This window comes from Zalophus californianus, chromosome 6 (assembly GCF_009762305.2).
Source record: "Zalophus californianus isolate mZalCal1 chromosome 6, mZalCal1.pri.v2, whole genome shotgun sequence".
In the NCBI taxonomy this organism is placed as follows: Eukaryota; Metazoa; Chordata; class Mammalia; order Carnivora; family Otariidae; genus Zalophus; species Zalophus californianus.
Window position 1 is genome coordinate 67479659 of NC_045600.1, and position 72089 is coordinate 67551747.

Below are 72089 nucleotides of genomic sequence, written 5' to 3' on the forward strand. Positions count from 1 at the left end.
TGCAGTCCTAATGCATCATGATTTCTGAAACTGATTTTTCTAATATATATAATTAGAGAATAATTTAACATTCTTAAGAATGGTGCATTTATGGCACCTGGGTGGCTCAGTGAGTTAAGCATCTGCCTTCGACTCAGGTCATGATCCCAGGGTTCTGGGATAGAGTCCCCTATAGGGGTCCCCCACTCAGCAGGGAGTCTGATTCTCCCTCTCCCTCTGCCCCTCCCCTCTGTTCATGCTCTCTCTCTCATGCGCTCTCTCAAAATAAATAAAATCTTTTAAAAAATAGTACATTTAATAAGAACTGCCACAGAGGAGCCTGGGGGGCTCAAGTTGGTTGGGCATCTGCCTTCCACTTGGGCATGATCCCGGACTCCCTGCTTGGTGGGGAATCTGCTTCTCCCTCTGCTCGTCACCCCACTCATGCTCTCTCTTGCAAATGAATAAATAAAATCTTAAAAAGAGAGAACTGCCACAATAATAACCATCCTCATAATAAAAGCAACAGAATCAAATGCCTATTCAACACTTAGCATGTGCCAGGTATCCTTTTAATATATTAACTCACTTTATTCTCACAATAGCCATATAAGATAAATGCTATTTGCTCCATTTTACAGATAAGGAAACTGAGGAAGAAAGAGGTTGGTGTTAGTTGTTCAAGGTCACATAGCTAATAGGTGACAGGGTTATATATAAAAACCCAACTTGGTTCTAAAGTCTGTGCTTTCAGCATAGACATTGTAAAATGGGCAGAAAACCTGAAGAGACACTTTTCCAAAGATATACAGATGGCCAACAGACACATGAAAAGGTGTTCAACATCAATCATCATCAGGGAAATGCAAATTAAAAGCACAATAAGATATCATCTTACACCTGTCAAAATGGGTGGACTCAAAAAGACATGAAATAGCAAGTGTTGGCAAGGATGTGGGGTAAAGGGAACACTTATGCACTGTCGGTGGAAGTTCAATTGGTGCAACCACTGTGGACAACAGTATAGAGGTTCCTCAAAAAGTAAACATAGAAATATCAAATGATCCAGTAATTCCACAACTCGGTATTTACCAAAAGAAAACAAAAACACTAATTTGAAAAGATATATGCATCCCTATGTTTATAGCAGCATTATTTATAATAGCCATGATATAGAACCAACCCAAGTGTCCATCAACAGACGAATAGATAAAGAAGATATGGTAAAAAAGAGATAAACAACAACAACAACAAAAAAAAACAAAAACAGACTCTTAAGTACAGAGAACAAGCTGATGATGGTTACCAGGGGGGAGGTAGGTGGGAGCATGGGTAAAGTAGATGATGGGGATGAAGAAAGAGTGCACTTACCTTGGTGAGAACTAAGTAAGTGACAGAATTGTTGAATCACTGTATTTTATACCGGAAACTAATATAACACTGCATGTTAACTATACTTGTTTTAAAATGAATGAATGAATGAATGAATGAATGAATGAAGAGATGGTATATATATGTGTGTATATGTGTATACACATATGGTATATGTGTATATGTGTATATGTGATTACTCAGCCATAAAAAAGAACAGATCTTGCCATTTACAACAACATGGATAAATCTAGAGGATATTATGCTAAGTAAAATAAGGCAAAGACAAGGGTCATATAATTTCACTTATATGTAGAATCTAAGAAACAAATGAACAAACCAACCAAAATATAGACTTTTAAATACAGAGAACAAACTGGTGGTTGCCAGAGGAAAGTGGCTGGGAGGATGGGTAAAATAGGTAAAGGGGACAAAGAGGTAACACAATTCTAGTTATAGAATAAATAAGTCACCGAGATGAAAACTACAGCATAAAGAATATGGTCAGTAAAAAGAAAAAAAGAATATGGTCAATGACATAACATTTATGGTAACAGATGGCAACTGCACTTATCATGGTGAGCACTGAGTAATGTATAGAATTATTGAACCAGTAGGTTGTACACTGAAATTAATGTGACACTGTATGTTAATTATATTGCAATTAAAATAAATAAATAATAAACACCGAACCTGGTTCTAAATTCTGTTTTTAGCCATTTCACTGTATCTCTCTGCTGACTAAGAGGGAAATGGAAGAGGAAAGTCCTCCTTTTAAGGTACTAGGAGAACAAAAAAGGTGCAAGAGGAAAACTTCACCCTAAAATATTAAGTCCTAGAATGGTTCTTAACCATTATCATTATTTAAACAATAAATATAGAAATAAATAAATAAAGTGATGCAAAATGTGAATTTTTTTTAAAGAGATTTTACATCAGTTCACTCAAGAAAGAACATAATAAAATGCAGGTTCTTTTAAAGTTAAAAGTTTGTGAACAGGCCCTAAACACTGTTTCTGTTCTCTAGTCACAATTCCTTGAAAAGAAACTTTGGATCTTGAGATGAAAAAAGATCTATTCAGTCATCTTGTCCATCTCACTGCCAGTAGAGAATTGCTCCCGACACTAAAGAAGTTAACTTATTGACAGCACTCTTTAAGCAGCAATTTACCAGGTGAATCCCTAAAGGCAAGCATGACTTCTCTGGTTTATCTTTGCCTTCTTATCATCAGTATAGTGAGGAGACCCATTCAATCTTCTCTGCCAGATGAGGAAAGGGGTCAGGATTCTTGAAAATGTTTCTAAATTACAATTGAGTAAAAATGTAGCAAATACTATTGGATAGTTGAATTTAGGATCATTGCTTCTCTTCCATGTTTGGAAGAAGTGTGTATGCAAGTGTGTGCATTTGTGTAAGATATTTGACAATGAAATTCTACAACATCAAAATATATTTTACAAGTCAGTTTAATATGCTATTTGTTGAGCAGAAAAATGTGTAATTGGCTGAAGGAAGCAATATGGGGAAACGGATGGCTCTTAAGCACAAGATCAGTAAAGAGTCTCATTGTCAAAATTGTTGAATTTAACCAATTTCACAGTTTTTAGAATGATATACTTAAAAGGTAAGAGATTTAGCCCCATTCCTTCTCTCGGTTCAACTTTGGTGCTCAATCATCATTCTATGAGTATTCCAGGGGATAATTCTTTTTTTTTTTTAACTTTAAATTTTTATTGTTATGTTAATCACCATAAATTACATTACTGGTTTTTGATGTAGGGTTCCATGATTCATTGTTTGTGAATAACACCCAGTGCTCCACGCAGAATCTGCCCTCTTTAATACCCATCACCAGGCTAACCCATTCCCCCCCAAGAACCCTCATTTGTTTTTCAGAGTCCATCGTCTCTCATGGTTCATCTCCCCCTCCGATTTACTCGCCTTCATTCTTCCCCTACTGCTGTCTTCTTCTTCCTTTTTTTCCCTTAACATATATTACATTATTTGCTTCAGAGATACAGATCTGTGATTCAAAAGTCTTGCACAATTCACAGTGCTCAGCATAGCACATACCCTCCCCAATGTCTATCACCCAGCCACCCCGTCCCTCCCACGCCCACACCACTCCACCAAACCTGTTTCTTTCCTGAGATGAGGAATTCCTCATATCAGTGAGGTCAGATGATACATGTCTTTCTCTGATTGACTATTTTCACTCAGCATAACACCCTCCATTCCATCCACGTCATTGCAAATGGCAAGATCTCATTCTTTTTGATGGCTGCATAATATTCCATTGTGTATATATACCATTTCTTCTTTATCCATTCATCTATTGATGGACATCTTGGCTCTTTCCACTCTTTGGCTATTATGGACATTGCTGCTATAAACATTGGGGTGCCCATACACCTTCGGGTCCCTAGATTTGTATCTTTGGGGTAAATACCCAGTAGTGCAATTGTTGGGTTATATGATAGATCTATTTTCAACTTTTTGAGGACCCTCCATACTGTTTTCCAGAGTGGTTGCACCAGCTTGCATTCCCACCAACAGTGTAGGAGGGTTCCCCTTTCTCCGCATCCCCGCCAACATCTGTCGTTTCCAGACTTGTTAATTTTAGCCATTCTGACTAGTGTAAGGTGGTATCTCATTGATGTTTTGATTTGCATTTCCCTGATGCCGAGCATTGTTGAGCACTTTTTCATGTCTCTGTTGGCCACTTGGATGTCTTCTTTGGGAAAATGTCTGTTCATGTCTTCTGACCATTTCTTGATTAGATCATTTTTTCTTTGGGTGTTGAGTTGGATAAGTTGTTTATAGATTTTGGATACTAGCCCTTTATCTGATATGTCATTTGCAAATATCTTCTCCCATTCTGTCAGTTGTCTTTTGGTTTTGTGGACTATTTCTTTTACTGTGCAAAAGCTTTTTATCTTATAAAATCCCATTAGTTCATTTTTGCCCTTGCTTCCCTTGCCTTTGGCGAAGTTTCTAGGAAGAAGTTGCTGTGGCTGAGGTCGAAGAAGTTGCTGCCTGTGTTCTCCTTTAGGATTTTGATGGACTCCTGTCTCACGTTTAGATCTTTCAACCATTTGGAGTTTATTTTTGTGTGTGGTGTAAGGAAATGGTCCAGGTTCATTCTTCTGCAAGATGCTGTCCAATTTTCCCAACACCATTTGTTGAAGAGACTGTCTTTTTTCCATTGGACATTCTTTCCTGCTTTGTCGAAAATTAGTTGACCATAGAGGTGAGGGTCCATTTCTGGGCTCTCTATTCGTTTCCATTGATCTGTGTGTCTCTTTTTGTACCAGTACCATACTGTCTTGATGATGACAGCTTTGTAATAGAGCTGAAGTCCGGAATTGTGATGCCGCCAGCTTTGCTTTTCTTTTTCAACATTCCTCTGGCTATTTGGGGTCTCTTCTGGTTCCATACAAATTTTAGGATTATTTGTTCCATTTCTTTGAAAAAGGTGGATGGTATTTTGATGGGGATTGCATTGAATGTGTAGATTGCTCTAGGTAGCATTGACATCTTCACAATGTTTGTTCTTCCAATCCATGAGCATGGAACGTTTTTCCATTTCTTTGTGTCTTCCTCAATTTCTTTCATGAGTATTTTATAGTTATCTGAGTACAGATCTTTTGCCTCTTTGGTTAGATTTATTCCTAGGTATCTGATGCTGTAGGGTGCAATTGTAAATGGGATCGACTCCTTAATTTCTCCCTCTTCTGTCTTGTTGTTGGTGTATAGGAATGCCACTGATTTCTGTGCATTGATTTTATATCCTGCTACTTTACTGAATTCCTGTATGAGTTCTAGCAGTTTTGGGGTGGAGTCTTTCGGGTTTTCCACAAAAGTATCATATCATCTGCAAAGAGTGAGAGTTTGACTTCCTCTTTGCTGATTTGGATGCCTTTGATTTCTTTTTGTTGTCTGATTGCTGTGGCTAGGACTTCTAATACTATGTTGAATAGCAGTGGTGATCGTGGACATCCCTGACGCATTCCTGACCTTAGGGGGAAAGCTCTCAGTTTTTCCCCATTGAGAATGATATTCGGTGTAGGTTTTTCATAGATGGCTTTTATGATATTGAGGTATGTACCCTCTATCCCTATACTCTGAAGAGTTTTGATCAAGAAACGGTGCTGTACTTTGTCAAATGCTTTTTCTGCATCTATTGAGAGGATCGTATGATTCTTGGTCTTTCTTTTGTTAATATATTGTATCACGTTGATTGATTTGTGGATGTTGAACCAACCTTGCAGCCCAGGGATAAATCCCACTTGGTCATGGTGAAGAATCCTTTTAATGTACTATTGGATCCTATGGGCTAGTATTTTGGTGAGAATTTTTGCATCCATGTTCATCAAGGATATTGGTCTGTAATTCTTTTTGATGGGGTCTTTGTCTGGTTTGGGGATCAAGGTAATGCTGGCCTCATAAAATGAGTTTGGAAGTTTTCCTTCCATTTCTGTTTTTTGGAACAGTTTCAGGAGAATAGGTATTAATTCTTCCTTAAATGTTTGGTAGAATTCCCCTGGGAAGCCATCAGGCCATGGGCTTTTGTTTGTTGGGAGATTTTTGATGACTGCTTCAATTTCCTTAGTGGTTCTAGGTCTGTTCAGGTTTTCTATCTCTTCCTGGTTCAATTTTGGTAGTTGATACATCTATAGGAATGCATCCATTTCTCCCAGGTTATCTAATTTACTGGCATAGAGTTGCTCATAATATATTCTTATAATTCTTTGTATTTCTTTGTTGTTGGTTGTGATCTCTCCTCTTTCATTCATGATTTTTTGATTTGGGTCATTTCTCTTTTGTTTTTGATAAGTCTGGCCAGGGGTTTCTCAATCTTGTTAATTCTTTCAAAGAACCACCTCCTTGTTTCATTGATCTCTTCTACTGTTCTTTTGGTTTCTATTTCATTGTTTTCTGCTCTGATCTTCATTATTTCTCTTCTTCTGCTGGGTTTAGGCTTTATTTGCTGTTTTTCTCTAACTCCTTTAGGTGTAGTAGGGTTAGGTTGTGTATTTGAGACCTCTCTTGTTTCTTGAGAAAGGCTTGTATTGCTATATACTTTCCTCTTAGGACTGCCTTTGCTATATCCCAAAGATTTTGAACAGTTGTGTTTTCATTTTCATTGGTTTCCATGAATGTTTTTAATTCTTCTTTAATTTCCTGGTTGACACATTCATTCTTTAGTAGGATACTCTTTAGCCTCCATGTATTTGAGTTCTTTCCGACTTTCCTCTTGTGAATGAGTTCTAGTTTCAAAGTGCTGTGGTCTGAAAATATGCAGGGAATAATCCCAAATTTTTGTTAGCGGTTGAGACCTGATTTGTGACCTAGGATGGGATCTATTCTGGAGAATGTTCCATAGGCACTAGAGAAGAATGTGTATTCCGTAGCTTTGGGATGGAATGTTCTGAATATGTCTGTGAAGTCCATTTGTTCCAGTGTGTCATTTAAAGTCTTTATTTCCTTGTTGATCTTTTGTTTAGATGATCTATCCATTTCAGTGAGGGGGGTGTTAAAAGTCCCCCACTATTATTGTATTGTTGTCAATGTGTTTCTTTGTTTTTGTTGTTAATTGGCTTATATTACTGGCTGATCCCATGTTAGGGGCCTAGATATTTACAATTGTTAGATCTTGTTAGATAGACCCTTTAAGTAGGATATAGTGTCCTTCCTCATCTCTTATTATAGTCTTTGTTTTAAAACCTAAATTGTCTGATATAAGGATTTCCACCCCAGCTTTCTTTTGGTGTCCATTAGCATGGTAAATTGTTCTCCACCCCCTCACTTTCTATGTGGGGGTGTCTTTGGGTTAAAATGAGTCTCTTGCAGACAGCATATCGATGGGTCTTGTTTTTTAATCCAATCTGATAGCCTGTGTCTTTTGATTGGCACATTTAGCCCATTTATATTCAGGGTAACTATTGAAAGATATGAATTTAGTGCCATTGTATTGCCTGTAAGGTGACTGTTACTGTATATTGTCTGTGTTCCTTTCTGGTCTATGCTGCTTTTAGGCTCTCTCTTTACTTAGAAGATCCTTTTCAATATTTCTTGGAGGGCTGGTTTCGTGTCTACAAATTCTTTTAGTTTTTGTTTGTCCTAGAAGCTTTTTATCTCTCCTTCAATTTTCAATGACAGCCTAGCTGGATATAGTATTCTTGGCTGCATATTTTTCTCATTTAGTGCTCTGAAGATATCATGCCAGTCCTTTCTGGCCTGCCAGGTCTCTGTGGATAGGTCTGTTGCCAATCTAATGTTTCTACCATTTTAGGTTACATATCTCTTCTCCCGAGCTGCTTTCAAGATTTTCTCTTTGTCTCTGAGACTCCTAAGTTTTACTATTAGATGTTGGGGTGTTGACCTATTTTTATTGATTTTGAGAGGGGTTCTCTGCACCTCCTGGAATTTGATGCCTGTTTCTTTCTCCAAATTAGGGAAGTTCCCTGCTATAATTTGCTCCAATATACCTTCTGCCCCTCTCTCTCTTTCTTCTTCTTCTGGGACCCCAATTATTCTAATGTTGTTTCGTCTTATCGTATCCCTTATCTCTCGAATTCTGCCCTCATGTTCCAGTCGTTGTTTATCTCTCTTTTTCTCAGCATCTTTATTTTCCATCATTTGGTCTTCTATATTGCTGATTCTCTCTTCTGCCTCATTTATCCTAGCAGTTAGTGCCCCCATTTTTGATTGCACCTCATTAATAGCCTTTTTGATTTTGACTTGGTTAGATTTTAGTTCTTTTATTTCTCCAGGAAGGGTTTCTCTAATAACTTCCATGCTTTTTTCAAGCCCAGCTATTGTCTTTAAAATCATGTTTCTGAACTCTAGGTCCGACATCGTACTAATGTCCATATTGAGTAGGTCCCTGGCAGACAGTACTACCTCTTGTTCTTTTTGTTGAGGTGATTTTTTTCGTCTTGTCATTTTGCCCAGAGGAGAACAGATGAATGAGAGAACAAAATGCTAACAGGTTAACAACGTCCCCAGAAAATATACTCTAAACAAATCAGAAAAGACCTGAAACCAGGGGAAAAGAAAGGGAAAGAAAAAAAAAAGAAAGAGAAAATAAAAGAAAAAGAAAAAGATAAAAACATACAAAAACAGAACAAAACAAAAAAAACAGAATATGATCATATATGATCAGGCTAGTGCATAGATCAGTGCCACACAATAGCTTTTGGGTGTATTTTGGTCTGTTAGAAGAAAGAGCTAAAATAAGTCCTAAAATTTTAAAGAAAGACTTATATATGTACAAAATAGGGGTTGATACAATGAAGGGATGGAATATGAGTGTAAAGATGAAAATTATAAAAGATTTTATAAAAGGAATTGATAAGAATTTGTTTGAAAAAAGAAAGAAGATGATTTAAAAAAAAAAAGAAAGAAAAGGGAGAGAATGTGATCAGGGAGGACACTAGAACAAAGCCATACACTAGTGATTTAGGGTATATTTTGATCTGTTAGAAGAAACTGTATCTCAAAATTTTAAAGACAGAACAACTTATATATATATATATATATATATATATATATATATATATATATGTATATATATGTATATATGCGCATGCCCAAAATAAGGGTAACTACTATGAAGGGATAGAATATGACTCTAAAAATGAAAAATAAAATTTTTTTTTTTTAAAAGAGAATTGTAAGATGTGGGTTGAAAAGGGAAAAAGAAAAAAAACAGTTAAAAAATTAATTTGAAAGACTAATGAATCATGGTAAAAAAAGCCGTGAATTCTATGTGCAGTATTCCCCTAGCGCTAGAATTCTCCCGTTCTCATTGATCGGTAAACTTGGTCTTGGCTGGCTGTTCTTGCTGATCTTCTGGGGGAGGGGCCTGTTGCCGTGGTTACCAAATGTCTTTTTCGGTGGCGGAATTGCCTTGCCCCTTGTTGGTCCGGGCTAAGTAATTTGCTCGGGTTTGCTCTCCAGAGCTTTTGTTCCCTGCAAGCTTTCCATACGGCTTTGGAGGATGAGAGTGAAAATGACGGCCTCCAATCTCTACCCCGGAGGAGCGGCGAACTCGGGGCCCTACTCCTCAGTGCTCCCCCAGAGAAAAGCAGTCAATCACTCCCATCTCCCCAGTCTCCAGCCGCACTCTGTGCTCACCCAGCCTGTGACCGAGCATTTCTATCTTTGGCACCTGACCCCGTGTGGAGTCTCCAAACCCAGCAGATCCCTGTGGTGCACTCTCCCGCCGCTCCTCTTGGAAGAGGAAGGGGAGTTTCCCCAGCTCTGCTGCTTGTTGGGTCCCTGCTGGAGGAGCAGTGGCCCAACTGTGCTGCAGATCATGTTTTATGGCAACCCCGAGCTGAGAGCCCGCGCCTCCGCTCCGTCTCTGCAGCCGGCTTCCCCGCTCTGATATCCAGGAGCTTTGCCACACTCAAGCACCCCCGGTCTTTCTGTGACGCTGAGGGTCCTGAGACCACACTGTCCTGTGAGGTTTGCACCCCCAGCTTAGCACCCAGAGCGACCTCCCTCAGAGGAGCCAACATCTAAAAGTTCCAATTTGGGGCTCCGCGGCTCTATCACTTGCCAGAAGCGGCCGACAGCAGAGGCCCCCCTCCCTCGCCATCTATCCTCCCGAATATCGCCTGGGATTCACTTCTCCGCATGTCCTACCTTCCAGTAAGTGGTCGCTTTTCTGTTCAGAGAGTTGTTGCTATTCTTTTCTTCGATCTCCTGTTGAGTTTGTAGGTGTTCAGAATGGTTTGATCCCTATTTAGCTGAACTCCTGAGACCAGATGAAATCCAGGTCTCCTACTCCTCCGCCATCTTGCTCCGCCCCCTCCAGGGGATAATTCTATATGAAACAGTTGCAAAGAAGGAGATGTCATAAACTGTTCAACTAACACTAGTCTTTTGATATTTCAACACTTTCTTTAAACAGGTGGAAACAGTACCTCAACCCTTTGACTAGATGGCCTAATCTCATCATCACTGCTGAGACATGTCTACTTTTAACTCCTCCTCACTAGTCTCTAGAATGTATGCTAATAAAAGAGCCAAGAGTCCATTCAGTGGAGCAAGAAGCTATACATGTATCAACTGCCAAAGGGCTTCCTGCTTCAAAATATATTCTACTTTTGCCTGTTTTTAATTTTTTTTTAATTTATTTGAGAGAGAGAGCTTGAGAGAGAGATCATGAACAGGGATGGGGCATAAAGGGAGAAGCCGACTCCCCACCGAGCAGGGAACCCAATGCGGGACTTGATCCCAGTCCCCTGGGATCATGACCTGAGCTGCGGCAGACGCTTAACGACTGAGCCACCCAGACGTCCTACTTTTGCCTATTTTTCAACTAATGCATTATATCCAGGCACCATCAATAAATGCAAATATTATACACTGACCCCCTATCCTCACAGTAGGCCCCCACACTACTGTGTAACATTTGCAGGGAATGAAATGATCTCAGAATTAATAGAAGGGAAATGGGGCAAGATAAAAGTAATAGGCAAAAGGTTTCTCTAAAGGCATCGTTCCTCTCAGATTCAGTTCCAGTTCTGAAATTGTCCTATCTCCCTGAATTGGAGAACCAGCTTACCCTTTGTTGCTGAAAATGAAAGTCAAAGTCTTTACCAGATTGAATGGGATGGCTACATCTGGTTTGTCTTAGAAAATATTTTGCGGATGCCATTGTGTAGTGGTCATTGGTCCTACCCACTTTCTGCCCCATGTATAGCTGCATTATTAAGATTTCTGTAAAATGTGGCATTGTTAATATTGATTCATTCAACTATATATTCATCCATAACATCTGCTAGTTTAAGCATGAAAGGATGGTGAAATACTCACTGGTCAGTCACACGCTTGAATTAGACATAAACTGGCAAAGGACAACCCGGATGGCTCATCTTGCCCAAAGTTCCACAGCCAACATTAGGAAGTCAGCATCCCACTCTCACACTGTGATTAAAGGGTTTCTTAGCATTATTAAAAGCCTGTCCAACTAGTTCATGGTGGAAAGTAGAAAGTTGTGCTGATTAATGTATACACTTAAGTGTTTGAGCAAAATAAAAGGTAGGCATCTTTTAACCAGTGCTTTATCTTTAATAGCGTATCATCACTAACATAAAGGAAATACATTTTACATATTCACAAGAAGGCTTTAAATCTGTATTTTAAGTTGTCAATAAAATCAAAGAGTTTTGTGATAATTCAGTATTTTCTCTCTGGTGGTCCTTTTCTTATTTAAAAGAATGTTTTTGTTTTTGTTTTCTGGATATTCTACATTTTCAGAGAAACTTCTCTAGTAACAAACTATAGAAATGAACCCTAAAAGTGTAGCCTTTGTTTTTTTAATCTAAACTTTTGTAACCCCTAATAGGAACCCTAACGCATTAAATGTGAGCACACCATTTATGCTCTAGCATAACCTAAAGACACTAAGCAGTGACTCAGGAGATGTGTACCTGTATCCATTTCTTTCGAAAAGGAAAAAGTTGGGGCACCTGGGTGGCTCAGTCTGTTAAGCATTCAACTCTTGATTTAGGCTCCGGTCATGATCTCAGGGTCCTGGATCATGCTCCTTGCTCAGTAGGGAGTCTGCTTGAGGATTCTCTCTCCCTCTCCCTCTGCCCCTCCCTGCCCCACTCACACTTGCTCACTCTCTAAAATAAATAAATAGGGGCACCTGGGTGGCTCAGTGGGTTAAGTGTCTGCCTTTGGCTCAGGTCATAATCTCAGGGTCCTGGGATCAAGCCCCATGTTAGGGTCCCTGCTCAGCGGGGAGTCTGCTTCTCCCTCTCCCTCTCCTTCTCCCCCTCTTCCCTGCTCATGCTCTCTAATAAATAAATAAAATCTTAAAAAATGAATCTTTCTTTAAAAATAAATAAAAAGGAAAAAGTTACCTCTTTTAAAATTTATTGTTATTTTGGGAGATGTAAAAATGTTACCTGGACTCTAAGGAGCAAGAGTTTTCAATGAGAAGTCAAAAAAACAGTTCCAGCCAGTCTCCTCACCAGACTGTGTGGCTTTGGCCAAATCTCTCTAATGACTAAATTCATTCATCTGTAAATTTTTATCTCATTCAAAGAAAATTATCAGGACCCATTTTCTGCTATCTCGGGTCTTGGAAGTCTATTTTGTATGGGGAAAGACTGGGTAGTCTGAAGCCATGTATTTATAATTCTATCCAAAATAATTACCCAAGCTAAAACACCTCTATTGAAATTTTATTTTTGACAGAGAACTGATGGCTAACAGGGAGGGGGGAGGGGTATAAGCAAAATGGGTTAAGGGGAGTTGGAGATATAGGCTGCCAGTAACGGAATAAGTCACAAGAATAAAAGTCATTATGTAGGAAATATAGTCAATGACATTGTAATAGCATGGTGACAGATGGTAGCTACGTTTGTGGTGAGCATAACATATAAAGAAGTTGAATCAGTGTGTTGTACACCTGAAATTAATGTGGCATTGTGTATCAACTAAAAAAATTTTTAATTCTATTTTGGGTGTATATGCAAATGGTATGAGAATAAATGTCAATTGTATTAAATGTTGTGCTTTGTGTTGTAAATGGGTCCAGTTGGCAAATGCATGTTAATAATTATACTCTAAAAACCCAGTTACCTATCAAATGTGCTAATGATTAATTGAACTTGTGTATCTGGAAATTTTAAGATTCACTAAGTTAAGTTCATATTAAATTAAAGAGAACTTCTTATATATAACCTTGGGCACTATGAGTGTACCGACTATATACTTTTTGTTCAACCAAAAATCCCATTATCTTTCTCTTCATTGACTTAAACTGACAGTTTGTGTGGTGAATGCTAATTTTTTTCTTCTATGTTCCTTATACATCATTTTATTATAGATACTTCTCAAAGCAGATTATTTTATATTAATTTCTTTTTATAAGGTGGGAGTTGCTCTGTATAACAGCCATTCTTGTCACTGAACAAATGTATATCTGTGAATCCAGTCTGGAGTGAAAGAGAGGAAAAGCACAAAAGGGAGAGAATATAAAGTATATCTGTGTGGAACAGGAGACAATCAATTAGATTCATTATCTGCTCTACATTCCAGTCACTTCTTTAAAAGAAAAGAAGTACATAATACCATGGCAACAGTTAGACCTGCAGTCCGTTATGGTATATAATCATTAAGAGGTCTTCAGCCTTCCCTGAAAATAGATATGAAAAAAAATCTGCTGGTTGCACAAACTCCCTATATTTATGCTGATTAAATGACAAGTTTGTAATTTACAGGTGTCTTATTGCCATGGGAATGCAATCATACAATTCCATTTTAGAATTCAAGGGCTTTTGAAACATGCTGCATGATTGTTAGCTGGGCTGCAAGCTAAGATTAAATTGAAGGGGTGGCATGTAGATTTTAGAACATGGTGTTGACATTTACTGGCCAATCACATTTTGCAACACTCCTGCATGACAGCAGATGTTGACCTTTCAAGCTTTCCCTATCTGCTTTCACACGTTACCTGCAGAAATTAACATAACTCCGCTTCCTGCTCTATGCTGCTATTAATGTCATCTGGGAATTGAGATTCATGAATTCAGTTATTACCCAGGCTTGAGACCCGTTTTATACTCTAAGCACAGAACTAACAGCTCCTGGGAGCTGGTATTTTTGGATGTTGCTTCGACTACCTTTGTGGTTGAGGGATAGCTGGAAGCTATGGTGTAAAAATTGTCATCAGGAACAAGAGGAGAAACAGGCAGAGGAGGACTGTTTCAAGGAGAATGCTAAGGGCCAAATAATTGCGACTACATGGGATAGGAGAGCTTAAAACACAAAAAGGGTACATTTTAAGTAAGTCAAATAATGGCGTGAGTTTCACTGCCCTTGTTCACTGAACCAGGAAAATGATACCCCTTAGAGTCTGTGTGCGCTGAGCTTTAGGGTTTACTTCACAACGCCCGGGGCCTCTATTATCGATGATTTAGGAGAGAAATAATCTAAGGTAAAGATGTCATAGATAGCCCTTAGGAGTTCTGTGCATAATGGTGAGCCACATTCTCTAGTACTTCCTTCTGAATAAAAATCCTACCATTCTCTGTTATCTTGTCAGATATTTTTTGTTCAGTTTTTCCTAAACATAGAAGTGCTGCTTCTAAAATATTTGGGGGGAAATTGCCAACCGGGGAATGAAATTCTGAGATATATTATTTTCTGGGACAGGAATTAGCACCTCTTCTAAGTCCTGGTAATACAGATATCATTACAATGAAATATCTCCAGAAATAGGTGGACAAAGTTATGACACCGTTTATCAAAATTTGCAGACTGTAAAGGAGGATTCTGAGTTTTGCTTAACCTTTTCTCCAGGTTAGCTGTATGGATTTAGTAAATTTCCTGTCGTCTTTTAAAGTCCTTGGAGAGCATCTATGAAATATCTTAGTCACGGTTCTGTGAATCTAGTCTTTTGAGATACAAGCAGATGCATTTATCTCAAATAGGAATTGATTAACAGAGCTCAAGATGTCACCAATGAGATATGCATATACAGTCTACTTCAATGGCATTGCTCTGATTTACCCTCCAGCAAACATTCTGTGCTGATTTGCATGTTTCAGCCACGGTGAATTTTCCAGCAGTTTCTCTAAAATGAGTACCTCTTATCTCATATATGAAATACACAAGCATCATGATTTAAAGGACCAAAACCCACCCTTTAAAAATCTTTTCAACCCAATTCCACTGTGCTTGAGGTTCTATGATTTGAAAATACTTTATATGTATGAATTAATATTTTTTCAAAATTGTTTAATGCAAAAGGAATGCTCCTGGGATGAGTGATAACAGTGTTACTAGTATTTTCCTATAAATAACTTGGCCCGGTTTCTTTCTTGTTTGAGAGCAAAGACCAGCTAACATACATATATCCAAATGCCAGATGGACATTTCCAATGGGATATACCATAAGCACTTCAGTAAATAAGTCCAAGCCTGAACTGATCATCTTCACCACCCCTCCTCAACAATTGAATTTACTTTTCTTCCTCAGCTGGAGAATGTGAGGTGAACTCTCATCTTTGTTATACACTATTACCATTTGGATTTTATCCTGAGAGGAGTTGAGAAGGATCATAAACAGTAGAGTAACCTGATAAAACTAGCACTGAAAAATCATTCTGAGTTATAGGGTGAAGCACTGGGTGGAGATGGACTGAGCATGGGAAGGACACACATAGGGGAGAAACATTTGGGATGTTATTGTAGTAATCCAAAGGTGGTGATTTCCTTAAACAATACAGTAGAGTGGAGATCCTGAGAGGCATCCAGGCTTGAGACTTATTAAGCAAATCTGAGTCGATTTGATAATATATATATATAAAGGGTGGCATAGGTGAGGGAAGAGTTAGGGAGGCCTTCCTAGGTTTTGTTTCTAAAATACAGTATCTGTTGGTATTCCTCATTAAGGAAGGAGACACATAGCAAAAAAGACTTGGGGAAACGTGTTGACTTCATTTTTAGACATGTAAGTTTGAAATTGTATAAGCTAACCAGCTGGACCTATTTCTTTAAGCTCTTCTAGCCACATATGTATTTTTCACAAAACACCACATAAAATGGAATCTCCAGCATTCTTTTTTGTTCATGGTCCAAATTGGCACTTGCTTATCCAGGGCCTTCTAGAAGAGCCAGTGTGGCAAAAAAGAAAGCCTTGGTTTATGAAATGCAAAGTAGCTGGGCCCAAGTCCCTGCTCTGCCTTTTGCTTGTTGTGTGATCTTGGATGAAACACTTTGCATTTAAATTTCTTTATCTTTAAAATGGAGCTGTTAAAACCCATACTGGCATATATTAAAACACTAAAACATGGTAGCTTGTATTTTTTAGTACTTTCTATTTTACTCATGGTTTTTGCTTTTTGTTTTGTTTGGCTTTTAGCCCAATCTCACCATGAACTTTTGCAGGCAGGACCATCTTCCTGGATAAGGGGGCCCTCTATTTTTTTGCTTAACTATCCTCAACCCACAAAACAACCCATTAGCAGGACTGGGAGGGAACTTAATCTGTGCAACCAGAGATCAAAGCAAATACACCAGATATGATAAATGTAGACTCCTAGCCCATTATAATTTGGCTGCTTATTGAAACTATCCAAATGAGAAATTATGCTTCTGTATGCAAATTTAAATTGTATTACTAAGATTATTGTTTTTTCCTATTTTCCACTAAATAGTACTGAGAAAAACAGAAATAATTTTCTAAGAGGAATGTGGAGATATTCTTATAATTTATGGATATTGACCAATTGTTGATTATATACATTAGGAGAAGAATTATCATCACATTAATTTGCCTTTAGAAGCTCCTAAAATATTTCTTCTAATGAAAATGAGTCCCTTTATACCATCCTAGACCTCATAATCAGGATTGTCCTACAAGAGGACTTGATTTTGGAAGGCAGTAACAGTAGGTCTATGCTATGGCAGGGCTTTATATAGGTCAGCATTTCCTAGGACAAGAAATGACTGGGTTTGAGTGATCCATGTCCTTTAATTAATTAAGTGTAATTAATTGAGGAACATTTATGAATAAATGCCCAAAGTAAGAGATTACATAAAAATGAATTTACTTGGGTTAAATTTTTAAAGGTGATTTAATTTTGGGGAGTGGCTTTTTCATATAAATGTTGGGGAGTGACTTTCCCATATAAATGTTGAAATATGTTAAAAATAAACTGTATTTAATAAATATTTATTCAGTGTTTATTATATGTCAGGTGGTAGAGGAAGAAAAATTCCTTCCTTTCTTCCCACATTTGTTCATTCTTCAATAGAATACACATACTTCATACTTCTATTCTCTTTCCCATGCTTTTAACATACTCTCTACCCTCTTACTACATTCATACAAATCCTGACCGCCAAGATTAGCCATGTTTTACCAGATAGGGTGATTGCTTTGCCTTAGATAGCAAACCTATCTTCAGTCTTTCTCTTGTGCTTTGGATCACTTGCTCACTTGCTCACTTGCATAGGATCCGACTATACCCTATCCCCTTCTATCTGTTCTCCGGCATTCACCCACAACAGAGTGAAGAGCTGATGCCAGAATTTGATGCAGACTTACCTATCTTAATTGTTAAATGAAGGGAAAAGAAAGAGCACAGTTTAAAATAGCAATCTCCATTCCAAGGTTATGGAAGTTCTGCATTAGGATGGACTGAGCACTTCCTTACACTTAATAAAGTGGTATCTTGCTTCCATTTGATTATTGTTCTTTAAAAACAGCTTTCTCAGTAGGGATTTCTAAAATAGAAGGGTTGAGCGATAAGATCATGAAAACTCTCCTGAAACTTGTGACGTACCATATTTTATCAAGAGCTAGATGGACACATCCAAGTCTAGTAACTTGGACACAGCAGCAACTTATTCCCAATTTTCCTACATTTTTGCCTGAAAATCATATGGAACAAAAAAAAAAAAGAGGAAAAATTACAAACTACTTCTTCAATGAGACTAGCTCATGGAACAGACCCACACCCTAAATTTAAGTGTTATCAAAAACAATTGAGACCAACACAATTGATGTGGGCAGCCAAAATTGTGCGGCAGTATGCTAGGAACATCAGGATATGTGTAGGGGTCTAAGATTCATAGCAAATACATCCTCCTGGAAAGTATATAATTTTGGAGTCTGAAGTGTTAATGAGACAGATTGAATCTAACAGAGTTCATTCCTTGGAGAAGTAAAAGCAGAGAAAGTACAGGCAGAAAGAATCTGGGGTCCAAGATTTGACTCATGGGAAAAGAAGAAATGCCTCTGAAAGTAAAGGGAACATTTGAAAAAAACAGAGGCTACCAGGGTTTGAGGTAAGTTAAGAATAGAAGATCTCACAATCTGTATCAGATCCTGAGTGAGATCTGATATAAAGGTTATATCGTCATACAGAACAGCCATTTTTTAAATAAGAATGTGTCCTTATAGGCCCTCTTGGCACAGTGGGCAATGCGTCAGTCTCATAATCAGAATCATGTGCCATTATAGCAAAAGAAGACAGAGACCTTGAACAGAAAAATTTGATAAAGTCTGTGGCCCCTCCATTCTTCCAATGATATTACATTAATATATGACCCAAGGAAATTAAACTAACTCAAATAAAAATACAAAAAGTATAAATATGGTATCCCTAAAAAAAGATATAAGAAAAATGGGAATACTAGCATACAGACAACAATGAATAAGCAAAACTCGCTAAAAGAATATTTCATTTGAAATACACAAAGTATAGGCTGATTATTCCAACAGGACTTAAAAAAAAAAAATCTTAGTGAAATCATTACCAAGTAAGTCTTCAAAACAGAAATACAAGCACTCAGGAAAGATATGGCTAGATAGCAGAAGGAAAAGAAATGTTAAAATTTAGGGAAAGAGCTGAAAAAATAGGCAAAACTGTTCCAGAAATTCTAAATTAAAATGGGCAAGATGGAGAATACACTGCTGAAAAGCAAAGGAAAAAATTGTGAAAATTGAGAAAAATTAACAAAATGAAACAAAAGAAAGGACATGAAAGATTAATGATCAGGAAAAATATGAAATTCAGATTACAAAGATTAATTTACACATAAGTGGAATCCACAGAGAAAACTAAAAGCAATGAATGTAATAAAAGCATTTTTCTTAAAAATAATGAGTCTATATATTAAAAGGGCACAAGACATTAACCAAGCTGAAGCATATTCTAGTAAATTTATTAGGTTTGTAAAAAGCAATAATCCTTTGGGCAGCCAGAAAAAAATAAAATTCACTTGTAGATGAATGAAAATCCTCCTGACATCAGATTTCTTTATAGCAACATTCAGTATGATAGGACAGTGGAGTACCACCCACAAGTTACTAAAGAAAGAAAAGTGAGACAAAGATTTCATAACTAGCCAAGTTCTCCTTCAATTACACAAGCTATGGACATTTTTTAATCTGCCAAAAAATGGGGAAGTGTGACAAAATGTGTTGTAAATATTATACACTTTGACAATAGGGTAATTATACTATTATTAAATGAGGAAATGATAAGCGATATTGAAAGTTTGCCTCATTTCAAGTAACACCTATATAAATAGACAGCTATGATATAAATATATCTGCATATAATCTACGTATAATTATATTTAAGGTATCATTTAGAGCAGAAAAATAAGTGGTAAAATTTTAAAAATATATAAGAGTAAACACCAAGAACATTAATTGTATTAACTAAAATTACATGATTAAGGGGAGGAGAGAGGATATAAGAAATTCAAAATTTTTTTAAAAAGATTTTATTCATTTATTTGAGAGAGAGAGAGCGAGCGAGCAGGAGCAGGGGCAAAGGGAAAGGGAGAAGAAAGCTCCCCACTGAGCAGAGAGCCCGATGCAGGGATCGATCCCAGGACCCTGGGATCATGACCTGAGCAGAAAGCAGATGCTTAACCATCTGAGCCACCCAGGCGTCCCTGAAAATTCAAACTAAATTTTATGTTGTGTGTATGTGTATATATATATCAAAAAAATCCCTGATAGAACTAAATTGAAACATCTGTTACATAAATGGGCTTAACTTGTACATTAAAATAAAATATATAAACTAAATTAAAAACCCAAACTCATCTCTATGCTAAATAAGGTAATTGACTAAAATAACATAATTTATAAATGTTAAAAATAAAATGAGAAAATATATACCGGGCAAATGCAAATAAAAACTGGAGCACGGGGAAGATGGTGGAGTAGGAGGATCCTAAGCTCCCATGGACACACCAACATTACAGCAAATAAGTTTGTAAATGACCTGAAAACTGGCAGAAAAGACCTCCCACAGCTAATTGTGGAAAATAGGCCACATCAGAAAGGGTAGAAAGGGCATAGATGCTTTCGAGCACCAACCCCCCCCAAGACTAACCCCAAATGGGAGGGACATCATAAACACAGAGAAGCAAGGGGATCAGACCCCACCCTGGGCGCCCCTGGAACTAGAGACCCACAATGGGAAGGCAAGTCCCTGTAACATGAGGCTTTGAAAACCAGCAGGACTTAACTGTGGAAGAGCAACAGGGTGATAAGAAACTGAGTCCTCATCATTAAAGAGCCAGCACACTAAGTCACAACTCCTGAGACACGGCACAGAAGCAGCAGTTTAGAAAGTGTCTGGGGTTTAAGTGAAGGAGATTTATTGACTAATCTTAGAACATGTGCTGGAGGGCCAGAGAGATTCAGGAGATTTGTCCAGAGACAAAAGTGCTGGTGGGTTCTGTTTCTTTTTGCCTGCCTGGCTGAGATAGTTGGATGCTTACAGGAGCCAGTGCTAACACTCTCCATCTACCTTGTTAGCACTGCATGAGCCACCCACTCCTGCTGATTCACTTCATCCAAACCACTTCTCTGAGCAGGTATACCTGCAAAATGGCTCCTGCCCCTCCATACAATGCAGGGAACCCTGGTCAGGACTGGCACCACTCCAAAATGACTCCAGCTTTGTGGGGGAAAGGGAGAGGGGAAAGGGAAATAACCTCACACATCAGCATGCCTGCATTTGTAGCTGCCTGGCCTCTTAGGTAGCTGCACAGGCAACAAGATTTGCCCTGTGGTATGACCGCAGCTGTGGCAGAGAGGCTAATTGCAGATACCAAGGCCAACCAGCAACCTGCCCACAAATGAGTCTGTTGCAGCCTCAGAAGAGTCTCTTAACAGTGCAGTGACCAAACCCTACCCAGTGTGCCCACAGCAGGCAAAGCAGGTCAACTGCAGCCAGCCAGACTGAAGGCAGTGGGGGTGTGCAACCTACACAGGGGACAAGTCTAGAACCCCTGATTCTTGAGGTCAACGTCAATTGTGCTACAGGGCACAACAGCACATCTTCTAAACAAGGCCATTACTTTCAAGACCAGGAGATGTAGCCAACCTACCTCATACATACCTCATACATAAAAATGAAACAAAGCACATATTGCATGAAGCACTGGGTGTTATACACAAACAATGAATCACGGAACACTACATCAAAACCTAATGATATACTGTATGGTGACTAACATAATAAAAAAAAATGAAACAAAGAGAAAAAATGAGGATACAGAAGATGATGTCCCAAATGAAAGAGAAACAACGACACAAATCACAGTAGGAGAGCTAAAGCAATATGCCTGATGAATAATTCAAAGTAATAGTCATAAAGATACTCACTATACTTTAGAAAAGAGTGGATGATCTCATTCAGAGCTTCATAAAGGTAGAAAATAAAAAGAGGGCCAGTCAGAGCTGAAGAATTCAGTAACTGAGATAAAAATACATTAGAGAGAACAAACAACAGATTAGAGGATGCAAAAGAATGGATCGACGAGCTGGAAGACAGGGTCATGGGAAACAAGTAGGTTTAGAGAGAACATACCTCCTCATAATAAAAGCTATATATGACATTTCCACAGCTACCATCGTAATCAATGGTGAAAAACTGAAAGTTTTTCTGCTAAGAACAGGAATAGGATAAGATGTCCACTCTCACCATTTTTATTCAATACAGTACTGGAAGTCTTGCCTGCATCATGCAGATAAAAAATAAAAGGTATTCAAATTGGTAAGGAACAAGTAAAACTGTCACTATTTCCAAATGACATGATACTCTACATAGAAAACTCTGAAGACTCCATCAAAAAACCATTAGAACTGATTGAAAAATCCAGTAAAACTGCAGGATACAAAATTAATATACAGAAATATGTTGCATTTCTATATACTAATTGTGAAGTGGAAGAAATTAAGAAAACAATTCTATTTATGATTACACCAAGAATAAAACACCTAGAAATGAACTTAACCAAAGAGATAAAAGACCTATACTCTGCAAACTGTAAGACATTGATAGAAGAGACTAAACAGGACACAAATAAATGGAAAGATGCACCATACTCATGGAATGGAAGAATACTGTTTAAAATGTCCATACTACCCAAAGCAATCTACAGATTCAATGTAACCCCTATCAAAATATCAACAGCATTTTTCACAGAACTGGAACAAATAATCGTAATATTTGTATGGAACCACAAAAGACCCCAAACAGCCAAAGCAATCTTGAGAAAGAATAAAGCTGGAGGTATCATAAACCCAGATTTCAAGATATACTACAAAGCTGTAATAACCAAAACAGTATTGTACTAGCACAAAATTGAGCATAGATCAATATAACAGAATAGAGAGCTCAGAAAGAAACCCACACCTATGTGGTCAATTAATCTACAGCAAAGGAAGCAAAAATATACAATGGGGAAAAGATAGTCTAGCCTATTCAATAAATGTTGTTGGGAAAACTGGATAGTCCCATGCAAAAGAATGAAACTGGACCACTTTCTTATACCATATGCAAAAATAAACTCAAAATGGATCCAACACCTAAATGTAAGACCTGAAACATAGATCTCCTAGAAGAAAACATAGGCAGTAATCTCTTCGACGTCAGCTTCTTTAGCAACATTTTCTAGATATGCCTCTTCAAGCAAAGGAAACAAAAATAAACTATCAGGGCTAGACTAAAATAAAAACTTTTATATGGCAAACAACCTAATGATTGGAAGAAGATATTTGCAAATGATATATACAGTAAAGGATTAATATCCAAAATTCATAAAGAACTTATACAACTCAACACCAAAATCAACAAACATTTCCATAGAAGAGTGGTCAGAGGACTTGAACAGACATTTTTCCAAAGAAGACATACAGACACATGGCCAACAGACACATGAAAACATGGTCAGCATAACTAATCATCAGGGAAAATGCAAATTAAAGATATCACTTCACATCAATCAGAATGGCTTACATCAAAAAGACAAGAAATACCAAGTGTTAGTGAAAATGTGGAGAAAAGGGAACACTCATGTACTGTTGCTGGGAATGTAGATTGGTACAACTACTGTGGAAAAAGTATGGACATTCCTCAAAAAATTACAAACAGAATTACCATATCATTCAATAATTGAACTACTGGGTATTTATCCAAAGAAAACAAAAACACTAATTTGAAAAGACATATGCACCCCTATGTTTATTTTTTTTAAGATTTTATTTATCTATTTGAGAGAGAGAATGAGAGAGAGAGAAAGCACATGGGGGGGGAGGATCAGAGGGAGAAGCAGACTCCCTGCCGAGCAGGGAGCCCGATGTGGGACTCAATCCAGGGACTCCTGGATCATGACCTGAGCCGAAGGCAGTCACTTAACCAACTGAGCCACACAGGTGCCCCTCCCCTATGTTTATTGTAGCATTATTTACAATAGCCAAGATATGGAAGATATGGAAGCAACCTAAATGTTCATCATAGAAGAATGGATAAAGAAAATGTGGTGTGTGTGTGTGTGTGTGTGTGTGTGTGTGTGTGTATTATAACACAGTGGAATATTACTAAGTCATACAAAGGATGAGACCTTGTCGTGTCCAACAAGATGGTTGGATCCAGAGAGCATAATGCTAAGTAAAATAAGTCAGAGAAAGGCAAATATCATATGATTTGGCTCATATATAGAATCTGAAAAACAAACAAAAAGCAGAACCAGACCTAGAAGTACAAGAACAAACTGAGGGTTGCCAGAAGGAAGGGGAGTGGGGGTTGGGCAAAATGGGTGGGGAAATGAAACACATAGGCTTCCAGTTATGGAATAATTAAGTCATGGGAATAATAGGTATAGCACTGGAGTATAATCAAGGTTACTGAAATAGTGCTGTATGGTGACAGATGGTAGCTACACTTGCGATAAGCACAGCCTAACCTATAAAGATGTTGAATCACTATGTTGTACACTGGAAACTAATTTAGCACTATGTGTCAATGATACTCAAAAAATAAATAAAAAGAGGTACAAACTTCTGGTTATAAAATAAGAAAGAGAGACACCTGGGTGGCTCAGTTGGTTAAGCATCTGCCTTGGGCTCAGGTCATGATCCTAGGGTCCTGGGATCAAGTCCCACATTGGGCTCCCAGCTCAGCAGGGAGTCTGCTTCTCCCTCTCCCACTCCCCCTGCTTGTGTTCCTGCTCTCATGCGCTCTCTCTCTCTGTCAATAAATAAATAAATAAAATCTTTTTAAAAAATAAATAAAATAAGAAAGAAATGGAGATACAAAGTATCTCATAGGAAATATGGTCAATAATGTTGTAATAACTTTGGTAACAGGTGATGACTACACTTACAGTGAACACTGAATAACATATAGAATTGTTGAATTGTTATGCTATGCACCTGAAATTAATATAACATTGGATGTTAATTATATTTCAGTAAAAAAGTAAATAAGTGAATAAATAAAAATAATTCCAACAGAAAACAGACTCTTAAGTACATAGAACAAACTGGTGGTTGCCAGAAGGGAGTAAGTGGGGGGATGTCTGATATAGTTAAAGGGATGAAGAGGTACAAACTTTCAGTTAGAAAATAAATGTCATGGGGCGCCTGGGTGGCTCAGTTGGTTAAGCGACTGCCTTCGGCTCAGGTCATGATCCTGGAGTCCCGGGATCGAGTCCCGCATCGGGCTCCCTGCTCGGCGGGGAGTCTGCTTCTCCCTCTGACCCTCTTCCCTCTCGTGCTCTCTGTCTCTCATTCTCTCTCTCTCAAATAAATAAATAAAATCTTAAAAAAAAAAAAAAGAAAAGAAATGTCATGGAGATGAAAAGTAGGCATAGGGAATATAGTCAATAATACTGTAATAACATTGTATGATGAGAGAAGGTGGCTACACTAATCATTGTAAGCACTGAGTAATGTATGGAATTATTGAATTAATTAATATGCTGTAACCTTGAAACTAACATAACATTGTATGTTAGTTGTACAGCAATAAAAATTTAATTTTAAGAAAAGCTGGGGCCACATTCTTAAAATCAGATATGGTAGAAGTAAGCCCCAAATATATTAAAAGAAAAAGGAGGGCATTTTATGAATACACACAGTTAATAATAAAGAATAATAAAAATATTCATGAACCAAATAGCATATGAAAGTATTAAGTTCCAAATATTTGACAAAATACAATGATAAGGTTGCAGGCAGGGAGAAAAAGGCCTTTTCATACACTGTTGAGGTGACTGTCAAATATTATAATCTCTATAGGAGATAAATTGGCAAAAATAATCAAAATAATGATTATGCTTTCATTTTTACTACTAGGCATTATCCTATAAATATGCATCCATATATTAAATAACTTATGTATAACATTCATTGCTACATTGTTTGTAATAACAAGAGATTGGAAATAATCCAAGTATCCACCTGTTGAAACTGGTTAAGTAATCTATGGCACATAAGGAAATTCTCTATGTAGGATATGGAACATTCTTTAGTTGTATGGTTAAGTGAAAAAATCAAGTTCAGAACAGTATGTGTATATGTGTGCAAAAATATATTGCAATTTTGTAAGAAAGAGAATAACTAGAAATATATATTCATATGTGCTAACATTCACTTAAAGAAACTCCAGAAGAAAAAAAAAAAAAGAAAAAGAAACTCCAGAAGAATGCACCCATAAACTACTGATTATCTACAGAGGTGGGGGATGAGTTAGAAACAAGATGGATGAGGCAGGATGAGACAAACTTTGCAGTAGATGCTCTTCTTATTGTGCTTTTTGAACCATCTCATGTATTACTTATTTGGGGATTAATGTAAACAGAAGCAAAAGCAAAATAAAGGTGTTGCACAGTTTAGAGAGAGAAATAAGACATGCACTGTGCTCTCAAGTGGGCCCTATGTAATAAGGAAACGAAGAAGTGATTACAAATTATGAATACATGGCAAAACAAAAGAACAAAGTACTATGAGATGTCATAAAAATGGGTAGTCATATGTGGATAAGAATGATAAAAATATTCTTAAAGGAAAATTAGCATTTGAGCACTACAAGCTTCATAGGTATAAGACCGCTGTGGTTATCCAGAAAGGCCTCATACTTGGTTTAATAATCCATGGTTGCTATCTTGAAATTGTAAATTATTTTTCAACAAGTGGTCCCATATTGTCATTTTGAGCGAGGCACCATAATTTATGTAGCTAGTCCAGCACTGGAAAGAGCATTTGAAGTTCACGTTTTCTCATTGTTATCCTCTGAACCCTAGCGTTTCTGAGAAACTCTTCTGGACTAATGTATAGTTGTAATATAAAGGGAAAACAAGAATATGAAATATTGTAACTCATATTACTTGATAATCGGGATTACTATAAATTCTATTTAAATATCTGATACCCATTTTAAAATCTGCCTTACTGAATCCTATATAGTACTTACAAATTATGACATAGTAAATGGCTATGAACAAATATCCTAGAAGAAATTGTTATTCTAACAATGGAGATTAAAAATCAGAGACTCCAACATTTCTATTTAGGCGAGACATAGAAGCAAAGATAAGATTAGAAGGGGCAGGTGTGCTGGATTTCTTTAAAATTTATATTTGCCTAGTGACAAAGTTCATTTTAAAGTTCCCTTCAGGTTGACTCAACTTTATTTTTTTTTAATTTTTTTTTTTTAGATTTTATTTATTTATTTGAGAGAGAGAGTGAGAGAGAGCACAGTGGGGAGGGAGAGGGAGAAGCAGACTCCCCACAGAGCAAGGAGCCTGATGCGGGACTCGATCCCAGGATCATGACCTGAGCCGAAGGAAGACGCTTAACCGACTGAGCCAGCCAGGGCCCCGGTTGACTCAACTTTAGACAAGCTTCTTCTCCATGATAGACCCCTAACTTCCCTTTTCTTAGAGAATTTACTTTAGAACACTTGTAATTGTAAATTCTTTCTCTGTCCCTTTGGGATATAAACATTAAATAAGGTAAAGCCTCAAACTCCCAAGTTTCTGTGCAACAGTAGGAGCCCAACTTCGGTGGGGTGTCTGTCCAAGTTGTGAAACTACTTCCCGTGATAAAGATACAAGAAAGATTACTTCTCCTTTCAGTAAAGCCAATTAACAAACACTGATGGCCTATAGTCCCCCAACACCAGCTCTTAAAAACTCCTCAGCTTTTTGTTTCAGTGCAACTGAGCTCAGACTTGAGTTCTGATCTCTAGCCCCCCCCACAACACCCCTGAATAGTCTCCCCTGCCTGTTTAGCTCTGTCCTCTAGTTGGAGCAATTTTTGCTTTGACACTAACATTTTACAAATGTTGAGCAAATGTCTGTTGTTCGTGTCAAAAGTGAAATGATGGGGGGACCTGGGGGGCTCAGTCAGTTAAGCATCTGACTCTCGATTTCAGATCAGGTCATGGTCTCAGGGTTGCGAGACTGAGCCCTGTCAGGGGCTCCACGCTCAACGGGCAGTCTGCTTGTCCCTCTCCCTCTGCTCCTCCCCACACTTGTGCAGAGCATTCTCTCCCTCTCTCTCTAATAAATAAATAAAAATCTTAAAAAAAAAAAGTGAAGTGCTTGCAAAGATTATGCTTTTGTAGAGGGTATGTGGAAATTGAGCTAAAATTTTGTCCCCATATCTGACAAATCTTATTTTTTGAGGACATTGGATGAAATGTTAATTTTAACAGATTTAATATGCTAATAATCAAGCAAATATTTTATTAGCAATAATTCTAAGGCATCCACAACTTGTTCACAATTTATGTTTCAAAGTAGACGGAAAGTGAAATGAAATGAGATTAGAAACATTTTTACATAGATGGCCTTTTTTCCGGTCCTTGTAGCCTGTAGATAGATCAATGAGTTTTGTTTCCCCGTCTGCTCTTTGCCGGCAGTTGCCTGCTGGTGATTTAGCTTTCCTTTTTGTGCTTAATGTGATGCCATATTTTTCTTAAGATCCTCTACATCTCAGATGTGATTTTTCAAAGCATTCGTTTTTCATGCAGTGCTTTTGCAGGTTGCCCCTCCATTTTCTGACACTGAGTATTATCCTCACTGCTCCAAAGAAATGGACCTCGTATTTCAACACCTCATATAATAGGATTTTTGTTTTTGCTCTGATGAAATGTGGCTTAGATACATTTTTCTATACTCTTTCCTTGCTAGAAAAGTGCATACCAAGTAATGTGAATGCATTCTTTGTTTCTGTATTGAAGGGTGTTTACAAAGAAATAAGAGGGACTTTGTATGCAAATGAAATCCTTGGCACAGAGTTCCACCTAGTTAAACACCTAAATATGCCCCCTGCAGAAAATTAGGTGCTGAATTGTGCACCAATGTCCTTAAAGGCATTAATTAGACCTTTAATTTTATCATGTGGGAAATGTGCTCCAGTCAAGAAACACCTGGTGAAGACAAATACGAAAGGAAACAAATTAAAGTGTCTCGATAAACAGCACTGAAATATTAAACAAAATGCATTGTGATTAAACAAACAGGGAACTACAGACACAGAGGGAAGAAAACCCATACAGAGGCTTCTAACTTCAAGTAAGAAATTTAAAAAGTAAATCCCATTAGAATAAATATTCCCAGAAAGAAAGAAGGTACCCTGTTCATTGGGGCAAAAATCATCATAGACTCATTTTAAAAAATATTAATAACTGCTATTGAATGGATTTGCATGCACTTCCCAATTTAAAAGTCCTTTTTTCCCTATTTACACAATACAAGTAGATGGTTGATTATTTCTACCAAACCTTACTAATAAAAAATTTTAAAAATCCTTCAAACCACAACAGTTACAGTAATCAAATATTTCTAAATACAGTAACTGGTCAGGACAAAAAATAGTAAAAATATTTTCTCATAATTATATGGAAATATATAAATACACATATATATGTAGTGTACATACACACATGTGTGTATACATAATTATTACTGGTTTTCAGTGGGGAAAGAGATTCTATTTCTGCATCTTGTTTTTTGTTCCAAGTTGCCCACCCTCTAGTCTATATATAAATCATGCAAAAGTTATTCCCACTGAAGGGCAGAGGCAGTTCCCATATTGGGATTCCTTGAATTACCTTCAGTAGGTATTAGCGGAGAAAGAACACAGGTATGAATCATCAAGTTCCTCCTCAAAACATTCGTTTAGAAATCTGGTTTTGTAAAATATGAGACCATCACATGTCCTAGAAATCTAGAACTCCTCTCTGAACATAAAATGTAGTTTTCTTCATTCTTTTATTCATTTTCATTATTTTCTTCATTCATTTTTCTAGAAACCATTATTCCTTTTGTTAGTTTATCTAAAATAGTGACTTTAGTAACCCCTTTATGATGATATTATTGCAAGAGCATTTTGGAACAAATAAGGATGAAAACCTAATATGCTTCATGCAAGCAAACAGAAGTTGCAAGCCTGGGTAAATAAAATATTCCAGATGTTTAGATAATAGGGAAAACCTATATTTTAATATAGTTTACACTGTTGATTTCTAGGTCACTTTTTAGTAAAGAAAAAAAAGTCATCTCTAGGATAGGATCAGCAAATGCTTCTTCAAGAGCCAGAGAGGAAATACTTTAGGCTTTGAAACAGGTATCCAGCCACATATAGGCCTGTTGTTTGGCTAGGTTGGGTATGAGGGAACCACTGATGAGGGAAATAAATATATGGAAGGTCTAGTTTTTTAAGTGACTCAGTGTTTGACTCAAGTTGCTTTACTGAAGACAAATGAAACAGAAGTGGCTTAAGCCTCAATGGGTTGGTTTGTGGTTGAACATAAGTATACATACATCTCTGTCAAAGGAGGCTGTGGTTTTTAGTTTCGTTTTTCTTCTTAATTGGAAATACGTTGTATTCCCTTACAGTACTTAATCCAAAACTCCTTAACATTGGGCCCCCATTTGTTTCCTCCTACTCTCCTGCTTTTACTTCATACTCTCTCACTAAACTCTGTTTCATGATTCTGTCTCATTTGCCATTATTTAGATAGCCCTGGCTGAGCTCAGCCATGCCATCTCATGAGCTGATATCCTCTCTATCTGGAATAGCATCGGGACACATATAGCTTACTTTTTTCATCCTGCAACATTCTCTTTATGAGCTAACTCCACTGGAAGGAGGCAATGTCTACAAACTTTCCAAATTGGGTTAGGTACTTCACTTGGCTCCCCTAGCAGCATATTTATGGCTTTACATGTCATTAAAAAGAAAACTTTAATTTTAGAACAGTTTCAGATTTATGGAAAAATTGTGAATATATTTGTGACAACATGGATGGGCCTCGAGAATGTAAAGCTAACTAAAATAAGTCAGACACAGAAAGACAAATCCCATATGATTTTACTTATAGGTGGAATCTAAAAAGCGTTTCTACATACTCACACTAAGTTTCCCCTATTATAAGCATCTTATATTTGTATGGTACAATTTTTATAACTAATGAGCCAATATTGACATACTATTATTGACTAAAGTCCATACTCCATTCATATTTCCTAAGTTTTTCCTAATGCCCCTTTTCTGTACCAGGATTTCATCCAGGATACACATTATGTTTATTCATTGTGTTTCTTTACCCTCCTCTTGCCTATGACAGCTTCTCAGGCTTTCTTGTTTTTGATAACCTTGGCATTTTTTAGAAGCACTGTTCAGAAGTTTTGTAAAATGCCTCTCGGTTGGAATGTGTCTCACATTTTTCTTGTGATTAAACTGGGGTTTGCATTTTGGGGAGGAAGACAACAGAGGTAAAATCTCATTTTCATAACATCACATCAAGGATACATACTGTCAACTTGATATCATTGTTAATATTAATCTTCATCATGTGTTTGAGGAAATATGGATGAGGTTTATCCAACAGTAAAGTTATTTACTCTCTTTCCATAATATACTCTTTGGCAGGAAGTCACTGTGCCCAGACCACACTCAAGGGGTGGGGAAGTTATATTCTATGCCCTTGAATGATGTGGTAGGCACAATAAGAACTCTCACAGATATCAACTCACCTCAAAATATGAAGATTATCTTGGATTTTCTAGTTGGGCCCAATTAACTACAAGGATTCTTAAAAGTGGAGGAGTTATCAACAAAATGAAAAAGCAACCTACTGAATGGGAGAAGATATTTGCAAATGATATATCCAACAGGAGGTTCATATCTATAAATGCATAAATAACTCAACACCAAAAAAGAGGTGAACATGAATCCATACTGATGTTTCACCTTAGAAATGTTAGCACATGACCTTTCTAAACTTCTCCCCTTATTGTAATCTCTGACTCCAACAGTGAGAAAAAACTGTTGCCAGCAACTGTCATGCATTCATTTAAGAATTTAATTTCAGTGTATATTGGTATCACATTTGTTAACCTATTGCCATGGAAAACAACTTCACCAACTTGAGTATAGAGCTTATTATGTGTAGTTTTTCATGGACTGAGTCAGAGATTCCATTCATTTCCAAAGTTAGCTAGCTCAGTGTGTTAATTTTTCCCCCACCCTAAATAGTGAGGTTGTTTCAGACAATTTTAAGTGAATGATTTTTTCAGGTCCCATGTTATATTTGCATCAAACGTAGCATGGTAAAAATGTATGGGTTATACTTACACTAAAAACATCTATCATTCATTGTTTATGTGAAATTCAAATTTAATTGGGTGTCGTGTTTAATCTGGCATTCCTACCCCTTCTCTTCTACAAATGCCTCATTTGCGTTGGTCATACCTTCAATTTCTATCCTGAAAACGTAAAATGCAAACCGTAATAATAGAGACAAAACACTAAACTTTATATACATACTGGCTGAATTCACCAAGGACTCTGACTAATGGCAGAAAAATTCCCTTAATGTGGTTTCCCAAAGTCCTGCACAACTAGATTTTAAAAAAGAAAAAGATAAACAAAATAACATATCCAACCATGATTTCACCATAATTAAATATAAGATAATTAGCAAGAAGATTAAAGAACTGTTTTCTTGACCAAGGGATTTGCAAAGATGTAATAATGGTTGTAAAATACGAAAAGGATATAATAGATTAATGTCTGTAGGTAAAGATTAAACACAGAATTGGTTGTTAGAGTTAAAATCATTAAGATAATACAAAAGCTTTCAAAGCCTAAGTTGATCAGTGGAAATATTTTCCCATTAAATAAGAAAACAACAACAACAACAACAAAGTTCCAAAAGTTTTTTAAAGCATATCATTTCTAAAGTTTTTGAGGTGATTAGAATATAAATCTCTGTAAGAGAAAGTGAAAGTCAGAGTCAAGCTGGAGTAGAGAAGGTTATGATTATCTTTTAATGGTGCTAAAATTGGTGTTTTCAAATCAGTAGTTGCTGGTAGATCTGTTATTATTTTAAGGAATTGGCTGATGTCATATTAGTTTTAGGTATTAGTTTAAACAGTTCTAGGAGACTAGCCTAAGATTCTTAAGACCAAATGTAGATGACTAGAAAATATAGGATTACTTACTAAATTTGACTATAATAAAAAAAATTAAATCAACCAAAGGATATACAGAGTTATAATGCTCTAAGCAAAAGGCATTATCATTATGTCCATATAACATAGGAAAATGCAGTGCAGTTCAGTTACCATAATGAAGTAAGTTTAGCAAGTGAGATGGTGAGGAAATATCACAATTTATTCTGGTTGGGGTAGGGTGGGTGGATGATTGAGTGCTGTTGAATTTTCTCTTTCAAATATACTTGAATCTAAATGGAAAACCACTAATGTGTCATGGATATTCAAAAGTTTTACTTAATACGTTCATTTTTCCAATTATATGCTCTAATCTAAAGGAGGTGATTTACTTTTTGTTATTTTGAAAGTATTCTTATTTTTTTAAATAACACCTAAAAATAATCAAATTGGGCAATCATATCCAAAACTTTGAAAATGTTCTTTTTAAAACAAACAAACAAACAAAAAACCTCCTCAATAATTCACTTACTTATCTTGTCGGTAAAATTCCAATATCGGGCAGAACAAACTGCTCATATATCTCTCCCAGATGGAAGGTTGAGACAAATTATTATTTAATGGCAGTATTGTGCTTTAACTTTTCTCTTTGACCTCATTATCTGTGGTGAGTCAGTAAACAATTTTTTAAATCACCACTTTTGTTGTTTGAGACACGTACTATATCTTGCTGATTTCTGTTAATAGAAGGCAAGCAAAGGCAGCTAAGGAATACAATGCCATGCTGTTGAAAAATGTTCGCTTTTAAACAATAAGGGCACTCACTAGATTTCCAGACTAGCCATATTCCTTCAACATACTGAGTGTGTTAAGAAATTGTAAGGAATTCTTTGAATGTTATTGTTATGGGTTGAATTGAGTCCCCCAGATATTCTTATGTTTACGTTCTAAGCCCCCATACCTCAGACATTTTTTGGAAATAGGAACATTGCAGGTGTAACAAGTTAAGCTGATGTCCTAGTAGAGTAGGATGGAGCACTAATACAACATACCTAGTATCCTTATAAGATGGCCATGTGAAGATAAAGATACAGGAAGAATGTCATGTGAAGCCAAATGATTGGACTGAAGCATCTACAAGCCACGATCACCAAAAATTGCCAGCCAGGGGCGCCTGGGTGGCTCAGTCAGTTAAGTGTCTGCCTTCAGCTCAGGTCATGATCCCAGGGTCCTGGGATCAAGTCCCACAACGGACTCCCTGCTCCCTGGGAGCGGCTTCTCCCTCTGCCTCTCTCTCTCTCTGTCTCTCTCTCTCTCTGCTTCTCATGAATAAATAAATAAAATCTTTAAAAAAAAATTGCCAGCCAACTCTAAGAAACGAGTAAGAGTTAAGAAAGGATTCCTCCACAGCTTTAACACAGAGTATGGCCCTGCCAATATCTTGATTTCAGATTTAGCCAATAGAACTGTAAGGCAATAAATTTTCTTGTGGTAGTTTTTTAATAGCCCTAGGAAGTAATAATATATATGTCAATATATTATGGATGAGTTTCTGGATCTTCTAGTTTTATCCATTGATCATTTTGCTATCTCTACATGAATAACACATTGACAGTATTACAGCTTTCTACTAAATTTTTACATCTATTTGGCTAAGTCTTCCAACCTCTTTTTTTTTTTTTTTTTCAGAATAGTGTCTTAGTTATTCTTGATCCTTAAGGATTTTATGTAAGTTTAAAATCATCTTGTCAGGTCCATAAAAATAAACCAATTGAGATTCTGATTTAGAATGCATTGGCTCCATAGAACATTTTAGAAAGAACTGATAACTATACAATATTAAGTCTTCCACAGTAAGAAAATAAACTTTACTGTTTATATATTCTTTAATGTTTTTCTCCATTTTATTTTACCTTATTTTTTTTTAAAAAAATTACTTATTTATTTGACACAGAGAGAGAGAGAGAGATCACAGGCTGGAGGAGCAGCAAGCAGAGGGAGATGGAGAAGCAGGTACCCCACTGAGCCAGGAGCCCAATGTGGGACTTGATCCCAGGATCCTGGGACCATGACCTGAGCCAAGGCAGATGCCCAACCAACTGAGCCACCCAGGTGCCCCTGTTTTTCTGTATTTTAAAGTAATTTTTCTTATGTGTGATTTCTGTTAAATTCATTTCTACGTAATTTATAAAGTTGATGCTAATCAACAGTAAAATTATTAGTAAAATTATTCTATTTTTTTAAAAGATTTTATTGGAGAGAGAGAAAGTGAGAGAGAAAGAGAGCATGAGGCAGGGAGGGGCTGAGGGAGAGGGAGAAGTAGAGTCCCCACTGGGCAGGGAGACCCACGCAGGGCTAGATCCCAGGACTCCAGGATCACTACTTGAGCTGAAGGCAGACACTTAACTGATGAGCCATCCAGGCACCCCAAATTATTCTATGTTTTATGCTATTGATAGGATATAATTGGATTACAGGAATTTGGTTGATTTTAAAATATTAACTGTGTATCTTAAAAATTGCTGTCATTTAAGTTAGTAAATTTCTTTCTAAAGATATACTGGATTTTCTGCAAACCCAGTTACATTATCTGCAAATAATGGCAAACGGGTTTATTTTCCCCCTAATCCACTTACTTTTTCTTTTCTTAATGACCTGGTTACTACCTCCAATACAATGTATAATTGATACAGTGTGAATAAGCATCTTTGCTATACTCCTGGTCTCAAAGAGAAAGCCCTCTCTGTGTCAACATATATAAAGAAGGTTATTTTAGGAATTTGAAGTCACCATTTTTCAGGTTAAGTAAATCCTCTTCTATTCCTAGTTTGCTAGTTTTATTATGAATCAAGGTAAAATTATTTTCTCATCTTTTGAAACTATTTTAATTTTTTTTCAAATTCTCCTTAAAATTTTAAAAGTGGTGTGTTACTATTTCCTGCACATGTTTTCACACAATTTTTTTTTCAAACATTGTAAACTCACTTTACATTCTTTACATTACTGTGATCATTTGGATATCTGAAGTTTTAGGAATATGCTTATGCTAGGTTGGGTTTTTTTGTTCATTGGTTCTCATAGCTTTTCCTTTGTTCTTGGTAATATCTGACTGAATTGACCATCTCTTTTGAAAAGTTATTTGAAGGTCTGACCTCATAAGGACCTAAAATGAAAATTTATCCTCTGAAAATGATTTACATTTGTTTCTCTCAGGCACCTGGGCATAACGCTAGCCTAAAAATACCTTGAACTAGAAAAAAATGGCTTGTCATTTTTTGTACCATTTAGAAAATGTTAACTGGGGCTTCATGGTGACTTGCTTTGGTCAATAAAAGGTAAGCAACAGTAACATGTCACTTCTGAGCAGAAACTTTCAGAGCAAAATCATAGTTAGCTTTTATCTTCTTTTCCCTCTGATACAATAACCAACATTTCAGACTGACCCTGTTTTCCAGTAGGAAGAAAACCCAAATGCATATCACACTGTACCTAAAATACCCATGTAATTTAAGAAATACATCTCTACTGATATAAGCCACGAGGAATTTGAATGGATTAGGTACTACCATATAACCTAGCCTATCTTGACTGATAGAGGGCAGTGACTATGGTCAACAGGGAGCCACAGTGGGATGAGTCTTGTTACTCTCTGCCTCTTGATCCAAAATTTTTCTAAGTATGTTTTTTTTTTTTTTTGTGAGAAAATTGCTCCCTGACTTTTGATGCTATGTCATGAAATGGGGCTCCCAGGAAATGACTCATGGAGCTTAAGAGACTTTATATATTGATTGATCATAGGCAGGCTGCAGTAGCTTTTAAAGGTTGGAGACCTGCACTCTTCTTCCTGAATGATGGCTTACCAGGGCTTAACTCAAGAAACCTTCTGCAGCTTCTCCTACATTCCTTAAGGCAGAGGAATAAAGCACGCAAATATTCAATTACTTTGCAATTAAACAAAAAGTCGTACATAATCACGTTTCCTAACTTTTCATCTAATGCCTCACTAAAGCTGATGATAATACATGGAGAGTAATATCTAAACTATAAAACAGTTTTTCTTAATGTAAGTATCCCATCTCCTAACACAATGCTCTTTAAATCTCTAATTTAAATGAAAATCTTTGGGAAAAAAATTTTTATGAACATAAGCATAAAATATAAACAATTTATGTTCAAAACAAAGGATTTTTCTATTTTTGTCTCTTTATTTTGATTTCTATCTCTTCCTTCACATCTATAACAATAGAAAAAATCTGTCAATACAGATAATATATTTTTTCTTTTGTCAGTGTCATGGCCTGCCATTTATAAAGGTGCACAATACCTAGAATCTGAAGGACCATGCCAGTCTGTGATCTCCATTCAGGTCAGTTTCAGGGGAGCGTTATCCAGATGGGTTCTTTGAAATCCAATAGGCAGGTTGGACCCCAGCCAGTACAAGTCTATGGAGCTGCAGCGTTAGGCATTGTCACCAGCTGCAGAAACACAGTGGCTCTTTGTAGAAGCTGTCAATAGTCACCCATTTCAAAGATGACTTCCCATCTTGCTTTTGTTAGCAAAAAATAAAATTCTACATCTGCCTGTTAAATATGAGTAAAGTTCAACAAATGGCTACAGTGTTATAATGAAAATGTCAGCTCTATGGCCAGTATTTGAAAAAGAAAAACTACCTGAGAGATGAGTGCTGAATCTATGTGTGTGAAAATACCTTGCAGTTCCTTTGAATTTAATGTGTCATTAACTAACTTTAATAACTCCAATTAACCTAAAGTTCTTTCAATTGTAAAACAATTCTAAAGGAAATGGTTAAGAGTGAACAGTTACCCATCCATATAGTGTAAGATGTAGAAAAATCATAAGCTTCTGTCTTACATTTGGGTTATCTAAACAGGTATCACTATAGTTAATAAAAGGAACACTATCTGAACAGAAGGAAATTCAATTTCTAGGTATGGAATTTATACATAGTTTATTTCTTCATTAAAGGTGTATATTTTCCTTAGTTCTAGATTTCTATAAAAAAGAAAAACAAGTGCTATATATAGTCAAATATTCAGCAGTAATAGCTATCAATTACTCAGGGTTTTTTGAGTGGGTCAGACATTATACTAAGCACTTTATAGCTCTGTGCTCCTGCAGAGATTCTGAAGCCTATGTAACCTTCATCAAATTGCTTACCTAGCATAATCATCATATATGACATGGAGAAACAACATCGATCTCTCCTACATACTGTGATAGCTAGCTATGAAAATTACAGAGAAAATAAGAATAGCCAGAAGAAAAATGAAAATGCTGCACAAGTGTTTTTAATTTTATCATGAAACATTATTTCTATATAGATGCTTCATTGTTATAATTGCAAATTCTTTTTAAAAATACTAATTTTAAAGTTAAGATTTATATGAGAAAATCTCCCAAGTATACCTAATGTTTTGCTTATATGTTAGTAAAATAACCTCCTATGAATTTGTATTATAATAATATTCACAAGCTTCATGTAAAACTGAATATAAGGCAAAGTGGTCAGTTAAACTAAATTATTTTCAGAACCTTTAATCATATAAAAAAGTAAGATTTCTCCAGATCTCTCTAAAATGGTACATTTCTTGATGGACTGGAGCTTATTCATCTGTGTTTGGGTTGTTACTAAAGATCATAGAGTACAAATCAGATCCTTGGATCAGTTATGTACAATGGAAGCCTAAACGAAGAGTTGTTCTTTGCAAAGAAACTGTGTTGTTTATAAATACATAAAAATTCTAATTTAGGAGAGCATATAGTGACCACATAATACCTATCCAGGCAGTTGTAGTGGAACAAGAAGTTTTGTCATATTCATAATTCTAGCCCCATCATCCAACCCTTTTTGGATGGTGTTAATACTAATAGTTGGTACAGGTGCAAAGTCTACAAATGAATTAATGCTAGTAGCTGCTACATCTGTCAAAATGGCAACAAATACTTTTGGTCATCGCCATTAATTTTGCCAATTTGCATTCCTGCCACTCTCCAGATTGCTTCAGCTTTCCTGGGAAATATGCTGCTCTGTCCATTACATGCTCAGCAGGCTGGAGCACAGTTGGTGGTGGGAAGTAGCACCAGAAGAATCATGTTAAATGTCTGAAGAAGTGAAGTGTAGATGTAAAAGGAATCTTTTTGGGCTTTGGAGTTGTATTTGACTGCAAATTCCTATTCTCAAACATTTTAACAAATGTGTGACTGCTTCTATTTGTTTCAACCATTGGTACTTCAGTTTCCTTATCTGCACAATGAGAAAACACATTTAGCTCACAGTGTTTTCATGAGGGATTAAAAAAAGGAATGTGGATGACCCTAAGGAAGACGGCGGCAGAGTAAGAGGACCGGAGGCTCAGCTCCTCCCACAAATACAGTTGGATAAATATCAAATTATCCAAATACCCAAGAAATCTACCTAAAGACTGACCAAACAAATTCCATAACAAAAGGGAGAGAAGAGGCCACACTGAAGAAGGTAGGAAGTATGGAAATATGGGCTAGGGGAGAAATGGATCCTGGCTGCTGTGGAGGGGAAGGAGCCATGGTTATGGAAAAGGGATGGAGGAAAAGGGAGGGAGGAGGAGGGAGGGAGGATAAGGAGGAGGGAGGGAGAGGAAGATGAGAAGGAGAGAGGGAAAGGAAAAACAGAAAGGGAGATGAAAGAGAGAGAGAGAGAAGAGCATACAAAGGAATTCACAAGGAGAACATTCCCCCGTAGCCACTGGCTTGGGAAATAAATGGGCTGAATTTCATGAGTTTTTGTGACCAGCAAGGCTTATAGCCTAGAGTTCAAAGGTCTGGGCTAAGATAGAGCCAGAAGGCACTGTGCTGTTTCCAGAGAGAAGAAAGCCAAACAACCTGGGGCAGACAGTATGGAAACAGCAATCCAAAGTGCACCTGGAACACACAGTAGGGGGATTATTTGCTCTTCTCAGACCATGTCTCTGAGAGGCAGCATTCATGAAAATACCTCTCCAGGAACAAAGGAACAACCCCACACCATTTCCCTTCTCCACTGCTCAGCATAAACACAGAGCCACCTAAGGGAAACAGCTCAGCACCAACATTGGCTGCCTAAATTGCTTACACTCACCCTCACCCCCGGTGCTCCAGTGGAACTGCCCTTCTTAGTCCAGTTTGCCTTAGTCCCAGAGTGGCAGGCCCCTCCCCCAGAAGACCAGCACAAACCCTTACCCACACCACCTCTCCGCACCAGAGAGTTCTGCAGGGCCTTGGCTCTGATGGAGATGGCACCATGTCCCATTTCATAAACAGAACAGAGCACACCTAGTTAAAAGTTGCCACATTCAGGCCAGGGACCAAACACTGCCCACAGCAGGCAAGGAGAGCCTCTGCAGACAACAGCACTGAAGGACAGAGCAGCCAAAACACAACAGCAGAGCACACATGGCACTCACCAGAGACACTCCCTGAAGTGCCAGACCCTGTGCACTCCATGACCTCTTCTTCATAAGGCCAGTACTTCCAGAAGCAGGAAACAAAAATGGCTTTTGTAACACACAGAAGGAGGTAGAAGACTTAGACAAAATGCCAAGAGGGATAAATTTATCCCAGTTCAAAGAACAAGGACATGGCCAGAGATCTAAGTAAAACAGGTATAAGTAATATGCCTGATGAAAAATTTAAAGCAACAATCCTAAGGATACTCACTGGGCTTGAGAAAAGAATGGAAGACATCAGGGAGATCCTTACCACAATGATAAAAGAGTTAAAAAAGAATCAATCAGAGATGAAGAGCACAATATATGAAATTAGAAACACACTTGATGCAATGAACAGCAGGCTGGAAGAAGCAGAGGAATGAATTAATGACCTAGAAGATGAAGTAATGGAAAGCAATGAAGCTGAACAAAAGAGAGAAAAAAGAATGATGCAACAGGACTTGGGAACATAGACTTAGGGAACTCAGTGACTCCATCACATGTAATAATATCTGGATTATAGGAGTCCCAGAAAGAGGAGAGAGAAGGAGCCAGAAAGTTTATTTCAAGAAATAATAGCTAAAAACTTTCCTAATCTGGGGAAGGAAACAGACATCCAGATCCTCAGGAGGGCACAGAGAACTCCCATCAAAACCAACAAAAGCAGGTCCACAGCAAGGTATATTGTAACTAAATTTGCAAAATGTACTGATAAAGAAAAAAAAATCTTAAAAGCAGCAAAACAAAAGAAGTCAGTAACTTACAAGGAAAAACCCATATGGCTTGCAGGAGATTTTCAACAGAAACTATGAAAGCCAAAAGAAAGTGGCATAATATAAGCAAAGTGCTGAAAGGCAAAAACTTGCAGCCAAGAACGCTCCATTCAGTAAGGCTATCATTCAGAATAGAAGGAGAGATGAAGAGTTTCCCAGACAAACAAAAACTAAAGGAGTTCAGGACCACAAAACCAGCCATGCAGGAACTCTTTCAGAAGAAAGAAGAACCAAAAGTGACAGTGTGAAAGTAGGAAACACAAGAATAGGAAATACTAATATTTCTCTAAAAAATCAGTCAAAGAATTCACAAAAAAATATATATAAATATAATAATATACCTAAAATGTAGGGAGGAGAGGAGAAAAGAATGGGCTCAAACTTCAATGAACAACAACTTAATATAGACTCCTATATGCAGAAGAGGTTATACAAAAACCTAATAGTAACCATATGTCAAAAACCACTAATATAATACTGCATGTTAACTGACTGGAATTTAGATAAAAACTTTTTAAAAACCACTAATAAACATGCAATAAAGAGAAAGAAATCTGAATAAATCACTAAAGAAAGTTAGCAAAATATGAAAAAGACCAGACAGGTTCAGAAATCTCCAGAAACAACTACAAAACAGGTAATACAATGGCAATAAGTACATATCTATCCATAAGTATATATAAGTAAATAGACTAAATGCTCCAATCACAAGATACAGGATGACACAGTGGATAAAAAGTCAAGACCCATCTGTATGCTGCTTAAAAAAACCAAGAGACAGAGAAGGACACTATATAATAATAATAAGGGGGACAACCTAACAAGAAGATATTGTAATTATAAATATTTATGCACCCAGCATGGGAGCATCCAAATACATAAAACAGCTAAAAACAAACATAAAGGAACTAATTGTTAATAATACAATAAGAGCAAGGGACTTAAACATCCCACCTACATCAATGGACAGACAGATGATCTAAACAGAAAATCAACAATGAAACAATGGTTTTTAATGGCACAATGAATCAGACAGACTTAACAGATGTATTCACAACATTCCATTCTAAATCAGCAGAATCACTTCCTCTCAAGTGCACATGGAACATTCTCCAGAATAGATCACATATTAAGCCATAAAACAGGCCTCAAAAAATACCAGAAGATCGAAGTCAGGCCATGCACCTTTTCTGATCAAAATGCCATGAAACTAGAAGTCAACCACAGGAAAAAATCTTGAAAAACCACAAATACAGGGAGGTTAAATAACAAGCTACTAAACAATGAATGGGTCAACCAGGAATTCAAAGACAAAATTTAAAAATATATGGAAAACAAATAAAAATGAAAACACAATGGTTCAAAACCTTTGGGATGCAGCAAAAGTAGTCCTAAAAGGTAAGTATTTAACAAAACAGGCCTACATTAAAAGCAAGAAAAACCTCAAATAAACAACCTAACCTTACACCTAAAGGAGCTAGAAAAAGAACAACAAATAAAGCCTAAGGCCCGCAAAAGGAAGGAAATAATAAAGATTAGAGCAGAAATAAATGATATATGAACTAAAAAATAAAAAACAATAGACTGATAAAACCAGGAGATAATTTTTGAAAAATGAATAAAATTGATAAACCTCTCACCAGACTTATCAAAAACAGAAAGGACTCAAATAAATCAAATCATAAATAAGGGAGGAGAGATCACAGCGCCACAGAAATAGAATCAGCCATAGGAGAATATTATGAAAATCTGTATGCCAATGAATTGGACAACCTAGAAGAAATGGATAAATTCATAGAAGCATATAAATATCAAAGTTGAAATGGGAAGAAATAGGAAATTTAAACAGACTGGTAACCAGCAATGAAATTGAATTGGTCATCAAAAAACTGCCAACAACCAAAGTCCAGGACCAGACAGCTTCACAGGTGAATTCTACCAAACATTTAAAGAAGAGTTAATACATATTCTTCTCAAACTATTACAAAAAAAAAAGAAAGAAAGAAAAGACAAGAAAAGAAAAAAGAAAAGAAAAGAAAGGAAAAGAAAAGGAAAGGAAAAGAAAACCTCCAATTTCATTCTATGAGGTCAGCATTACTCTGATGACAAAACCAAATAAAGATACCACAAAAACAGAGAATCTGATGTATCTCTGATGAACATAGATGCAAAAATTCTAGCCTATCAAATCCAATAGTACATTAAGAAAAATCATTCACCACAATCAAGTGGAATTTATTCCTGGGTTGCAAGGGTGGTTCAATATTCACAAATCAATCAACATGATACATCACATTAATAAAAGAAAGGATAAAAACCATATGGTCATTTCAATAGCTGCAGAAAAAGAATTTGACCAAGTACAACATTGATTCATGATTTAAAAATATCCTCAACAAATTAGGTTTAGAGGGAATATACCTCAATATAATAAAAGCCATATATGAAAAATCCACAGCTAATATCCTAAATAGGGAAAACCTGACAGCTCTTCCCCTAACATCAGGAATAAGACAAGGATGTCCACTTTTGCCACTTTTACTTAACATAGTTTTGGAAGTTCTAGCCACAGCAATCAGACAACATCAAGAAATAATCAGCAAAGAAGAAGTGAAGGAAACAATAAAATTAAAAGGCAACCTAGTGAATGGAAGAAGATATTTGCAAATGCATATCTGATAATGGGTTAATATCCAAAATACATAAAGAACTTATAAAATTCAACACCCAAAAAATAAATAATCCAATTAAAAATGGGCAGAAGCCATAAATAAGCATTTTTCCAAAGAAGACATCCAGATGGCCAACAGACACATGAAAAGATCCTCAACATCACTTATCATCAGAGAAATGCAAATCAAAACTACAATGAGCTATCACCCTCATACCTATCAGAATGGGTAAAATCAACAACATAAGAAACAACAGGTAGTGGTGAGGATGTGGAGAAAGCGGAAACCTCTTGCACTGTTGGTGGGAATGCAAACTGGTGCAGTCACTCTGGCGAACAGTATGGAGGTTCCTCAAAAAATTAAAAATAGAATTACCCTCTGACTCAGCAATTGCACTACTAGGTACACTACTACAAAAATTCCAAATCAAAGGAATACATGCTCCCCAATGTTTATAGCAGCATTTTCTACAATAGCCGAATTATAGAAACAGAACAAGTGCCCATCTATTGGTGAATGGATAAAGAAGATGTGGTATGTGTTTATAGATAAATACATATACACATACACAAGGGGATATTATTCCACTATAAAAAAAGAAAGAAATCTTGCCATTTGCAATGACATAGATGGGGCTAGGGAGTACAATGATATGCTAAATAAGTCAGTCAGAGAAAGACAAATACCATATGATTTTACTCATATGTGGAATTTAAAAACAAAACAAATGAGAAAAGTGGGGGAAAAGAGAGGCACAACAGGAAGCTGACTCTTAACCATAGAGAACAAACTGATGGTTATGAGGGGAGGTGGGTTGGAGGATGGGTGGAATAGGTGATAGGAATTAAGAAGTGCATTTGTCATGATGAGCACTGGGTGATGTATCCAAGTGTTGAATCACTATACTGTACACCTGAAATTAATATTACACTGTATGTTAACTGGAATTTAAATAAAAACTTTAAAAATAGGCTGTGTTCATAAAGGTATTTGACATGCAAAACTAATAAGTACTGATCCTCTAGTAAGCTACACACTTGACCTGAAATATCATCCAAGGGTAGATATTTTATAAGACACATATTTAGGAAACATCTTAATTTCACAAAAGATAAAAGAGGATTTTGTTTTCTTTATGGAAAGGAAGACTGATAGAAGACTGAAAAGGTGACTAATAATTGGCAGAAGATCAGAGCCCAAACCAGAAAATAGATGAGGGAAATTAATGGTTTCTCTTCTTCAAGAAAATTGTTAAATATTTATCTTTCAATTACTTGTTTGCTGTAATTTCTTATTACATAAGTAGATAATTCAATAAAATTTAACACACAAATGTCTTCTGTGTAGATATGTTTGTGTGTGTGCATGTGTTTATAAAAGAAGGAAAAGGGTTTCATTCTACATCTGTGTTTATGCAGTAAGGAATAATAGCCACACCTGTGAGATGATGAGATGCATCCCTAAACTGAATTACTTCAGAGAAAGGAAGAAGAGCTTGGGACCAGAGGTAACTGCAGGGGAGAAAAAAACTTCTTCTCAGGTATCTTCAGGGGGTGCTGGAATATCCATACTCTGTAGATAATAGCATGGTTGAGGTGACTATTTGACTTTGGAATTACAAATAGTTACCCCTAAACTAGTGCTTAAAGAACATAGCTATCATTAAATCATTTGAGGAGCTTTATCTAAATAAAGATTCCACGTCTCAATTCTCATAGCTGCTTGCAAGTGGAACCTGGAAATACATGGGGAGGGGAATGAATATATACATAACTTTTTTAACTTATGTGTAACATATTTTATGTATATGTAAATACATATTTATATAATAGATTCATTATATTCTATTGACATAGAATTGTACATCACCAATCTAAGTTAATTAGTTTCCACTTTCTTCTTACTTCTTTATATTAATATAACCCCACTTATATAGTAAGTAAATAGATTATCTGTAAGGAATATTATCCCATAGATAATATTGAAGATAGATGGATGGCACGATGTAGTCATTCTTAATCTAGAATTACATAAATGTTCTATCTCTAAAATTTCAGAAAGCTATTTGCAAAAAAATGTATTCTAAACTTAAAAGTCTGAGAGAAGGCAAACCATCAGAAAAGTATATGTTAGACTGTGATGTACTGAGAAAAAGATGCTGCCGCTGCTAACGATTCTGGTGACAATAATCTGTCACTTCATGTTAACATTGAAATTGACCCTGGGGCAAGAGAGGAGGATCCCAGAGAATAGTGATGATAATGAGGAAGTGGAAGGTAGAAGGTTGGTAAGAGAAAGCAATTGTAAATAGAGACTAAAAAAAAAGCTACAAGATTCAAAAGCTCAGAAAGAAGGAGCCAAATTTTAGTCTACTATTGGACTTTTGGTTTTCTTCATTTAGTGTGGAACATGATGGAAAACTGGAGAATGGCGTGGTGAGAAGGGTGATGAGTGGCTTCTGTAGATAAGCATATGGAAGATGGTTCAGCCTCTCAAAGGCAAGAGGCAAAAAAAAAAGAAAAATACTAGTCAAATTTTACAATTAAAGAAATATGAGAGAGATGTTAACAGTGGGAATTTTACATTGAGAACTCATCAATTAATTGTTCAAAGGAAAGAGCAGGTCATTTAAACATGTAACCAGTACTGCCAGGCATAAGAAAATAATTCTGGCCTTTGAATAAGGAAACTAAAACTTTGTCTCTAATCAAACATACATATTTTAGACATAAAAAAAATTTTATCTTAGGACTCCTGGGTGGCTCAGTTAGGTGTTTGACTCTTGGTTTTGACTCAGGTCATGATCTCAGGGTCATGAGCTCAAGCCCCGCATAGGGCTCTGCACTCAGCAGGGAGTCTACTTGAGTCTCGCTCTCTCTCTCTCTCCCTCTGCCCCCCCAACACTCACACACTCCCTCTCTCTCAAATAATAAATCTTTAAAAAAATTATTTTATCTTTGTCTACTGCTGATTTATTGTTGGTAAGAAAACAGGCTGAAATAACATCTCTAAGAGTCTTTTAACTCTATCATTATAAATATAAAATAACAGGTATATGATAAAAATTTTTAGGTGTATTAAAAAGTGGACTTTTTTTTTTTTTTTTTTTTTTTTTTTTTAGTGGGGAGCAGCAAAGAGACAGAAAGAGGGGGAGAGAGAGAATCTTAAGCAGGCTCCACACCCAGCATGGAGCCTGATGAAGGACTCAATCTCACAATTCTGAGATCATGATCTGAAATCAAGGATGCTTAGCTGACTAAGCCACCAAGGCTCGCCTAAAAAATGAACTTTAATTCATAATAATGCATTAATATTGTTTCACTAATTTTGTCAAAAAATGTATGAATGTAAGATGTTAATAACAGGGAACAACTGAGTGTAGAGTGTACTAGAATTCTCTACTATCTTCACAATAATCCTGTAAATCTAAAACGGTTCTAAAATAAAACGTTTATTTAAAAGTGATAAAGAAGTTTGTTCTCACGTTGCATAAGCCTTCTCTCTTTTGTTTAGCTTATTTTCTATTATTTTATCTTCTAGGTCACTATTTCATTCCTATGCTTTTCCAGCCTGCTGTTCATTGCATTGAGTGTGTTTCTAATCTCAGTTATTTCATTCTTCATCTCTAATTGATTCTTTTTTTAAACACTTTTATCTCTGTGGTAAGGATCTCCCTGATGTCTTCCATTCTTTTCTCAAGCCCAGTATCCTTATGACTGTTGCTTTAAATTCTTCATCAGGCATATTACTTATACCTGTTTCACTTAGATCTCTGGCTACGGCCTTATCTTATTCTTTCAACCTGGATAATTTCCTCCCTTTTGGCATTTTGTCCAAGTCTGCCTTCTTCGCTATGTTAGAAAAGCCAGTTATATCTTCTGTTTCTGAAAGTACTGGCCTTAAGAAGAAGAGGTCGTGGAGTACCCAGGGCCTGGCACTTTAAGGAGTGTCTCTGGTGTGTGCTGTGTGTGCTCTGCTGCTCTGTCCTTAGTGCAGTTGTCTGCAGAGGCTCTCCTTGCCTGCTGTGGGCAGCGTTTGGTCCCGGGCCTGAATGCGGCAACTTTTAACTAGGTGTGCTCTATTCTGTTTGTGAAATGGGAACTAACACCAACTCCATCAGAACCAAGGCCCTGCAGAACTCTCTGGTGGGGACAAGGGTTTGTGCTGGTCTTCTGGGGGAGGGGCCTGTCACAGTGAGACTGAGGCAAGCTTGACTGAGAAGGACAGTCCCACCAGAGCATTGGGGGGGGGGGGGGTGTTGTGTAAGCAAGTTAGGCAGCCAGTGTTGGTGCTATGCTTCTTCCCTCAGGTGGCTCTGTGTTTATGCTTAGGGAACTCAGTGACTCCATCAAATGTAATAACATTCATATTATAGCAGTCCCAGAAGAAGAGTGAGAATAGGGGCAGAACATTCATTTGAACAAATAGTAGCAGAAAATTTCCCTAATCTAGGGAAGGAAACAGACAACGCGATGCAGAGGCCCAGAAAATTCCCATCAAAATCAACAAAAGCAGGCCAAGACCAAGACATATTATAATTAAGCTTGCAAAATATATTGATAAAGTAAAAAATCTTAAAAGCAGCAAGACAGGGGTGCCTGGGTGGCTCAGCTGTTAAGCGTCTGCCTTTGGCTCAGGTTATGATCCCAGGGTCCTGGTATCGAGCCCCACATCGGGCTCCCTGCCCTGCGGGAAGCCTGCTTCTCCCTCTCCCACTGCCCCTGCTTGTGTTCCCTTTCTCATTGTGGCTCTTTCAAATAGATAAATAAAATCTTAAAAAAAAAAAAAAAAAAGGCAGCAAGACAAAAGTCCTTGACTTACAAGGGAAAACCCATAAAGCTAGCTGGAGATTTCTCAACAGAAATTTAGCAAGCCACTGGGGAGCCTGGGTGGCTCAGTCAGTTAAGTGTTTGCCTTTGGCTCAGGTCATGATCCCAGGGTCCTTGGATCAAACCCCACATCAGGCTCCCTGCTCAGAGGGGAACCTGCTTCTCTCTCTCTCCTCCCTCTGCCACTCTCTCACTCTTGCTCTCTCTCAAATAAATAAATAAAATCTTTGAAAAGAAAAGAAACTTAGCAAGCTGGAAGAGAATGGCATCATATACTCTACATGTTGAAGGGGAAAACAGCAGCCAAGAATATTCTATCCAGCAAGACTATCTTTCAGAACAGGAGACAGTTTCCCAGACAAACAAATTAGAGGAGTTCATGATCACTAAACCAGCCCTGTAAAAAATATTAAAGGGGACTCCTTGAGTGCAAAAGACAGACAAAAACTGACAAAGACAAGAAAGAGAGAAAATCTCCAGAAACAAATGACAGAATAAATGACAATAAATATATATCTATCAGTAATTACTTTGAATGTAAATGGACTAACAGTCCAGTCAAAAGACACAGGGTGTCAGAATGGACAAAAAAAATAAGATCCATCTATTATCTACCTACTGCCTACAAGAGACTGATTTTAGATCTAAAGACACCTGCAGATTGAAAGTTGGGTGGTGAAAAAACATTTATCATGCAAATAGATAACGAAATAAAGTCAGAGTAGCAATGCTTATATTGGACAATCTAGACTTTTTTGTTCTTGTATTGTTTTTATCCTGCTTTGGTATCAGGTTCATAATGGCCTCATGGAATAATTTTGAATATGTTCCCTCTATTCCATTATTTGTAAGATATTGATAAAGATTGCCCTTATTTATTTTTTTAAATGTTTGATAGAATTCAACAATGCAACCATGTGGTCGTGGGCTCTTCTATGCTGGGAGATTTTTTATTCTTATTTCAATTTTCATTCTGGTTTTGGTTTAAGAAGACTTCCTACCTCTTGAATTCAAGATTCATGATTTGATCTTGATAACATGTTTTTTAGGAATTATCTTTTTTCTTCTAAGTTATCAGATTTGTTAATATATAATTATTTACAGTAATCTGTTATCACACTATGTATTCCTATGGTTACCTGTTGTACTGTTTTCTCTTCCATTTCTCATTTTGGTTTTCGAGTCTTTTTTCTTAATGCAATTAAAGAATTGCCAATTTTGTTTATTTTTTTGGAAAAATTGGTCATTACTTTCAATGTTATGTTATTGTTTATTCTGGTCCCTTCTATTTCTGATTTTTCTTTGCTATTTTCTTCCTCTACTAAATTTCAGCTAAGTTTCTTTTTCTAATTCCTTGTGCTATAATGTTTATCTGAACTTTTTTTCTTAATACAAGCATTTATAGCATAAATTTCACTCTGCTTTTGCTGCATCCCATAGGTTTTGGAATACTGTATCTTTTTTTCTTTTGTTTTGAGACATATTTTGATTTGCTGTTTGATTTATTTGGCCCACTGCTTGTGCAGTAGTGTGTTAATATTTACATATAAATATTTAATATTTATATTGTAGATTTTCCAGCTTTGTTTTATTGATGATCTTTGGTTTTGTACCATCATGTTTTGAAAATATACTTGGTCTGATTGCAGTCTTCTTAAATTTGTAATATTTTTATGTCTCTTTTTTTTGTGATTTAACCAGGGGATTCTTCTGTGTGTACTTGAAGAAAATACGTCTTCTATGTTTTTTGGATGGAATGCTTTATATCTATCTTTTAGCACTATATATTCTGAAGTATGCTTCAAGTAAAAAAATGTTCTTGTTGAAAAAAAGTAACTTTAACTGAGGGTACTTGTTTAAAATAAAGTATATCAGACTGGGGGCATGGAAGGATTGGTAAATTAGGTGAAGGGGCTCAAGAGTACACTCATCATGATGAGCATTGATTAATGATGTATAGAATTGTTGAATCACGATATTGTATACCTGACACTAATATAACACTGAATGTTAACTATATTGGAATTAAAATAAAGAAACTAAAACATGATAGAGAAGTTAAAAACAATTAAAAATAGACTAATTTAAAATTCAGAACACTTCTTACTTACTGAGTAAAATACTATATACTAGAGATTCACAAAAAAAAAATGTAACTTCTTTTTCAGGCAACCATCATGAAATTCATAAGAGACTGTATTAGTTTGCTAGTGCTGCCATAACAAATACAACAGAGTGGCTTGAACACAGAAATTTATTTCCTCACAGTTCTATAGTTTAGAAGCCAACACCAAGGTGTCAACAGGATTGTGTTCATTATGAAGCCTTTTTCCTTATTGAAGATGGCCGTTTTCTCCCTCAGTCTTCACATGGTCTTTCTTCTGTGCATGTCTGTGTCCTTATCTCCTCTTAAAAAGAAATCAGTCTTTTTGGATTAAGACTCATCCAATGATCTCATTTAACCTTAATTATCTTTTTAAAGACACTTGTCCCACGATAGTCACATTCTGAGCTAGTGGGGTTTAGAACTTCAACAGATGAATTTTGGGGGATGCAATTCAGTCCACAACAGAGATTACAAAAAGGGAAGTAACTAACTCAATGTTACATTGCTACCTAATGGTAGAGCCATTGAGTCAAATCTACTTGTATCTTAAATGTCTATCACTTTAAGAAGTATACAGTTTTGTCTAACCATCTTAGCAACATATTGGTGAAATAAAATGGGAGCTCTCCCTTAATTTGTTTAAAAAATATAGAGTCTCAGAATCTGTTCTGGTTGAATTTTTGATATTCTAATATCAAACTAATATATAAATAAGATTTTCCTTGAGTGGCTTGGTGTCATTAGAAAGGCAGACATGCAAATAAGCAACTGCTTTATATTTTTGTAAGTATTATAATAGAAGTATGGATAAGGTGCTATGTGGAGAAGAGAGAAAAAGTTGTCAACTTGATTTAGAGATGAGTGGGAGCTAAATACGGGGAAGAGTCAAGAAATTTAAAAGATGATATTTAAGCACTGTAGGGAATAGAAAGTAACACCAAGCAGATTGGAGAGGTTTGTATAGGAAGGATATTATAAGTCCTATTGTATTATATGTGACTACCTGGAGACCTCTTGGATCATGATGCATTTCATTTGCTGTGAATGGAGTGAGGTAAAAAAGAGTATTGGTAGGAGATGAGTTTTAAAAATTAAGCAGAATCTGATGTTTATAGCAACATTATCAATAATAACCTAATTATGGAAAGAGCCCAAATGTCTATTGACAAATGAATGGATAAAGAAGCCATCCAAAAGAATGAAATCTTGCCACTTGCAATGATGTGGATGGAGTGAGTGTATTATGCTAAGAGAAATAAGTCAGTCAGAGAAAGATAAATACCATATCAATTTCACTCATGGGGAATTTAAGACACAAAACAGATGAACGTAGGGGAATGGAAAGAGAGAGAGAATGAGAGAAAGAGAGATTGAGAAAAACACCACAGAGACTCTTAACAAGAATAGGGTTGATGGAAGGGAGGTGGGGGCGGGATGGGCTAAATGGGTAATGGGTATTAAAGAGGGCACTTGTGCTGAGCACTGGGTATTATATGTAGGGGGTGAATCACAAAATTCTACCCCTGAAACCAATATTACACTACAGACTAATAATTAGAATTTAAATAAAAATTTTTTTAAAAAGTTAAGCAAAATAGCTAAATGCTGAAATTCCTATAAATTGTGCTATAAGTTTTGATTTTATTTCAAGGGTAATGGATTTCAAAGATGGTTTTTAAATAGGGAAGCAAAGTGAAAAGATTTTTTTTTTTTTTTAGAAATATTATTATACGGCTACATGAAGAATTTTTCAAGGGGGCCTAAACTAATTGCAAGGTGAAATCTTAAAAGAATATTTCAATTACATAAGTTATATAATAAAAATTTTAAACTTTGATAAATTAAAAGTGTATCAATCAGAAATGTTTAAGAAACATTTAAGAGATATGAATGTATACATTCAATTCTATTCATCACTCTGATGAAGCAACTTGTCACAGTACAACCTTCCCCCTCCTTAGAAAAAGTGGATTTAAGAAAAATTACTAATGAGGGGTGCCTGGGTGGCTCAAGTCGGTTAAACATGACTTCAGCTCAGGTCGTGACCTTAGGGTTCTGGGATCAAGCATGGAGCACTGCTTCAGGCTCTCTGCTCAGCAGGGGGTTTGCTTCTCCCTCTCCCTCTGCTGCTCCCCCTGCTCATATTCTTTTTCTCTCAAATAAGTAAAATCTTAAAAAAGAATTACAAATGTTTAAGAGGTACATTTCATAATTATAACATGCTAACTCAGTAGGAAAATGTAGCATTTCTAAATTTATTTAAAATACTGTGTGCTCAAAAGCAAACAATTAAAAAGGTGGGGAAGAAACTTTCTGATATTTGCAAACAATTCTTGAAGTAACTGATAGAAGTAGATTAAAAAAATCAGTAAGGCGGGCGCCAGGGTGGTTCAGTTATTTAAGTGACTGCTTTCCGCTCAGATCATGATCCTGGAGTCCTGGAATCGAGTCCCGCATTGGGCTCCCTGCTTGGCAGGGAGTCGGCTTCTCCCTCTGACCCTCTTCCCTCTCGTGCTCTCTATCTCTCATTCTCTCTTTCTCAAATAAATAAATAAAATCTTTAAAAAAAATCAGTAAGGCTTAAAAGAATTTGAAAAATGCAATCATCGAAATTGAAGAGACACTTATAACACATCAGATTCTACATCTATAGAGGACCTATTCTTTTCAAGTATACAAAGTAAACCATATGCTGACCGATAAAGCTAGCTAAGGTAAATTTCAAAGCAACCGAATCATATAAGTTTGTTCTCTAACCACCAGGCAATTAAAAATAAACCTCCTATTTTTTTTTGTGAATTTACAATGTGTCTAAAGTAAGTAGAAGGAAGTGATAGATATAAGAATATAAATCAGTATTAGTCAAATAAAAAGAGTGTATAAAATTAAACTCAAGGTATTTAAAAGTTTGTTCTTTTGAAAGATTAATAAGTTTAACATACCTTTAGCCAGAGTTATCAAACAAATAAAAATCACAAATACCCATATAGGAATTTTTAAAAAGGTACAACCTACACACAAAATATAAACATAAAAAAATAAGAAGGTATTATGAAAAATTTTATGTAAATATGTTTTACAATGTAGATGAAATGGACAAATTACTTAAAAATGAAATTAATCAAACTGAAACAAGAAAAAATAGAAAATCTAAATAGTCATAAATCTGTCAAATTTTATCTTTAATTCAAACCATACCACAAAATCTCCATCCCTGACGAGATTACTTTACTGCTAAATTTTTCCAAATATTTAATGAAATATTAGCATCAATTCCAAACATCTTTTTTCCTGAAAATTGAAGTGGAGTGAAAATATCCTGATTTTATGAAGTCAGCATAATCTTGTGAGAACACCTGACAAGAGCAATGCAAGAAAAAAAGTTAAAAGTAATATCTCTGGGGGGAGGAGCAAGATGGCAGAGGAGTAGGAGACCTAAATTTTGTCTGGTCCCAGGAATTCAGCTAGATAGGGATCAAACCATTCTGAACACCTACGAACTCAACAAGAGATCAAAGAAAAGAAGAGCAGCAACTCTCTGAACAGAGAAGCAACCACTTTCCGGAAGGTAGCACGTGCATAGAAGTGAATCTGAGGTGATATTCAGGAAGATAGACTGCGGGGGGAGGGAGCCTCCATCAGCCGCTACCGGCAAGTGATAGAGCAGCAGAGCACAAAATCAGAACTTTCGGAAGTTTGCTACGCTGAGGGACCTCACTCCAGTGGCTAAGCAGGGGGTGGAACCCTCGCTGGGAGAGGGTGATCTCAGGACCTCAGGGTCACAGAAAGACCAGGGGTGCCTGAGTGTGGCAGAGCTCCCAGGGTTCAGAGGGGGGCAGTCAGCTGCAGAGACGGAGCCAAAGAGTGGGCTCTCAGCTCAAGGTTGCCATAAACCGTGATCCACGGCACAGTCAGGCAACTGCTCCTCTAGCAGGGACCCAACAAGTGGCAGATCTGGGGAGACTCTCCTTCCTCTCCCGGGAGAAGTAGCACAGGAGCGCACTGCAGGGATCTGCTGGGTTTGGAGACTCTACACAGGTCCAGTGCCAGAGATAGAAATGCTCAGTCACAGACTGAGTGAGCATGGAGTGCAGCCGGAGACCAGGGAGACAGGACTCATTGACTGCTTTTCTCTGCGAGCTGACTGAGGAGTGGGGCCCTGAGTTCTCAGCTCCGCTGGGCTGGAGATTGGGAGGCAGCCATTTTCACTCTCCTCCTCCAAAGCTGTACGGAAAGCTTGCAGGGAACAAAAGCTGAGAGTAAACAGGAGCACATTACCTAGCCTGGACCCAGCAAGGGCGGGGCAGTTCCGCCTCTGGCAAAGACATTTGGGAACCACTGCAACAGGCCCCTCCCCCAGAAGATCAATAAGAACAGCCAGACAAGACCAAGTTTACTGATCAATGAGAACAGCAGAATAGAGGAGAATAGATCACATAGAATTCATGGCTTTTTCCCCCTAATTCTTTAGTCTTTCAAAGTTAATTTTTTAATTTTCTTTTTCTTTTTTTTTGTGGATTTTTTTTCCCTTTTTCAACCAACACCTTATCAATTCCTTATTTAAAAATCTTTTTTCTTTTTCACTTTTAGAGTCATATTCTACCCCTTCATAGTAGTTAACCTTATTTTTGGTGTATACACACACACACACACACACACACACACACACACACACACACAAAGTTGTTCTCTCTTTAAAATTTTGGGATACAGTTTCTTTAACAGAGCAAAATATACCCTAAATCTCTAGTGTTTGGCTTGGTTCTACTCTCCTGACTGATCACATTCTTTTTTTTTTTTTAGTTCCTCTTCTTTCTTTTTTCAACCAAATTCTTATCAATTCCTTTAATAAAATCTTTTATAATTTTATCTTTACAGTCATATTCCATCCCTTCATCGTATTTACCCTTATTTTGGTACATATATAAGTTTTTCTTTCTTTAAAATTTTGGGAGGCACTTTAGTCTAACAGACCAAAATGTGCCCAAAAGTGTGTGGCACTGATCTATGCACCAGCCTGATCATATTTGATCATATTCTGTTTTATTTTTTTATCTTTTTCTATTTCTTTTATTTTTCTTTATTCTTTCATTCCCTTTCTTTCCCCCTGGTTTCAGATCACTTCTGATTTCTTTAGTGTATATGTTTCTGGGGTCATTGTTACCCTGTTAACATTTTATTCTCCTCTGGACAAAATGACAAGATGGAAAAAAAACACCTCAAAAAAAAGAACAACAGGCAGTACCGACTGCCAGGGACCTAATCGATACGGACATTAGTAAGATGTCGGAAATAGAGTTTAGAATAATGATGATAAGGATACCAGCTGGGCTTGAAAAGAGCATGGAAGATATTAGGGAAACCCTTTCTGGAGAAATAAAAGAATGAAAATCTAACCAACTTGAAATCAAAAAGGCTATCAATGTGTAATAAAAAATGGAGGCTCTAACTGCTAGGATACATGAGGCAGAAGAGAGAATTAGTGATATAGAAGATGAAATAATGGAAAATCAAGAAGGTGAGAAAAAGAGAGAGAAACAAATACTGGATCACGAGGGCAGAATTCGAGAGATAAGCGATACCATAGGATGAAACAATATTAGAATAATTGGATCCCAGAAGAGGAAGAGAGAGGGACAGAAGGTATATTGAAGCAAACTATAGCAGAGAACTTCCCTAATTTGGGGAAGAAAACAGGCATCAAAATCCAGGAGGCACAGAGAACGCCCTTCAAAATAAAAAAAAATAGGTCAACACCCCGACATCTAATAGTAAAACTTACGAGTCTCACAGACAAAGAGAAAATCCTGAAAGCAGCTCGGGACAAGAGATCTGTAACCTACAATGGTAGAAATATTAGACTGGCAAAAGGCCTATTCACAGAGACCTGGCAGGCCAGAAAGAACTGGCATGATGTATTCAGAGGACTAAATGAGAAAAATATGCAGGCAAGAATACTGTATCCAGCTAGGCTCTCATTGAAAATTGAAGGAGAGATAAAATGCTTCCAGGACAAACAAAAACTAAAGGAATTTGTAAACACGAAACCAGCCCTCCAAGAAATATTGAAAGGGGTCCTCTAAGCAAAGGGTAACACAGAAAGTAATACAGACGAGAAAGGAACACAGACAATATACAGTAACAGTGACCTTACAGGCAATACAATGGCACTAAATTCAAATCTTTCAATAGTTACCCTGAATGTAAATGGGCTAAATGCCCCAATCAAAAGACACAGGCTATCAGATTGAATTAAAAAACAAGACCCATTGATATGCTGTCTGCAAGAGACGATTTTAGACCCAAAGGCAACTTTAGATTGAAAGTGAGGGGTGGAAAACCATTTACCATGCTAATGGACACCAAAAGAAAGCTGGGGTGGCAATCCTTGTAACAGACAAATTAGAGTTTAAGCCAAAGACTATAATAAGAGATGAGGAAGGACACTATATCCTATTTAAAGGGTCTATCCAACAAGAAGATCTAACAATTGTACATATCTATGCCCCTAACATGGGAGCAGACAATTATATAAGCCAATTAATAACAAAATAAAAAAAACACATTGGCAACATAACAATGAGTGGGGGACATTAACACCCCCCTCACTGAAATGGACAAATCATCTAAGCAAAAGACCAACAAGGAGATAAAGACTTTAAATGACACACTGGACCAAATGGACTTCACAGATATATTCAGAACATTCCATCCCAAAGCAAAGGATACACATTCTTCTCTAGTGCCCATGGAACATTTTCCAGAATAGATCACATCCTAGGTCACAAATCAGGTCTCAACTGGTACCAAAATATCGGAATCATTCCCTGCATATTTTCAGACCACAATGCTTTGAAACTAGAACTCAATCACAAGAGGAAAGTCAGAAAGAACTCAAATACATGGAGGCTAAAGAGCCTCCTACTAAAGAATGAATGGGTCAACCAGGAAATTAAAGAAGAATTAAAAAAAAAATCATGGAAACCAATGAAAATGAAAACACAACTGTTCAAAATCTTTGGGATGCAGCAAAGGCAGTCCTGAGAGGAAAGTGTACAGCAATACAAGCCTTTCTCAAGAAACAAGAAAGGTCTCAAATACACAACCTAACCCTACACCTAAAGGAGCTAGAGAAAAAACAGCAAATAAAGCCTAAACCCAGCAGGAGAAGAGAAATAGTAAAGATCATAGCAGAAATCAATGAAATAGAAACCAAAAGAACAGTAGAACAGATCAACATAACAAGGAGCTGGTTCTTTGAAAGAATTAACAAGATTGATAAACCCCTAGCCAGACTTATCAAAAAGAAAAATGACCCAAATCAACAAAATCATGAATGAAAAGAGGAGGAATCACAACCAACACCAAAGAAATACAAACAATTATAAGAACACATTACGAGCAACTATATGCCAGCAAATTAGACAGTCTGGAAGAAATGGATGCATTCCTACAGATGTATCAACTACCAAAACTGAACCAGGAAGAAACAGAAAACCTGAACAGACCTATAACCACTAAGGAAATTGAAGCAGCAATCAAAAATCTCCCAACAAACAAAAGCCTAGGGCCAGATGGCTTCCCTGGGGAATTCCATAAACATTTAAAGATGAATTAACGCCTATTCTTCTGAAACTGTTCCAAAAAATAGAAATGGAAGGAAAACTTCCAAACTCGTTTTATGACGCCAGCATTACCTTGATCCCCAAATCAAAGACCCCATAAAAAGGAGAATTACAGACCAGTATCCCTGATGAACATGGATGCCAAAATTCTCACCAAAATACTAGCCAAGAGATCCAAAATACATTAAGAGAATTATTCACCACGACTAAGTGGGATTTAGTCCTGAGCTGCAAGGTTGGTTCAACATCTGCAAGTGAATCAATGTGATACAATACATTAATAAAAGAAAGAACAAGAACCATATCATCCTTTCGATAGATGCACAAAAAGCATTTGACAAAGTACAGCACCGTTTCTTGTTCAAAACTCTTCTGAGTATAGGGATAGAGGGTACATACCTCAATATCATAAAAGCCATCTATGAAAAACCCACAGTGAGTATCATTCACAATGGGGAAAAACTGAGAACTTTCCCCTGAAGGTCAGGAACGCGGCAGGGATGTCCACTATCACCACTGCTATTCAACATAGTACTAGAAGTCCTAGCCACAGCCATCTGACAACAAAAAGAAATAAAAGGCATCCAAATAGGCAAAGAAGAAGTCAAACTCTCACTCTTTGCAGATGATATGATACTTTATGTGGAAAACCCTAAAGACTTCACCCGAAAACTGCTAGAACTCATACAGGAATTCAGTAAAATGGCAGGATATAAAATCAATTCACAGCAATCAGTGGCATTCCCATACACCAACAAGACAGAAGAAAGACAAATTAAGGAGTCGATCCCATTTACAATTGCACCCAAAACCATAAGATACCTAGGAATAAATCTAACGAAAGAGGCAAAGGATCTGTACTCACAAAACTATAAAATCCTCGTGAAAGAAATTGAAGAAGACACAAAGAAATGGAAAAACGTTCCATACTCATGGTTGGAAGAACAAATATTATGAAGATGTCAATGCTACCTAGAGCAATCTACACATTCCATGCAATCCCTATGAAAATACCATCAACTTTTTTCAAAGAAATGGAACAAATAATCCTAAAATTTGGAGGGAACCAGAAAAGACCACGAATAGCCAGAGGAATGTTGAAAAGGAAAACCAAAGTTGGTGGCATCAGAATTCCGGACTTCCAGCTCTCTTACAAAGCTGTCATCATCAAGACAGTATGGTACTGGCACAAAAACAGACACATAGATCAATGGAACAGAATCGAGAGCCCAGAAATGGACCCTCAACTCTATGGTCAACTCATCTTCAACAAAGCAGGAAAGAATGTGCAATGGAAAAAAGACAGTTTCTTCAACAAATGGTGTTGGGAAAATTGGACAGCCACATGCAGAAGAAGGAAACTGGACCATTTCTTTACACCACACACAAAAACAGACTCCAAATGGTTGAAAGACCTAAACGTGAGACAGGAGTCCATCAACATCCTAAAGGAGAACACAGGCAGCAACCTCTTCGACCTCAGCCACAGCAACTTCTTCCTAGAAACATCGCCAAAGGCAAGGGAAGCAAGGGCAAAAATAAACTCTTGGGATTTCATCCAGTTAAAAAGCTTTTGCACAGCAAAAGAAACAGTCAACAAAACCAAAAGACAACCGACATAATGGGAGAAGATATTTGCAAATGACATATCAGATAAAGGGCTAGTATCCAAAATCTATAAAGAACTTATCAAACTCAACACCCAAAGAACAAATGATCCAATCAAAAAATGGGCAGAAGACATGAACAGACATTTTTCCAAAGAAGACATCCAAACGGCCAACAGACACATGAAAAAGTGCTCAACATCTCTCGGCATCAGGGAAATCCAAATCAAAACCTCAATGAGATATCACCTCACACCAGTCAGAATGGCTAAAATTAACAAGTCAGAAAATGACAGATGTTGGTGGGAATGCAGAGAAAGGAGAACCCTCCTACACTGTTGGTGGGAATGCAAGCTGGTGCAGCCACTCTGGAAAACTTATGAAAGTTCCTCAAAAAGTTGAAAATAGAGCTACCATACGATCCAGCAGTTGCACTACTGGGTATTTACCCCAAAGATAAAATGTAGGGATCCAAAGGGGCACATGCCCCCAGATATTTATAGCAGCAATGTCCACAATAGCCCAACTATGGAAAGAGCCAAGATGTCCATCAACAGATGAATGGATAAAGAAGAAGTGGTATACACACACACACACACACACACACAATGGAATATTATGCATCCATCAAAAGGAATTATATCTTGTCATTTGCAACAACGTGGATGGAATTGGAGGGTATTATGCTGAGAAATAAGTCAATCAAAGAAAGACATGTATCATATGATCTGATATGAGGAATTCTTAATCTCAGTAAAAAATCTGAGGGTTGCTGGAGTGGTGGGGGGTAGGAGGAATGGGGTGGCTGGGTGATAGACTTTGGGGAGGGTATGTGCTATGGTGAGCGCTGTGAATTGTGTAAGACATTTGAATCACAGACCTGTAGCTCTGAAACAAATACATTATATGTTAAAAAAAAGAAGAAGATAGTAGGAAGGGAAAAATGAAGTGGGGGAAATCGGAGGGGGAGATGAACCATGAGAGACTGGACTCTGAAAAACAAACTGAGGGTTCTAGAGGGAAGGGGGATGGGGGGATGTGTTAGCCTGGTGATGGATATTAAAGAGGGCACGTATTGCATGGAGCACTGGGTGTTATATGCAAACAGTGAACCATGGAACTCTACATCAAAAACTAATGATGTAATGTATTGTGATTAACATAACATAATAAAAGAAAAGAAAAAAAGAAAAAAACAGAATTAGTTGTACCAAGGAAAAAAAGTAGTATCTCTGTAAGCAAAATAAAAAATCTTAAATGAGATACTACCAATTGAATCTAGTTATGTATAAAAAAAATTATCATGACAAAGTGAGATATATCTTAGGAAAGAAGAGATGTACAACATTTGAAAATTAAATATCACAATTCAACACATTAATAGAAAAAAAGGAGATAAGTCATATTTTCTGGGGAGCAGAACCACTTGAGATAATTAAAATTCTTTTTTGACTCAAGTAACAACAAAACCCTCTCAACAACCTTAGAATAGAGATTTGCTTAACCTGATAAAGAGATCTTAAAATAAATAAATAAAAGTTATAAAAATATTTTAAAAAGGGGCTAGCACTAATCTTAGTGATGAAATATCAAAAGCTTTCCCCATTGGAGTCTAGCATAAAAAAAGATTGTTCACTATTCATTTTCTAGTCAACATTTCCCTGGAGATAAAATAAATGAAATGTTAAAATTTAAGAAAGAAGTAAACTATATTACTGTATTCAAGGATGTCATGATTGTCATATGAAGATAATTCCAAAGGAACTATGCACATGCTGTTAGAATTAATAAGTAAAAATAAGACTTAAGATATACTTAATAACATATTAAATAGTTAAGATAATAAGACCTCTTGGTGTAAGATTATCAATATAGTGTCTGTATGCCACTGTTTTCAAATTAATCATCGTTCCCTTTTAAATAGCTTATTTCTCTTTGTGGCACTCTCATACTCTCAGTAGCTCAGGCTGTGGATCCTAGGTAACTTTCAGTTCCAAAAATGTTATTATTTTAATTAAAAAAAGACAAGAGTTGGAAGGATAGTTAACTTTCATTTGTAGAAAGTTAAACTTCTATTCTAATGAACCTTGAATGTTCAGGTAAATCAACTGTTAAGATTTAAATACAGAAGGGATACATCATTTGAAGTACAGAAATAACTCATTTTGATATATTGATATATTACATTTTAAAATAATGCTATTTCTGAAGGACAGAAAAAAATGGTATCAGAGAACAAAACAGATACCATGATGAAAAGAATATCCAAATTCAGAATTGCCAGGCTATAGAAAATTGAATATCCTGAAAATACAATTACACAAAATTTAGAGGTATTTTCTAGTTTGTTGTGTAGATCACGCAGTAACAAGAGTCTTTATATGCATTTATAACTGCCTGGAGAATAGACTGGTGTAGAATGGTAATGTGTATATATTATAAGGAGCAATTCTTTTGATAATCCCAGGGAGGTAGACGGAGAATTAGAGAGACAAATAAAAGGGCCTTCTGTGCTCTGGGAATAGCAGATGAACAGGCCACTATTGCTTCAATTTGGATAATAGGGCTATCTCTGACCACTGTTATCTACTCTCTGGGCAGCTGGGTAACAGGACAAAGGTAAAACCCCTCTATTCCTGCATGACAGAAAAGTCTCTCTAAGCTCTTTCTCTATCAGCCACTCTTTCCAAATTGCACTGAGAAATATCACTCATCTATTACAAGCCTACTTGCCATACACAGTAGCTTTGAACAATTCCAATATATTCCCCTGAAACATAGAGACATGTGCCCACTTCTTCACAATGCTCTATCATTAAAGCGAAGTCATGGAAGATAAAATGCAGAATAGCTGGACCTATAATGTATAATAGCAGGCGTCTCTATAATAGCCAAAGTGCTGCATGCATTAGAAGTCATTTTCTATAAGAGCTCACAATGAAAAGGAAGGAAAATTATAACATGAAAATGAAGGTTCAGAGTGGATGATGCTTTAAAGCAGTGATGTTCTGTTACATGTCATTGGTTGACCTCACCTGTTTCATTTTTAATGCAGGGTGAAAACTTAAAACAAAGTGACTGAAGTGAATTCAGATTTTTTCCCCCTTTTTCCCCCCACTCCCATCTATCATTTCTTCCTCCACAATCATTTAGAACACAGGTTTCCCCCACTACCTGAAAGTAGAGCATTCCTATGAAGACTCAGGTAAGCAGAAATGGTTTAAAGCAAAGAAGTAATTACCATTAATTCACATGGGAAAATTTGTGCGTGTTCCCAGACCCAAAAAATAACCTCTCTTAGGCTTTTCTGTTACCTTAGGACACATCTTGCTAATGAATGCACAAAATAAATCACGATAAAGCACAGATGCTCACAGACACAGTTCAAAGCTGTGGCAGCTTGATGCTGACATGCTAAGTGTAGTTCCTGGGGAAGGAGCTCGGCTATGTCCCTCTCACTGCTTAGGGATGTGCCCTGTCTCTATAATGGCTCAGTGCAAAACAAATGCTGAACACTATTTTTTTCTCACCTTTTTTCATAAAAGCAAAAATCCTTTTCACATTTCTTTTGCTTAGTGAAACAGTAATAATGTAGGTTTTTTTTTTTTATGTAGTGTTCCATGATTCATTGTTTGTGTATAACATCCAGTGCTCCATGCAATATGTGCTCCCCTTAATAATAGTGTAGGTCTTTTGTGAAAGCAAAGTAGTGTAATGCAAACTCTCTAAGAGCAAGGGAGATCTATCAGTAGCATATTTTGGAATGCGATAGGGAAGTATTCTTATCATTTTACATATATGTATATATGTACACACATAAGTTTATACACACATCAGCATGTAAGTATATGTATATGTATATGTACACACATAAGTTTATATATACACACATCAGCATTTTGCATTCACTTTATACGTACACACATTTATTCTGAAAAACAAGTGTAATTTTAGGGAAAAGAGTGTCACAAAGTAAATTGAGCCTCATTAATACAGCTGGACCTTAGTCATTTTTACATTTAAGCTAAAGGGCTAACTTGGAAGAGTAAGGGAGAAGCTAGTAATAGGAAAATAGAAAATGCTTTATAAATTTAAGAGTGAATGAGGATATTTGGTGTTACCCTTTTAGAAGAAGCAATGTGATCACAGGACCAATTCAGACTCTGCCAACTGAATGTGGTGACTAGTAAATGCCATGACGTCAACTGAGCTGCACTTGGAAGTTTACAAATGAGCAACATTAGAAGGTCCAAGTAGGAATCCATAATCACTCATCTATAAAATTCTCCTTTTCTATAAATTTTTATTGTTTAAATGTAATATCCCTTTTTTTTCTGTGTAGTATTTTTTTCTGTGTATTATGGTTCATATCTGAAAATATGGAAAATTGAGTCCAGAGCACCATATATTTTGAATAACTAGTGGTGGCATTGATAATATGTTATGGTCAACACCCTTCTGAAAATATGTTTGAAGATTTTAAAGTACTCTTACTTTTATTTTTGTTTTATCATGTATCCATTTACTGCCTGCAAAGAGAATCTGTTTCAGTCTCTATTTTTCTCTTATTCTTCTCTCATGGAATTAAAAAAAGAAATAGCCACAAGATCAGTCGCTTTTGTCATTGATCTTAACCGCATCTAATATTGTTTACCTCTTTCTTAATTAATCAAATTAATCCATACCCCATGGTTCAAGTGAAAATCAGGTCATAAAGAGAAAAAGGCAGCATGAGTGAAACTCATGAATTAACTTCTCACCTAAAAATGTTATGGTGCTGTGGAAAAACAACTATTTAAAAAGTATACAAACTTTATATATTAACAGCAGGTATTTGAAGAAATATATTCTTTCAGAAATTGGGAACTTACCTTATATTTTTGCTGTTTAAAGTTTGGTAAAATATTAAGAAGCCTCTCTTTTTCTAAGATTTTATTTATTTATTTATTTATTTGACACAGAGAGACCCAGCGGGAGAGGGAACACAAGCAGGGGGAGTGGGAGAGGGAGAAGCAGGCTTCCCGCTGAGCAGGGAGCCCAATGCCGGGCTCGATCCCAGGACCCTAGGATCATGACCTGAGCTGAAGGCAGATGCTTAAGGATGGAGCCACCTAGGTGCCCCAACAAGCCTCTCTCATTAAAGAAGAGTCTTATTGTGGGCCCCTGCTTCATCAAGGCATGATCTAATTATAGTTTACCAAGAAAAATCAGTCATTACTAATATATATACTGGATCAACATCTGGTTTATAGAGTTTAGATAATGAGCTCAGAGGGTAGTTTTAGAGTGAAAACAAAGGTCTATTAGGTTGGCTAAGGAGACTCTGTACCTCTTTAACAATTAGCCAATTTAACATCTTCATTTTGAAATCAACGAACCAACTGGCAAATCTGTCACCATCAGTAATACCTAAGAATTGTTTTGCCTCTACCTTCTGCTTATGGTGCATTTACTCACTAGCATGCTCAGGGTTTTAAAAATTTCATTCCTGTAAAAATTGATTAGCGACCTAGAGATGGCAGAGATTATGATCTTTTGTGACCCAGTGACTGCTATGTCTTCTGTCTTAGCATTTATTGTTTCTTCATCACTTCTTTTCTGGAGAAGAAATCACTATATTCTGGAGAGTGAGCTAACTTTGAGAATGAAACAGTAAATAGAATATGGTTGTTACCTTTCAGGACTCTAATTCTAAAAGGAAAGCCTTATTCTTAACCCCAAAATTGTAATACAGGGTGGTAAGTACTTGAGGAGATACAAAGCGCTACAACATGAATTGGTGACAATTACCTAGGAATTCCTTGGCACAACTTTACTCTAGGGGGGGCACTAACAGATTAGATGAAGAATAGGATTGTCCAGGCAGAAAAGCTGGATGAAGAGCTAGGAAGTGGACGTTTCCAAAGGGGGGAACAGTGTCTTACATATGTATGCATGCATATATATAATATATATATATATATTTTTTTCCTATTCTGTCAGGAAATGTGAAATGACTGGATCGGAGTAGATGCTGAGTATCACTCACAACACACTTTAACAGCAGTTCCTATGCTCCGGTTCCCCAAGTACAGCACAATGTGGGCCAGATGGTCACCTGAGTGTGGAGCAGGCTTGCAGCACTGCAAAAGGAAGCCTAAACTATGAAACCCAGAGCATGTATGGGTAGCCAACATACCTGCCCCTTCTCCTTTCCGGGGAGAGGAAACAAAGAGAGACCTTCATTCTGGAATATAAACAAATCTTCTTCTGTTAGGAGAAAATAAAATCTCTCTCTCTTAGAATATGAGCAAATGGATCTGGAGGAGAAAAGTCAAGTTTCTAAATCTCTTGGAGCAATACATATCTCTGACTTCTAAGGCATGGTTGTCATTCAATCATCTTTAACTTTGTTTTTAGTGCTCTTTGCTCAGAAATCTTGGACTGTGCAGAAATACCAAAATACCTATGGAGAACTGTCTCCCAGGAGTGACCATATGGGAAGAGACAAGGAAGCCTGCAGTGCTGGGTTAGTATTTAGGGAACACAACAGGTCTCAATATCCACACAAATGATCCATACAGTCCTTATTCTATTGTGGAGTAACAGTCGAAAAAAAGAAAAGCTCACTTGAATTCAAATCAGAGGAAATTCCCACCAGTGGCATGGTATTTTCTTATCCTTTCAAATGAGTCAGTTGCTGTATCCAATAAACAACAAACACACCTTGAATATTGTCTGTACTTTTACCCACCTAATAAGCTAACCTTGAGTTTACTTTTTATTTCATGACAATTCTTCTCATAAGACATCTCAAAAAAAATGTAATGTCAGTTTAGTAAGTGACAATTTGAGAAAGGGAGAAAGTCAGGCTGGAAACTCTGGTTGCAGCTCTTCGCTATTCATTTACGTTGACAGAAATTATATTCATATTTAAAGCTGTCGTGGTAAATGTGGGTGCAAACCATTAGCCTGAACTCCCTGATGTCCTCTGATGCCGCTTTCTTAGAAGATAAGGGTATTATGTTACCAGAGGTATTTCCTTGACCCAAGTCCCACGTTAAGAAGGGAGTTATGTTGGACATAGAAGCAGGGTGGAATTATGATGCTGAAAACCAGAAGATATAAAAGAGACTCTGACCTGGGGCATCCTAACAGATAAGGTTACACAGAGGAAGCCACATCTCTGGGTAAGAAGGCAAAGAGCACAAGTTTAATCTTCACATTTTTTTTAAACCTATTCTCAATTTTTTTTCCCTGAATCCAAACACTGTTTCTGTTTAACTTTTATACTGAGATGCAGCAATGCTGAGGTAAAAAGAGCACAGACCTTGTCTTTGTACTCAGATTTCCTATCAGTGTGTCATCAGAGGAGGTATTAAACACTTCTTCGTGGTGTTGGTACAGGAATCAAATGGGATGATAAATGTGTACCAGTAATCTGAGAGAACACAGCTCATGTGGTACATTCATAAAGCACCTCGTTTTTGTCTCACATTATAATCCTAAATTTGTTTACAGAGGTCCATTGTTTTTGCTTTCCTGGTTGAAAGCTGTAACAGACTCCATGATTTCGCTATTTCTTTAAATCAGTGGTTCTCTACACTGGCTGTAAAGTCACACAGGGAACTCTTAAAAACTCTGATGCCCATGCAACATATGTTAAGAAAAAAGAAAAAGAAGAAGATAGCAGGAGGGGAAGAATGAAGGGGAGTAAGTCAGAGGGGGAGACGAACCATGAGAGACGATGGACTCTGAAAAACAAACTCAGAGTTCTAGAGGGGAGGGGGGTGGGGGGATGGGTTAGCCTGGTGATGGGTATTAAAGAGGGCACATTCTGCATGGAGCACTGGGTGTTATGCACAAACAATGAATCATGGAACACTACATCAAAAACTAATGATGTAATGTATGGTGATTAACATAACAATAAAAATTAAAAAAAAAAAAAACTCTGATGCCCAGGCCCATCATTGAAACAAGTCAAAATTTGTAGGTAAAGGGCCTACATGTATGTGGATTCTAAAAACTCTCAAGATGCAGTTAAGGTTGATAACGGCTGTTTTTATATAATAAATCAACTATCACTTTCATTTACAAAATAATATACTGATTCTGATATTAGAATATCAAGTCCAATATTAATCAATATTCTGAACTGGATTTCAAGTTAAATTTCTCCTTGCTTGAGCTAGCTATGTATGGGTAACCTGAGTAGGGAAGGGGATATGGTTGGCTTGTTTCCTCTGTACCCACCTTCTCCCTCACTCTCAAGATGCTGTCCTGGACTCTTTCAGGACTAGAGGGCAAGAAAAGTGGTAGGGAGGCAACATTCTGACACCATGGTAAGGACCTTGCATGTAGCATTGTGTTATAGGCTTGGTAGGCATCCAAAGCTGAATCTTCCTGTCAGTGATGTCACCGTTAGTCAGAATGGATAAATTTCTGCTATCTGGTCACTTTCCTCCCCTCTAGCCTTTATCAGTTGGTGACTAATTGCTTTCCAGTCAAACACCATAGGCAGAATATACAGGACTCCACACAAACAGTTTTAACTTATTTCTGGTTCTCACATCTTTCCTGTGAAATACTCAAGCCCTTTTTGCCCTGACAAGGATGTGCAGGCCCATCCTCAAATCAGCCATTTGTGTTCAAGCTAGCCCAATAGCATTGAGCCACTTTTTTTTCTGACTCTAAAATTTTCCAAGAAAGTATAAAATAATAGGTCGCTCTATGCCCCCATAGTGGGGACAAAAGTCAGGTTGAAGATCCTCTCACAGGCTTTAGGTGAGATCTAGGCAAACTCTACCCTCCCTCTTTTGGGATTCCTGTTTTTGGGAACCACAGCACAGCAGCTCCAAAAATCTGATTCAAAAATCCTCCTAATTATCACTCTCCCACACTCCTATAGCCTCAGTGTGGATGAGAAGTTTAAGAGTCAAGTTGTGTGTATGTGTGTGTGTATGTGTGTGTGTGTGTTTGTGTTTCAATAGACAAGTTGAGCACTGACTTTTTACATTCTCACCTTAGTCTGGTACCACACTGAGGAAATTATTATGCACATTTCTAGAGCTCTCACCAACAGTTTCATTTTAACTCCTGTTACATATGGAAAGTGAATGGCAAATGAGCTATCAAAAAATATTATTGGCAATAGCCTGACAATTAATATTATGTTCTATTGTCTTAAGAGATACTGAAAATATTTGTATGATAAGTAAGCCTATGTTACAGAAACAGTGCCAGCGTCATCCTAGGAAATAATATAAAAGTAAGATTTCTCAATATTTGGTGGTTTATAGAATTCAACATGAAGATCCAAGGGTTACTAGTCTGACACACCAGACACAGTTCCTTGGAGATCTCTGAGGGTTTCTCTTATTTTTCTTTATTCATATTCCCCCTGGAATCACAAGCAAAAAATAATTTGCTCAAAAAGCCCCACCAAACATCACTGCTACCCACCATTTTTATAAGTCATCTTAATTATTTCAAACATTCACATTTGTTCTAAATGTGAAGGTAAATGGAGAGGAAATATCCACCTGAGTTTTTGCCTTGAAAAAGGAAAATAAGCAGATGTACAAGTATTCCTCTGAAGCATGGATGGAGAAAGTCTTCCAGGATTTACAAAAATTTGCCTAACCAGCTGTCTCCTGTTCCTTACCAATTGGTCCAAAATTAAATTAATGCTATGTGAAGAAAGAATAAAGGAGTTAAGAACCTATTAATGTACACTTTTGACATGAAAAGAAATATTCCACATTAATCACTTAAGCAAGTTTACCAGGGGCAATTTGCATGTAATTCCCTTTTGTCCTTTCAGTCTTTTTCCAAAGAAAAACATTTTTTCTTTGAACTACTTTTCAATTTGTATTTCAAAAGACAAAAATATGTTAGCAGATGAATAAACAAGACTGATACCAATGCACCTTTAATATTCATTAAATGGAGTTTGCCAGTCTATTAAGAGGAAGTCAGAATGGGATGGGAAGCAGAAAGCGGTGAAAGAAAAGAGAATTATCAGCACAACCACAAATAAGACTAAAAATTAACAACCCCCAAACCGGTCACTACCCAACCACTTTTGCTCCACTTCCAGGAATTTGGTTGGTAGCATTTGTTAAAACGTAAGTTAACTCAAGGGTAACAAAATAAGAAGGTAGAAAGATTATCTAGGAACTGGTAACAAATATATAGATCTTGTAAATTTTCATGTTTTGAATTTAAGAAAGTCTTTATTGTGCCCACCTGGATTATAAGGGAAGTCAGGTAGATACATAAATTATCTAACTATCTTAGACTTTCCTTTTGCTTAACTGCCCAAAATAAGGGTACTTTACAGACTACTAAGAACTTGTTTCTCTTTCCATTGCTCTTGAAAGCATGGATACTTTTCCCATGTTAATAAGTACACTGAGTTAATAAGCATACGTCATTGACTGTATCCTATTAACTATTCATATTGTCACTTTATAATTTTCTGTTGTCAATATTACATGAATTTCTTATCTAATTTGTTGGTTTTCTTTTGGTGGATTTTTGCTGTCAAGAGTATTATGAGATGTGGATGGTTATTCAATTCATCACTTGAAATGTTGTGGATGCATAATTGACTTGAAATTACACTGAGCTAATAAACTCAGATTTTCTTCACTTTCTCTTCAGCAAATAGGAAAAAGCAGGGCCTAGAAGCTAAACATTCTCTCAAGTTTCTATCACCATCATCTTAATCAGACATTTTTAGCCAATATTATCCTCATGTTATTTTTCAACTTGAAGATCAACTATCAATAACATAACCACTCAGTGCAGGGATTTCTTATGTGTGTGGAATGACCCTTATTATTATGGATGAGCCCTCATCTTCCTCCATCTGGGGTTATCTCAGTGCCGTCTAAAAAAAGAAAGTGGGCACTTCAATGCCTAGCTTTCAATTTCAGGACCCAAAACTCGACTTTACCATGCTCTCCTTTCATCTAAGAAAGAATTTCACCTACCTCAGAATAGGACATGTTCTTCTGTTAAAAGTAGCCATGGTGAGGAAATATACTCTTCTTCAGTCTCTGTAACCCTCTTTAGAAAGAAAAGAGGAGGTCCTATGCTGTCTGTTTACTGCTGTGTCACCACTGTTTCATAGACATAAATTTAATAATGTCAAACTTTTTAAATGTGTGTGAAATATCCTTTATTTAGAGAACTGACATATGGAGAGTTTGTGTAAAGATTTCACCCTATCATTTACCTTTTGGATAAACCAAACATAAATAGATTTATATAAATTCTAATAAGAATTCTGTTATATCTAAAATGGGGATGAAGTTTTTAAAAAATATATTGTTTTAAATATTTAAACAATGTGTTTACTACCCATTTGACTGCTAAAAGATAAAGTAAAAGGTAAGTCCAAATCTGTGTTTCATATATGCCATTAAATATTTTCATTTTCTACATTTCTTCATAATAGACACATTTTGGAATGCATTTTCTTTGTTCATATCATTTTATCTTCTTTGGTATAAAAGTCCCAAAAAGAGATATTTTTTTCTTCTGTAATACCAGTTTAGTTGTAAAGAAATAGGATATTTACATGAAGAAAAGAATAACTTAACAATTGACACAGGTATATAATTTGTTTTAATGAGCTTCACTTTATTGCATTTCACAGATACTACATTTTTTACAAATTGAAGGTTTGTGATAACCCTGTATTGAGCAAGTCTATTGGACTCATTTTTCCAATAGCATTTGCTCACTTCATGTCTGTCACATTTTGATAATTCTTATATTTTAGACTTCTTCATCATTATTATAACTATTATGGGGATCTATGATCAGTGATCTGTGATATTACTATTGTCATTGTTTGGAGGTACCACAAACCACACCCATGTAAGAAACACATTTAATTGATCAATGTTTTATGTGTTCTGACTACTGACCCACCGCCATTCTTCAACTCTCTCTCTCCCCCTTTCCATTGGCCTCCCCATTACCTTAGATACAACACTTTTAAAATTAGGCCAGTTAATAACTCTATAGTTATTTTTCAATTCATATTTAAAAAGACAAAAAATATGTTAGCAGATGAATAAACAAAATTGATACCAATGCACCTTTAATATTCATTAAATGGAGTTTGCCAGTCTATTAAGAGGAAGTCAGAATGGGATGGGAAGCAGAAAGCGGTGAAAGAAAAGAGAATTATCAGCACAACCACAAATAAGACTAAAAATTAACAACCCCCAAACCAGTCACTACCCAACCACTTTTGCTCCACTTCCAGGAATTTGGTTGGTAGCATTTGTTAAAACGCTCTAAGTGTTCAAGTGAAAGGAAGAAAGTCACACATCTCTCTCTTTAAATCAAAAGCTAGAAATGATTTAGCTTAGTGAGGAAGACATGTTGAAAGCTAGGAGGCTAAAA

The 72089-nt window shown here is 36.7% G+C and overlaps 1 pseudogene; it reads right to left on the reverse strand.

Moving 5' to 3' along the window:
- Positions 1–11600: 11600 nt before the first annotated feature.
- On the reverse strand, positions 11601–11678 carry LOC113910826 (annotated as a pseudogene).
- Positions 11679–72089: the final 60411 nt, after the last annotated feature.